Source organism: Rhamphochromis longiceps, linkage group LG12, assembly GCF_057381845.1.
Source record: "Rhamphochromis longiceps isolate RC_006_pf linkage group LG12, R_longiceps_female_GT1.1, whole genome shotgun sequence".
Classification (NCBI taxonomy): domain Eukaryota; kingdom Metazoa; phylum Chordata; class Actinopteri; order Cichliformes; family Cichlidae; genus Rhamphochromis; species Rhamphochromis longiceps.
Genome location: NC_140568.1, coordinates 7910612 through 7982375, shown reverse-complemented (window position 1 = coordinate 7982375; position 71764 = coordinate 7910612). Strand labels below are relative to the sequence as shown.

General features: G+C 41.7%; 4 protein-coding genes and 3 long non-coding RNA genes across 12 annotated transcripts in view; 3 read left to right on the top strand and 4 right to left on the bottom strand.

The window, feature by feature from the left end:
• The window catches only part of LOC146656790 (kelch-like protein 10), a 5443-nt gene extending 3099 nt beyond the window's left edge, over window positions 1–2344 (bottom strand). Inside the window, exons 1-3 of the mRNA XM_085426845.1 lie at window positions 2123–2344; window positions 555–1038; window positions 1–142 (exon numbers count right to left, since the gene is read on the bottom strand). The exon at window positions 1–142 is cut by the window's left edge and continues 473 nt beyond it. Of these exons, the coding sequence (XP_085282971.1) occupies window positions 1–142; window positions 555–1038; window positions 2123–2274 (778 nt within the window). The 5' untranslated portion in view covers window positions 2275–2344. The remainder of the gene's footprint in view (window positions 143–554; window positions 1039–2122) is intronic.
• An 8867-nt stretch (window positions 2345–11211) lies between these two features.
• On the bottom strand, window positions 11212–25023 carry LOC146656789 (uncharacterized). Of its 5 annotated transcripts, XM_085424569.1 has the most exons (7): window positions 24405–25023; window positions 23864–24278; window positions 21860–22916; window positions 21398–21714; window positions 21004–21189; window positions 17387–17447; window positions 15650–17315 (listed from the first exon to the last, which is right to left on the bottom strand). In XM_085424569.1, the coding sequence occupies exons 3-7, from the start codon at window positions 22495–22497 to the stop codon at window positions 17111–17113; spliced, it is 1407 nt and encodes a 468-aa protein (XP_085280695.1). In that variant the 5' UTR covers window positions 22498–22916; window positions 23864–24278; window positions 24405–25023; the 3' UTR covers window positions 15650–17110. The 5 variants fall into 5 exon arrangements, with proteins under 5 accessions (XP_085280698.1, XP_085280696.1, XP_085280697.1 ...); XM_085424572.1 differs by lacking the exons at window positions 15650–17315; window positions 17387–17447 and adding exons at window positions 11212–11563; window positions 13486–13556 and having other exon boundaries at window positions 23864–25022; XM_085424568.1 differs by having other exon boundaries at window positions 23864–25022.
• Window positions 25024–25547: 524 nt separating this feature from the next.
• LOC146656788 (uncharacterized) lies at window positions 25548–27829 on the top strand. Its single transcript, XR_014913969.1, has 3 exons — window positions 25548–26178; window positions 26310–26434; window positions 27600–27829. It is a non-coding gene; the product is annotated as an uncharacterized LOC146656788 (long non-coding RNA).
• Window positions 27830–31329: 3500 nt separating this feature from the next.
• LOC146656787 (general transcription factor II-I repeat domain-containing protein 2A-like) lies at window positions 31330–31962 on the top strand. Its single transcript, XM_085425850.1, has one exon. The coding sequence runs from the start codon at window positions 31330–31332 to the stop codon at window positions 31960–31962; it is 633 nt and encodes a 210-aa protein (XP_085281976.1).
• An 11383-nt stretch (window positions 31963–43345) lies between these two features.
• LOC146656786 (uncharacterized) lies at window positions 43346–45566 on the bottom strand. Its single transcript, XR_014914181.1, has 3 exons — window positions 44663–45566; window positions 43680–43714; window positions 43346–43443 (listed from the first exon to the last, which is right to left on the bottom strand). It is a non-coding gene; the product is annotated as an uncharacterized LOC146656786 (long non-coding RNA).
• Window positions 45567–49155: 3589 nt separating this feature from the next.
• On the top strand, window positions 49156–70503 carry LOC146656784 (kelch-like protein 10). Of its 2 annotated transcripts, XM_085424565.1 has the most exons (7): window positions 49156–50287; window positions 50433–50749; window positions 50958–51143; window positions 65698–66181; window positions 66594–67208; window positions 67928–68077; window positions 69467–70503. In XM_085424565.1, the coding sequence occupies exons 4-7, from the start codon at window positions 65765–65767 to the stop codon at window positions 69827–69829; spliced, it is 1545 nt and encodes a 514-aa protein (XP_085280691.1). In that variant the 5' UTR covers window positions 49156–50287; window positions 50433–50749; window positions 50958–51143; window positions 65698–65764; the 3' UTR covers window positions 69830–70503. The 2 variants fall into 2 exon arrangements, with proteins under 2 accessions (XP_085280691.1, XP_085280692.1); XM_085424566.1 differs by lacking the exons at window positions 49156–50287; window positions 50433–50749; window positions 50958–51143 and adding an exon at window positions 64392–64613.
• On the bottom strand, window positions 53212–57217 carry LOC146656785 (uncharacterized). The gene is made up of 3 exons (XR_014914180.1): window positions 56397–57217; window positions 56080–56287; window positions 53212–55101 (listed from the first exon to the last, which is right to left on the bottom strand). It is a non-coding gene; the product is annotated as an uncharacterized LOC146656785 (long non-coding RNA).
• Window positions 70504–71764: the final 1261 nt, after the last annotated feature.

The window sequence follows — 71764 nt, the reverse complement described above, 5'->3', positions numbered from 1 at the left end:
ACATGAAGGGTCTGCTTCCTAGATCATGTATGTCTAAGATGGCATTACTTATCATGGACAGGCACTCAGAATTGGCCTCCACCAGCTCACTAGACAGCACATTGTCCTTTAGGTAGTCTGACGTCATCAATCCCAGTCGGACCTATAGAGAGATGACAGAAGAGAATGTGACTATGAATTTCAACTACATCAGTTTTAGTAAACTCAAGCTTCTTTAGGATAATGCTCCTAATGTTGTTTAATTTTCTTATTGCTAGCAAGAGAGCGACCAAAGTCAGACACCATTAGCCTTTTCGTCAACAGGGACAGTTTTTAGTCATAGCCCTAGCAACTATACTTAATAAATATAATTTATTCTATAGTATGTGTGTAGAGATCTGATACGGTTTTAATGCTCTTGAAGAGAATTTCTTAAATGTGGTTTGGCTACACCTGAAAAGAGCAACATCTCAAGATATTAAAGCATCCTTATACCCAGATGGATCGACTCAATCTATGACTTAAATGCTGAAGATTTAAGTCCAAACTAAATGTAGTAATGAAAGTTTATAGACCTTGGACAACAGAGCGGTGAGGTGTTGTTTCCGTTGTACAGGTACATGGCTAATCCACTTTGTAAGCGCTTCATACACAGTGGTCTCCAACTGCACATTGAGGTCCTCTCTATCAAGGATGTCAGCAAGTTCCTCCACAGTTAGCTGCAGGAACTCCTCCTCAAGAACAACCTGCTCAAAGTTACTGATGATGTAGTGGTAGGCCTTGGTGCGTAGTTCGGGTGATAAGCATACTTTTGTGAACTGCCAAATGCCAACGCAGTTCTCTGGGCACAGTTGCTCCCCGAGGAAGTCAGAGCAGAGTTTCACAATGTCCATTGCATTGAATTGATCAGCTGCCATGAGAAGTTCCACTACATTTTCCCCCGTTATGGAAACTGAGCCGGTGTATGCAAAGTTAATGATGAGTGCCATCATCTCAGAAGACAAGCCAGGTATGTTGAAGACCTGTTTGTCTGGGTCGCTGCAGTGGGTGAAAAGAGCCCTGAGGGTAGAGATGGAGACAGAGTAGAGAATATTAAAAGGTGTGGAGGCAACAAGATAATAAACTATGTCATGCACAAGTACTCCAAGTAACTCCAAAACAGAGTTTGTACATGTTTAGTGCACTTGATTGTTGGGTTTTCAATGTCTTTATTACATTGGCAGCATGTTTATGAAGCTATTGCCAAACACAATGCAGTCCCACACCATGACAGAGCCTCCACCGTGCTTTAAAGTTAACTCTAAACACTCACTGTTGTACCTCTATGACAAATATTGAAATCAACTCCATAGGGCCAGTTTACCCTGATATTTAGTCTAGTTATTGCGTAATTTGGCATACCTCAGTCTGTTTCCTTTCCTTATGGAAGTTCCAGTGCATGTTGCTTAATTACAGTCTCGGTTTCCCTTCCACAACCATTTCTTTTCTTTTCTTTTTTCTTAACATTTATTTATTGGTTTTAACAGGTTTTACATGAACCATGAAACCATTTCTGATGAGGATGAGGAAACCATTCCTCTGAAAATGATCGGGTACAAGCACTGGACTAAAAAGTGTGAAAATCGTCCAAACGAAACCTTTATAAGTCTTCAAAAAAACACTATTGCTCAAGTAGACTTTTAAAAAATCATCTGTTTCAAAGCAAAATATAAAAAAATGAGAGGCAACTCAAAACTTTTGCTCAGCGTATAACTGTATAACACAGTTCAACCTTTTTAGTATCAGGAAGTCTGGTGTGTCTTACTGTCTCAATAACAGTGGGGAAGATATTAATGTAACTTAATAAAACACTTCAATTAGACTTCACACAATCACCAAGTGATTCACAGTGCTTTTTAAATGGCACATTTACTGAAGTGGAATCTGGAGCTCTGTGAAGGTGATGATGAAATCTGCAAATGTTTGCATTATGTTTTGGGTGTATCTGTCAGTTGACCGTGACAAAGTCTTTCTATCAGAAAAGTTTTATGATTCAACCTGTTCCTTTTGGTTGGCACTGTTTCACCAACTAAGACCATGAATTACATTTTTCACAGGTATAAATCAGTCAACTGTCCTTCACATTATCAGGTAAGCAACTCACCTGAAGTACGGCGTACAGTTACATAGGATGATCCTGTGGACCGGAAATTCAACATCCTCCACTTTGATGATTGCATCACAAAATTGTCCCTCCAAACGGAGTTCATTATACACTGAGCTCGACTTGTATGGCAGCTGGCCTTCTTCACTCATCTTGAGTTTTGTGACTGCTTTTCTTAGTTTTTTTTGTCTGCAGTTTGTCTTGAAGTGTTCAGATCACAAAATCAAACCTAACTGAGGAATTTGGGGAATGGAGCCCATGACATCATCATGACTTGGCAACTGTTGCCATGAATTGTTTTGAAATGTATATTTACATTGTTTTAATGAACCTTTCATTGCATAAAAAAAAGCTTTGTTTTGATTTGATTTGGATTTAAGAAATTGCATATGAGCCTCACAGATAGCATACAGCATTTTGTATGTTTGCCTCACAGAGGTCACCTAGTAAAATAAGCACTTCAAAACACTCTTACGAATGGACTACAATATCATATTTAGCTCATATTTAACCTTAATAGGCCATTTTGTTTAATAAAATCACTTTGTAATATCCAAACACAGATATTACAAAGTGTGATTCATGGCTAAGCTGTTTTCTTGGGTTGTATTAGACTTTTATCTAGTTGGAAAAATGGGCTCCTGCACTTTACTGATGTACAATAGTAGTAAGAAAGAAAGAAACAAAACACATATATACACTGTATGTATAGTACAAGACTGTTATAATGACGGTGCTTGACAGTATTACCTCAGACAGGTGCAAGCAGTCACCTGTCTGAGCACAGACTGCAGATCTGTTGTTGAGCAATTTCTTTCCATTCATAGATAAATGCAGCATCCAGCTGCAATGGGTTCTGGTTGCCTCTAATGAACATGCCAGCCCAAAATTACCCAGGCATATTCAGTGGGAAAGACATCAACACTAAATGCTGGCCAAGGAAGTGTCTGGATATGCTAGTGATCTCTGGCAATGTGGAGGCGACACGCAAACTGCCACAGGCCAGGTTGTTGTACAGGTTAGAGAACTTCATCTCGATAGCTCTGTCAAGTCACTTCCACCAAGAACAGTCAGATTGATAGGTTTGTAGCTTGAACCCATCCGCTGGAACGTTGAAGACAATATAATTACACTGCAAAGCAAGACACAAGTAGGCAAGCTTCTTCATGTTTCTCGTGCACGGGAGAGAACCGGACAGGCACCGTTCCTTCGCTTGACCCCAGTTGCTCTCGTCCGTTCTCCCGTACCACTGTTCTTTTATTGAGGTTACATGAATATGCATAAGTTCATTAACATATGACGTCTACATACACACAAAGAGTACCTTGCCTGTGTGTGTGTGTGTGTGTGTGTGTGTGTGTGTGTGTGTGTGTGTGTGTGTGTGTGTGTGTGGACTGCTGATCAAAGGGTCAAACATCCTTGGTCAGGAAGAGGGTAGCCTCCCCCTCACCCTAGATGGTTCATCCTAGATAACACGGTGAGGAAGTCCTGCAGTTCATCTAAACAAAGAGCACTTAGACTAGAACAGATGCAACTACGTTAATCCTACCATAAAACAATAAGACACGGTATGACCTCTCATGCTCCCAAAGTGCTGTCTAATACACACAAAGTTTGCAGACTATCAAGGATCAAAACCTCTACCAATCTACAACTAATTACAAAACTCTAAGCATATATAAGTAAATATTTCTAAGCATAAATGACAATCAACAATACAAATCTAACACAGATGGTCATGCAAGGGATCACGCGGGATCATGCGTCATGCATGCTCAGCCTGGCATCAGGATTCTTCAGTCAGTTGCAGCAGGGTGGCAGTGATGACAGTATAAGGCATAGGTGTCAAACTCTGGCCCGCGGGCCAAATGTAATTGTACCAAATTATTATTAGAGCTGGCCTACTGGTATTATACAACTAATATACATATTGTTTAGTATTAAACTTTGCTTGTTCCATATTCAGTTTTTCAGCAAAACTTGTTTGAGTCCATAAGAAGAGATTCATTCTTAAATCTGGAGGAAGATTTTTTTTTTCAATAAATATTAATGTTAGCCCGCGACCTTGTTCCAGTTTTGAATTTTGGCCCACTGTGTATTTGAGTTTGACACCCCTGGTATAAGGCATACACCAGAGAAGTCATTCCTTTGTCACTATCAGTGGCTTCATCCACCTGCAGAGGAAAGCAGCTACCATGCACCTTATCATTAAGCACTCGATAGGCAACTTTACAGGGGTAGAGCACAGACGCAGTTTTAGCAGAGACACTGTTGAGCACGACGGTTTAGAAGTGTGTGTCTGAAAAAGCCCTCTGACTTGTCTTTGTGCTCTGGATGTTTGGCGTCTTAGCTTGTTAAGCTTTAAACTGTCACAAACTTGCACTTTAAGACAGACACGCTGCGGCCTCTCCTCATCACCCACCGCTGCGCAGGTATGCTTCAATTCAATTCAATTCAATTTTATTTATATAGCGCCAAATCACAACAAAAGTCGCCTCAAGGCGCTTCATAGATACAGAGAAAAACCCAACAATCATATGACCCCCTATGAGCAAGCACTTTGGCGACAGTGGGAAGGAAAAACTCCCTTTTAACAGGAAGAAACCTCCGGCAGAACCAGGCTCAGGGAGGGGCGGCCATCTGCTGCGACCGGTTGGGGTGAGAGAAGGAAGACAGGATAAAAGACATGCTGTGGAAGAGAGACAGAGGTTAATAACAGATATGATTCAATGCAGAGAGGTCTGTTAATACATAGTGAGTGAGAAAGGTGACTGGAAAGGAAAAACTCAATGCATCATGGGAATCCCCCGGCAGCCTACGTCTATTGCAGCATAACTAAGGGAGGATTCAGGATCACCTGGTCCAGCCCTAACTATATGCTTTAGCAAAAAGGAAAGTTTTAAGCCTAATCTTGAAAGTAGAGATAGTGTCTGTCTCCCGAATCCAAACTGGAAGCTGGTTCCACAGAAGAGGGGCCTGAAAACTGAAGGCTCTGCCTCCCATTCTACTTTTAAATACTCTAGGAACAACAAGTAGGCCTGCAGAGCGAGAGCGAAGTGCTCTAATAGGGTGATATGGTACTACAAGGTCATTAAGATAAGATGGGGCCTGATTATTTAAGACCTTGTATGTGAGGAGCAGGATTTTGAATTCAATTCTGGATTTAACAGGAAGCCAATGAAGGGAAGCCAAAACAGGAGAAATATGCTCTCTCTTTCTAGTCCCTGTCAGTACTCTTGCTGCAGCATTTTGGATTAGCTGAAGGCTTTTCAGTGAGTTTTTTGGACATCCTGATAATAATGAATTACAGTAGTCCAGCCTGGAAGTAATAAATGCATGAACTAGTTTTTCAGCGTCACTCTGAGACAGGATATTTCTCATTTTAGAGATGTTGCGCAAATGGAAGAAAGCAGTCTTACATATTTGTTTAATATGTGCTTTGAAGGACATGTCCTGGTCAAAAATGACTCCAAGGTTCCTCACAGCATTACTGGAGGCCAAGGTAATGCCATCCAGAGTAAGAATCTGGTTAGATACCATATTTCTAAGATTTTCAGGGCGGAGTACAATAACCTCAGTTTTATCTGAATTAAGAAGCAGAAAGTTAGCGGCCATCCAGGTCTTTATGTCTTTAAGACATTCCTGCAGTTTAACTAATTGGTGTGTGTTATCTGGCTTCATGGACAGATAGAGCTGGGTGTCATCGGCATAGCAGTGAAAATGTATGCTATGTCTTCTAATGATGCTGCCTAAGGGAAGCATGTATAATGTAAACAGAATTGGTCCTAGCACTGAACCCTGTGGAACTCCATCATTAACCTCAGTGTGTGAAGAGGACTCTCCATTTACATGCACAAATTGGAGTCTATTAGATAGATATGATACAAACCACTGCAGTGCAGTACCTGTAATACCTACAGCATGTTCTAATCGCTCTAATAGGATATTATGGTCAACAGTATCGAATGCTGCACTCAGGTCTAGCAGGACAAGCACAGAGATGAGTCCACTGTCAGAGGCCATAAGAAGATCATTTGTAACCTTCACTAAAGCTGTTTCTGTGCTGTGCTGAGCTCTGAAACCTGACTGAAACTCTTCAAATAAACCATTCCTCTGCAGATGATCTGTTAGCTGTTTGACAACTACTCTTTCAAGGATTTTTGATATGACAGGAAGGTTGGAGATTGGCCTATAATTAGCTAAGACTGCTGGGTCTAGAGATGGCTTTTTGAGTAAAGGTTTAACTACAGCCAGCTTGAAGGCCTGTGGTACATAGCCGATCATTAGAGATAGGTTGATCATATTTAAGATCGAAGAATTAATTAATGGCAGGACTTCTTTGAGCAGTTTTGTAGGAATGGGGTCTAAAAGACACGTTGATGGTTTGGAGGAAGTAATTATTGAAGTTAACTCAGAAAGATCAATTAGAGAAAAAGAGTCTAACTTAACATCAATGGTACTAAGAGTAGCTGTAGATAATATTACATCTGTGGGATGATTACTGGTAATTTTTTCTCTAATGATAAAAATTTTATTTGTGAAGAAGTTCATGAAGTCATTACTAGTTAACGTTAAAGGGATGGTTGGCTCACAAGAGCTCTGACTTTTTGTCAGCCTGGCTACAGTGCTGAAGAGAAACCTGGGGTTGTTCTTATTTTCTTCAATCAGTGATGAATAGTAAGATGTTCTGGCTTTGCGGAGGGCTTTCTTATAAAGCAGCAAACTATTTCTCCAGGCTAAATGATGATCCTCTAAATTTGTGACACGCCATTTCCTCTCCAGATTACGAGTCATCTGCTTTAGGCTACGTGTTTGAGAATTATACCACGGAGTCAAATACTTCTGATTAGAGACCTTAGTTTTCACAGGAGCTACAGTATCCAGAGTCGTACGTAGTGAGGAGGTGAAATTATTAACAAGATAATCGACCTCTGTTGGGGTAGCGTTCAGATAGCTGCTCTGCTCTGTGTTGGTACAGGGCATTGAAGATGATAACAGTGGGTGGATTATATTCTTAAACTTAGTTACAGCGCTTTCAGAAAGACATCTACTTTGATAAAGTCTACTCTCCACCGCTGTGTAATCAATTATTGTAAATGTAAATGTTATCAGGAAATGATCAGACAGGAGAGGGTTTTCAGGAAACACTGTTAAATGTTCAGTTTCTATGCCATATGTTAAAACAAGATCTAGAGTGTGATTAAAGTGGTGGGTGGGTTCTTTTACATTTTGAGAGAAGCCAATTGAGTCTAATAACAGATTAAATGCCATGTTGAGGCTGTCATTTTTAGCATCTACATGGATGTTAAAATCACCCACAATAATTATTTTATCTGAGCTCAGAACTAAATTAGATATAAAGTCTGAGAAATCAGACAGAAACTCTGCGTAAGGCCCAGGTGGACGATAGATGATAACAAGTAAGACTGGTTTCTGAGTTTCACAGCTGGGGTGGACAAGGTTAAGCATCAGGCTTTCAAATGAATTAAAAGTCTGTCTTGGTCTTTCATTAATTAATAGGCTGGTGTAAAAAATTGCTGCCACACCGCCCCCTCGGCCTGTGCTTCGAGATTTCTGGTAGTTAGAATGACTCGGGGGTGTTGATTCATTTAAACTAACATAATCATCCTGCTGCAACCAGGTTTCTGTAAGGCAGAGTAAATCAATTTGTTGATCAATTATTAAGTCATGTACTAACAGAGACTTGGAGGAGAGAGACCTAATATTTAATAATCCACATTTCACTGTTTTACTCTTTGGTTCAGATGTGGATACTGTATTGTTCTTTCTTTGTAATTGTTTATGTTTAAGTCGTTTGTTGCTGGTTTTTAGTTTGTTTTTTGTCTTTTTGGAAGCTGACACAGTCTCTATGGAGATGGGTTTTTGGGGGGGTAGCAGGAGGAGAGAAGCTGCAGAGAGGCGTGTAAGACTGCAACTCTGCTTCCTGGTCCCAACTCTGGATAGTCATATTTTGGGGGGTTTAATAAATTTGTCCATATTTCTAGAAATGAGAGCTGCTCCATCCAAAGTGGGATGGATGCCGTCTCTCCTAACAAGACCAGGTTTCCTCCAGAAGGTTTGCCAATTATCTATGAAGCCCACATCGTTTCTGGGACACCACTCAGACAGCCAGCAATTTAAGGAGAACATGCGGCTAAACATGTCACTCCTGGTCTGATTGGGGAGGGGACCAGAGAAAACTACAGAGTCCGACATTGTTTTAGCAAAGTTGCACACCGATTCAATATTGATTTTAGTGACCTCCGATTGGCGTAACCGGGTGTCATTACTGCCGACGTGAATTATGATTTGCTTGTGATTATGCTTCATCTTATCTTCTTTGGTTTGGAAACTGTAAGAAACTCCATTCCGGGTTTCTCTGAGGCGTGGGCTTTCATCATCAGAGTTCATCCTCCTATAACAATTAAAATATTCTCAAGCATGATCAACGGTTAATTACGGCACCGGCCGGAGTACCGGGAGCAGTTTGGAAGAACAAAAAGACGCGGAGCAGGTCGCAGAGAATGGGGGTGAGGGAAGACTCCAAACCTCCCTCCACCCGCTCATTGTAGTGTTGATGCATGTGTGTTCTAAGGTGCATTTAAAACCCAGGAGGGCATGGAGCTACCTGCCAGAGAGCAGCAGGTAAGCGCATGGTCCCTCCTGCTAGCCCTCAATGTCTACCGGTATGTGTATTTAACCTTGAGAGCACTTTGTTACTAGCGGCCTGTCACAAAAACACATTTTGTATAGTGTTTTTTTATTATCTTGTTAATAAAATGTATACAAATGTGTGTGATTAATCACAATGTGTTAGTGTGTAATCACCCTGAGACATGCATGCCTGTCTGTAAGAGTCAGATCTAAAGCCACTTGTGATTTGGAGATGCAGCCTGCAGATTCTGTCCAGATTATCCCAGCTCTCTTCACTATATATCCAGGCTTCACTTATCAAATCTGTAAAATTCAAGGCTGGTCCTTAAAAGTTCCCAACAATGCAAAAACTGCATAGCCACACAAGTCCCAGCGTTTCCCACCGCAGCAGCTGTGAAACGAAAGAGGAGAAAGGATGAATGAGTGTTTGCTTATCGGCTCTCCGCTCTCCCCCAAGCTGGCGTTGTTCTTGGTAGCCATGACAACGGAGATAGTCCCAGCTTTGTAAATACAGGCCCCAACACCCCAAAAAAGAAAAGAAAAAAAAAGGATTGGGATTCCCTGCGCAGACCAGGAATCCCCCTAGCAGACTGAAGACACAGATAGGACCTGAACTCAGTGAGTGTGTTCGAGCCGAGGCTCGAACCAGGGCTTGTCTGTGCTTCAAGTTGCCAGGGGCCGGCAAGTGTTCTGCGCCACCTGCCGGCCGTGGAAGCCGTGCAAATTTGCTATATTTGACTTCTCTGAATATAAATTATTTTTGAAAAGGAAAACTAATAATTTTAATGTGAGGCAAAACATGTATGGTGCTCGATAAAGATGACACGCCGACTCACTTCTTCTTCTTTCTTTTTTTTGCAAAGTTTGTTTTCATATTAAACCAGTGTCAGTGACGTCATTCTATGCGACTACCACAGTAAAGGAAAAGCCTGGATCTGTACATCTTTTTCTTTTATTTTTGTTGTCTAAAACACAAAAATCGCGAAACAGTCAGCTCACAAAGTTGCAGGTTGGTGGCAATTTGGCAGAACAGCCAATGACTTAAAACATTTAAGTGCATATATCTTGCCACAAGACATGTGCGCTAAGCTAAGTCGGCTAACTACACAGCTAATTTCATCAGGCTGCTAATGAAACATCTAAAATGACAGATGGTTAACTACACAACGGAAGTAACAGCATTACAATCACTTGATTTAATTACATTTTCCCCCCAAACTTTTGATCCAAATTAGCAAAGTACTGCAGCCATCTGAACCTTCTAGGTGTTACATGTTACAGTGTTCCACTCTGGCCAGCTTTGAAAATGGAAAACTCTTTGCGTGGTTTACTCGGTTCTGTAAATAAGGCTCCTTTCATTTGTGAGACTGTATTCCACAGCCAGTTGTCTTCTCTCCCCTTTGGTCCGCCCTTACAAGGTGAAGGTGCTGCCCACCCATGATACCAGCAAGGTGCGTGCAAGTGGATCCGGCCTTAACACCACTGGAGCGCCCACCTCTCTGCCAGTGAAGGTCACCATTGATGCCAAAGATGCAGGTGAGGGACTGCTGGCAGTGCAGATCACTGTGAGTGCATGAACGTGGACCACACAATAATGTATTCAAAGCATTGATATTTAGGTAACAGTTTTTGTTTTCTCCTGAAGGACCCAGAGGGGAAGCCCAAGAAGCAGATATCTGTGACAGCCATGATGGGACCTACCTGGTGTTTTATGTGCCAGACATGACTGACAGATACACCACTCTCATTAAGTACGGAGGAGACAAGATCCCTTATTCACCCTACTGAATCAGGGCTCTGCCCACCGGAGATGCCAGCAAGTGCACTGTCACTGAATGTTGTCCAGTGGCCAGGTAGGACTCACTTCCTTGGTTGCTTATACACTTTTAGTTTTCTTTGAAAAGGGCCCTTTAAGTCACTTGATCCATGACTTGAGCGAGCACTCTCCATTTGTTCATTTGATAGTTATTGTAGAAAAGATAAGAAATGATGCTTTAGTCTTTTTGTAAATTATAGTCAAACATACAATAAACTGAGGTATTCCCTTTGGTTAACAGAGCAATCCGATAATAAAAGTGGACAAAGCACATCGAGTTGCCACAAATATCTTTGTATATTACGCAGTGGGGCAAAAAATGAGGTGACCAAATACTTCTTTTCCACCATAATTTGCAAATCAGTTCTTTAAAACTCGGACAAGTTAGAGGTATACCTATGATGAAAATGACAGGCCTCTCTCATATTTTTAAGTGGGAGAACTTGCACAATTGGTGGCTGACTAAATACTTTTTTGCCCCACTGTATTTGATCCTGTCTCCCTCAATACTATTTAATATCTAAATGCTTGATTCATCATATTATAACAAATGTGCTGTTGTAGCTACTGACAGTGAGTTTGATTCCATTTTTTCCATCTACCAAAGAGAAATAATATCTCTTAGTGGCAGGTGGATCACACGTTGATTCTAACACTTTGCATATGACTGGGTAGGATGAGCATTTTATAAGCGCTTGTGTGACATTTTGGAGACGTTAGCTCTTTATACAGTAAAGTTAGAGTGGGATACAAAAAATATCAGGCTGATCCTGCCACGATTTGTTCCCCCGGTTCAAATCACGGAATAACAGTATCCCACTGTGACACACGCTAGGCACAGATACACCCACACACAGGTCGTTGTCATCAGATCCCACATTTATTAAGAGTGTGCACTGAATTACAACAGAACACCGTCTGACAGCGGTCGGTTTCCCCAGCGTCTCTCTCCTCCGCTCCTCTCCACCTCACTATATAAAGGAAAGGAAAACCACCATCAGTCCAAAATCGCCATCAGCTGTTCTTACCAGCGTCGCCCCGTTGAGCTCACTGCACCACTCCTCCCCTGCAGCCGCGCCCCGGACCACACCTCCGCCACACCCACAGTTTATGTTTTTAATCCCATTTTGCACAGAGAAGCATTTTTTGAAAAATGTATTGATAGCAATGCTGAATATTATTACACAGTAAAAAAAACAACTACATGTAAAATTACACCGTAGGGGTGTATGTCTAAGGAGCTCAATGAGGTAGCTTGGAGCTATATCGTTAATAATTCGGAAGGTGAGCAGCAGGATTTTGAATTGAATGCGATACTTAACGGGAAGCCAATGCAGGTCAGCAAGGACAGTGGGTGATAGAGGCATTACATCGGTCTTTCCATCACATTTGTGGCTTCTTCTCCGCTGCTTCTAAGTGGAAATTGGTACATTTGACTTCACTACAATTATCTGACATCTTTAGTTGTTATTTTACAGATGAAGATTTGTGCTCATGAAACGCATGAAGTACAATTTTGTTTCTGTAGTTGATCAATCAGTTATTTGACTTGCATGAATTCAGCAACTATTATTATATGTTAAGTCTTTAAAAGTACTTACTGTTGATATTATTTTCTGTAAATTGTTCAAAATCATAAATGTGTGAGAAGCACTCAATCAGGGGCGACTCCAGCATCAAACCTTTAGGAGGGCTCAGCTCAGTCTTAATGTCATGCTTTTAGTGTTGCCTTCAAAAGAAATGTAATTTTTGGATGACCTACAGCAGTGTCTAAGAATAACAGATTTTAATATAATACATCAGCTTTACGGTGGTCACTTTAGTTTAAAACCCGATGCAATGGCACAGTCATGTTGACAGTAAATTTCAAAAACAGTTTAAGAAAAAGCAGATCAGAGGAGAAACCTGCACGGCATTGTTTCAGTCTCTTAACCACATAGAGGCAGGTCCACCAAATCATCAAGTATTTAAAGTACCATTATACAATACAGACAGTTCAAAATCCCCCTGCGACTCCACGTACCTGCACAAGAAGCAAACTGGTAATAGAGCTGATTTTAAATGACAGCTTTTGAATTCATGCAAACCCAAACACTTTGTTGTGCAGACTCAGCACAGAGACTCGTGTACACCAATTCAGAGAGTGGAGAACAGATTTGTAGTCTGTCACATCAGTATAGTGGCATTCATCCTGTTCAAGTTTACAGTGATGTGAATGTTGCTAAATGCTATTATTCACATTAATAGCAGAGTGCTACTGAAAAGCACACAACGCATCCATTTAATGCATGTAGATGTTGTGAAAAATCCACCTGATCTCTGTTAGTTCCAGTCTCTCTGTCCGCGCTTCCTCTTTGTACTGACAATCACACACAAACATTTTATATTCAACTAAAAAAATAACAAAAAAAATATGTATATATTCTTGTAATAATTATTTTAAGAGCAGTTTCGGATCATCGTTTGATAAGAGCATAGCACCCTGCTTAGTTATGAGCGATCACCATAGATGAATGTGGGCAAAGCAGAAGTGACATATATGTAGCCAGGTGGAAGGTCTTTATTATCGGACATGTCCCTGACTTTGACTTCATGTCCACTCTTACCTGTTTCTTATGTGTGCTGTGTTCCTCCATCTTTCTCCCTTTTTCTCCCCAGCCATGAAGTCTTTTGAATTTTCACTCAATAACAGCACCTTTTAAAGTTATTTGTTTTTATTTATTTAAACATATAGTAAAATTAATATAAAGTGGTACATGTTATGCACTACCTAAAGTGTGAAGTCACAGAATGATACTATTTAGTGCAGTTTTTAATCATTACCAGTCTTCATCTTAGAGCTTGTGCTCTTATTGTGCCATGATGTCTCCTTTTAAACTGTGTGGATATTCACCTCTTCTTCATCCTTCCTGTTCCTTTCACCAAACTGCTCACTCTTGTTCTCCTCTGATCTCACTTCCTGTTCTGGTTATAAGAAGAATGCAGTCAGCATGTGTCAAAGACACTCCCTTAGATTAGATATTTAACATTTTATTTATCAACTATTTTATGCACTAAATCAATCAATTATTAAACAAATATCATATTGTAGAAAAGCAAATAATAATGCACTAAGCAGTTTCATGCCACAAGAGCTAAATGGTCACTTCACTGTATTTATTTCCCACAAACTACTATACCTAGGATCTTCAAGTTTCCACTATAATTCATTAATCTGCAGCGACTGTAGAACATAAAGTATATTGACCTCTATTGCTTTCTTTATGACTTGGCCTGAATACACACACATACACATCTTTGAATAGCACAACAAATGAGGTAATTTTCCATGTGTTTTAATAGGTTTTAGTGATTTATGGGTTTTATGTATGTGTGTGTATTTTGGTCTTCAGTGTAAATTTATACAAACTGTAATTTTTTCAGATGAAAGATCCATTATTTAATGTTGCTTTATGTTGACTCTATGGAGAATAAAGCCTTGCATGAGTGTTGCTATTTTTAATTGTGGAGTGGAAGACCTACTGTACTTGTTGTTTAGTCTGTGATCTGAATGCCAAATTTAACCAAATTGAAAGCAAAGGTTACAGCTGGGATATTCCACACATTTGAAAGACTCATTGTGTAACTCAGATGTTTATGAGCTTTGATCACTCCAGCATAATAATTATCATGTAACTGCAAGAAGACTTAATGAAACTGAAACAATGCACCCTAACACAGGCATTTGAACTGTACGCTAAGGAGTGCATGAAGTGTACCTCTACAGCTGAAAAGAGTTTGACTCTATAATTTCTGGATCTACTGATTTGTTTCTGATGTATCTCTTCTTTTATTTAGCCTGTATTTGTATAGTGCTTTACTAGTCCCTAAGGTCCCCAAAGCGCTTTACACAACCAGTCATCCACCCATTCACACACTGGTGATGGCAAGCTACATTGTAGCCACAGCCACCCTGGGGCGCACTGACAGAGGCGAGGCTGCCCGACACTGGCGCCACCAGTAGGCAACGGGGGAAGTATCTTGCCCAAGGACACAACGACCGCAGCCGTACAAGCCGGGGCTCGAACCGGCAACCTTCCGGTTACAAGGCGAACTCCCAACTCTTGAGCCACAATCGCCCCATTATGAACAGAAAGATGATGAAATCCTCTTTATTTGAGAAAATGTCCTTAAACTATTTTTCCTCCTTCTTACTGAGTTTCCAAGCTACCTCTTTGTTAAGTGAATAAACTATTTGAACAAGAAAGATATCATGGCATTTATGATGATACTGTGTGTGTGTGTGTGTGTGTGTGCGCGCGCGCGTGCGCGCAGAGGGGAGGTCAAGACAGGAGCTCGCTGAGTTGACCTGGTACATCAAGTTTGGATTTCCCCAGTTATTGGTAAACAAAAAAGATTTAAACTTAAAAGATTTTGAGTTCATGCACACTAGAAAAAAAAATTCTCTTCATCACAATCATTTGTTTAAAAATATGGCTATTTTACTGATCTATGGTTATTATTAAAGAGGAAGGAAAGAAGAAGAGGAAGCCTGAGCCCAGGTTCTGTCCATTTTCATAACAAGTGACAGCACAGACATCTGAGCTTTTTCGTCATAAAGATTGTGATGTGAAGCATCAGCAGGTAAAGTGTCGTTAAAGTGTCACTTCAATAATGCTGCTGGGAGAAAGAAGTGTTGACACATACTAGTTTTGAATAAAAGGTTTAAAACACAAACAGTCGAATCCTAGGTGTTGCTTTTAAGCTTAAAGAATATAATAAGTTCTAAGACAATTCAGTTTACTTCTTACTGTCCATGTTGTGTTGTGGTATTTACTTTATCATGAATGTACGCTACTTTGTTCTAGCGACTGTAAAAAAAATAATTGTATTCATGAAATAAACTAGACTTTCACAGTCTGCATCTTCCACAGTTTTTATGCTTTTTTTCCACTCCAAGTTTGACACAAACCCACAGACAACCAGAGTTAACTATGTGAAGCAATCACAGACACTGTAATGGCAGATTTTTCTAATAAACACAATCAGGTTAACATTAAGGTTTAACATTGAAGGAGATTTGTTCCATAGTCACAGTTATGCTTGTATTTCCTTTACTTACATCCAACACTACTATGTTCTGTTTCAGTCCAGGTGCTGGCAGTTTATCCTTTGTTGTTTGGACAAATAAGCTTAAAGCTAAACCTTCATGTTTTTGATGGGAAAGTTTGTTAAACCATTGCTCAACTTATGTCTGCATGAGAGCAGATAATTATGATGTACTTGTAAAAAGACTTGATAAGCAGGTCACAGCTGAATCAAGGGGTAATAAAAATAAGACCACGCAGTCTCAGCACGACTACACATGCAGTGGGTTATCGCACACATTTGAAAGACTCATTGTGTAACTCAGGATGTGACCCCTTATAAAGGAGACAGAGAAGTTCTGTTGTTCAGTCAAGTAAAACCTGGTGAAAGCGCAATTCTAAGACTCTGGTCGTTGCTTAAGTGTATAGATAAAAAATCTTTTCTTCATACATTCTTTTCTTACTATATTAGTATAATCGCCAAATCGATCATTTAATATTTATCTCCTGAAACGATCTACATTAACTTTTTATCCCTAGAAATGTGTTTCCAGAGTCCCAGGTTTAGTGACTTCCTGTCCACCATCACATTAGCCGAGTAGTTGTCAAATTTGAGGGGAGCAGAGAAGATCAGACACCAGTCAGCAGGTCAGAGGCCATCTCTCATTTCACAAATCAATCACTTGATTTATAAATGGAACAAACACCCCATCAGACCAGGTAATGACCCATTATGAGACAACAGCCGTCTGAGAGGAGATGTTCTGTATCACAAAACATGGGAAACAAACAAACTCTAGGCATTCTGAAATATATAAAGCTCAACAAAAAAAGACAACCATATCAGATCCTGATGTAATTCATGTTGTTGTTGTCTTTATTAGTCATTTAAAAAGAGGTCCAGAAAAAGTGTCCAGGAAGAGATTCTACTGCCCCCGTGTGGCCACAAAGACACACAACAGCTTCATTTCTCAGCCTGTTGCCTTCTTTTTCCTTCATGATGTAAACAGTGAATGAACCGAAAGAAGTCAACCCATAAACTGTTAAACTGATACAACAGTCATGATGATTATGTAACAAGTTGTAGTTGACTTTCTGGTGGTCGTTTTGGTATACAATTTAAAAGCCATTTTCTTTTATAAATACACCATACACTTTGTTCTTGACCATTTCTTTTCCTCATATCCTTAACGGACAGTGGAGGAACACTACATCTAGCTTCTGTTTAACATTTATCCAGGCGCCCCCACACTGTACCTCTACAGAAACCAAGGGAGAGACAGACACACAAAGATTTCCACTTGAATCTTGATCTCAAAATAGAAAAAGTTTTATCACAAAATAATTACAAGAGCACAAATAAAAACTCGAAACCAAAGACAAATGAAATAAAAGGGCAAGGCCCTGCGACTGAACACAGCACATCTTGCACACCTTTAAAATTCACAAATTTCAGTTTTCTTTGTCAGTCTGTGGTATTAAAAAAATCTCAACATGATGACCAATGTTTGACCTTTCACCTCTAGCATAGTTTTCTCTGGATTTCAATCTGGCCACTCCTGAAATGACATTTATCAGTGTATGTACAGCATCCATTTTTGGTTTAGACAGTCTGACACAGACCGTCTCCATGGCAACCTCCGAGACTCTTCTTTTCCTAAAAAAAAAAAAAAAGTCTCTATATGACCACCAACAAACCTGTTACACCATATTTTTTCACCAGCTCACCTTTGCTGAAGGTTCTCATACAAATCTAAACATCTTTTGAGAAAGTCCACATCACTCTGATCTGTAATGAAAACAGAAAAACAATGACAACACCAGCAGAGGCCTCCGACATAAACCTGGCAACATAAATCTAGATAACTTTGCTTATTTATCTCTTAAAACATTCAACAAAGATTAAAAATTCTAACAAATATACCAATATAAATATATATTCCAGAAACAGGACATTCCAGTTAGATCCTCTCCAAACTTATACTGGGCGGCTCAGCCCATCATCCACTTTCACAAAACAGAAAGCCGCCTGATACAACAGCCCCAAAAGTGACAAAAATCCACCTCCAAAAAGCAAAACTTCTCATAATGGAAAAACAAAAAAGATTGTCAATCCTATCAAACACTTTCTCTTAATCTAAAGAAATTATTCCAACATCAAACTGTACAATTTACAAATAACTACCAAGTCTCTCATGAGAAAACTCTTGTTCACATTAGAGCTGTGTGGTACACAGTACGACTGATCCCTGTGAGTGATTCATTTCACAAAGTGTTTCGGCCTGGTGGCCAGTACTTTTGAAGGAAGTTAGTAATCTGTGCATAACAGAGCCACGTCTCCATTTCTAAGCAGAGACAAATCTCTGTTTTTTAGGGAGAAGAGAGAGCCCCACATGATGGCTCGATGCCAGTAACAGTCTTTTACAGAAGTCTGCAGGCAGCCCACCCTGTGCAGGAGCCAGCTGACCAGCAGCAGCACTAATCTCCTCCAAAGAAAAGTTAGCATCCAGGACAGCTCTGTCCTCAGAGCTCAGCTGAGGAAGCCCCTGCAGCAGCTTCTCCACTCAAGCTTTATTACTTTACTCCATCCCTAACATGGTGGTGTAAAAGTCCACGGCATACTGACCTGCTCTGCATCCAGGAAAAACCACTAACGCCACATAAACTACGCTAACAACACCATACACAATTACACTAACTCATAATCAGCCTCACAACACACCACACATAAAAAAAACACAACTTTCAGCCAGACAAACCACACAGTCCACCAAACTTCCATCATTCACAAGAGAGAGGGAGAGATATAAAACGAGAGAGTTTAGTGGATGTGTGTTTGTGTGTGTGATACACACAATTTATGAATGTACTCTCCAATAAAGGTTATGTAGTTGATGAAAAGTGGGTTAGATTAAATGTTTACATTTCTTGTGCATGAAGTAAACTATAATATTTATATGTAAAATTCCACACCTACACCTGTGCGCCCTCACACTGCAGCACATTTTACTCCCCTGGTTGCAGAAACCATTCTATATTTTGTCACAGCTGCAAAAGAAGCTCCACTCAAAGAAACTCAAAGTTGATGGAGAGGAAGAGATTTCAGAACATGAGGCAGGAAGGTGGGGAGAGACTGAGGCGGTATGGCACACAGGAAACGGTCGAGGGCAGACTCAAACCCAAGCTCCTGCAGTGGGAACTCTAACGTTTAGTACATGTGTCCCCACTCAGCCAGGTGAGATATAGCAGAACCATCAATTCAGAGTCTGACAGTAAGGGTGAAGACGAGCCTGACTGTTGGTCTGCTCCAAAACAAGCCCATAAGCAAGCTTTGAAATAATATGTTACAAAAGTGTGAAACTGCGACATGAAATTTGATTTGAAAATGAAATTCATCCTGATCAGGAGCTGTTATGATCTAAATGGTGTTCTAGATCCAGTAAGCATTCATTCAACTTGTATGCAGCAAAATTAAAAATAAGTTACCACATGTTGTTTTTTAATTTGGTAAATAATTGATAAAATGTTAAAAGTACTGGTCGTACCTTAGCCACATGTTTTTTCTGTGTCCTGAGCTACAAGGTTTCTGGACAGGGTATTTTGCTATTATGTCAACTGTTCTTGGGGTAACTCTTCATCCTTGTCCTCTGATTGCTGTATTTGGGATTCCTGTTCGCTCACTTACACTTGATTCCACACAAAAGGATATTATAGCCTTCACATCCCTATTAGCGAGACGTCTAATATTGTTGCATTGGAAGTCTGTTAAGTATCCTACTGTTTCCCGGTGGCTTGAAGATGTCATGTTTTTTTTAAAACTTGAAAAAATTAAATATACGTTGAGAGGTTGCACAGCCAAATTTTTTCACAAGTGGCAACCCTTTATCTCTTATTTTGCTAGTCTAGAGGTATTGCCTGTTTAAATCTACTTTTGTTACTGTTATATTCCTCTAATATGTTTGATGGTTGTGTTGATCTGTGTGGGACTGGGGGGCGTTGTGGTTTGTTTTTTTTTTGTTACTTTTATTTATATTTTTATATATATACATACATACATACATACATACATACACATATACACACACACACTTAGGAAAATGAAGAAAGGTTGACTGTATTTCGGTAACTACTTACAGAAAAAGATTGATGAGCAGAAAAAAAGAAACAAACTTTAATTGTTTCTGATTAGAAGCTGTACAATCCGGACTGACTTTAACAAATGTGCTATAGGCTCACCTGGAAAATAGTGAGCTTTAAAAGACTGATTTTGTTCCAAAGGCTTGCACAGACCTCAACCAATCCTAAGGCTAATTAGCACGGCTAGAATTTTAAAAACATTTGTTAAATGATGTCATTGCTAACATATACCTGTTTTAGAGCATGGTGAGTAGCGAGAATGCAAAGTTATTGTTACCTCTAAAAAGAAAAATGTGAAGATGTGATATTAGCATGAGCTATATAGTATCTCCAAAAGTTGATTCTGTTCATCTGGACTTTACGTTTTGTGGGAAAAACGTTTCGTCACTCATCCAATTGACTTCTTCAGTCTCAGCTGACTGCAGGTTTCCCCAATCTTATAAACAGTGCATGTATATGGTTACCTGCCCCCTTGCAAAACTTTGCTAGACCCGTCCCTGCACAGTTACCAGCTGTCAGTAAAAAAGGATCCTGATGTTATTTGTCTCTCAGAAACAGTTCATAACTTCCCTTCAACTTATTCATGTCACCTAAAAGGTAAACCTGTTTCTCCATCACCTGTTCAGCTCTGATGATTCAGTAAGGACATCTCCTGGCTTCATCTTCACGTTTCCCTCTCACCATATATCCAAACCGATATCATGACCAGCAGCTGTTACAGCTGTGGCTCCAGCCAACATCAGCTGATACTAGAAAGTAATATTAAATAAATTCTAATAGCAGCTGATCAAGTTTTAACCTGCTGCTGTTGTTTAGAGCGACCACCGCTGGTTTCCTCTTTCTGGCTCGAAATGCGCGATAAACAAACAAGAGAGAAAAGCGATCAGCTGATCATTGATCAGTTTCATCATTTAAGTAGCAACAGGAGAGAGAGGGAGAGAGAATGGGAGAAGAAGAGGCAGCTGGCCACGTAAAGACACAGAAGAACTCCAGCTTTGTGTATTTTTTTTTCATTCAAGCTGGACATTCAAGCACACTTTACTTTCTGAACCTTTTGTTCAGTTTCAGCAAGAGCTGGTTTTCTAAATTAACAGAGGCAATCCGACTTCGTTTGGCTGTGAAGAGTAGACCAGCACAGCTAAAAAGTCGTTCACACGCAGCAGAAGCAGGCAGAGCTGTGTTCAGTTTAAGAGAGAGGTTTTTGATACCTGAGAAGGAGTGCAGCAGCTCCATGGTGTCTGTGGCACAAGCAAGGTAACCATCAAGCTCAACTGCACTTTGCAGCCTTCTGGAGATTGGTCTGGAGAAGAATTCATCTTCATCAGATGACTCTCTTTGCTGATCCTCACTCTCATGCTCTGTCGTTTCAAGATGTTGTTTGATGTATGTCAAGGCTGTAATTGCAAGTAGATAACACAATTTTGTTATTTAAATTTCAGTGATTATTCCTGAACACAAATTTAAAAACGGCAAATTCTCAAAAAGGATTGTTTAGTATTCGGGACAGACCATCAATAACTTACAATGTATTAGGTGAAATACTCACTTAAGCATGTGTTCAAATGTAAAAATACACAAAAATGGGATCACATGAATCCTTACCAGCCTCTGTTACATCTGCTCTGTCAGTCCAGGAAGTCTTGAACTTGGGTAAGAGGACTGCAGCTGCAGCCAACTCTGGATCCTCCATCATCGCTCCAAAACGCTTTTGAAGGCCATTTTGCAGGACTCTGATGAGTGGCACGCATGTCTTGCTTGATGTCTCCAGCCTGCTAAGTTTGAACAGTAGTTGTTGGATTACTGGCAGGAGCCATCCCATAAAGGAAGTGGACTCAGACTGAAGAATGTTTGAAGCTTTCACCAGTGGCTTCATGGTGGTACAGTACTCCCTAAGGAATGCAACTTCTGCAGGACTCAACCTGTAAGACACAACAACAAAACCCACCATGACTATAACAGGGATCTTCTGATTTAATATTAAGAGTCTGCTCACGTTTTTAACCATCCATTAAGGAAAATTCACAAGATTTGCAACCATATTGGTAGGTGTCCAATTTTACTCACATTTTCACCTTGAACTCCTCACAAATGCTCCTGATGGCATTTTCCCCCTTCTCATCAATGATGCGTATTATCCTTTCAATGGCAAGGTAGGTTGAATTCCATTGTGTTGCATTGGGACGAATGATCTGTAGCTCACACTTGTCCTCTACCACTTCATTAGCCAAATGAGATCGGCCAGTTTTGTTCCAAATGGCCTGGCATTTTGCAAAGCATGCACGGGAGAGCCTCTCGTAGGTTTCATTCATGCTCTCTGCTAGGGCAGCATCAGATGTTGCCACAAGGTTTAGCAGGTGACATGCACATCGCTGATGAGACGGGAGTTGATACTCCAAACCAGAGTCTTCATCAAGAATTGCACTTGCCTCATGGTAGTCAATATGGTCAGTCAGGTCAATAGTTTCTGGGTCTGTTTCATCTTCAGCTTCATCTGCATCATTTTGTGCCCCAAACAGTGGATCCAACTTTGTCAAGGCCTTCCACATATCAGTTGTGGTTCTTACAACTTTGCCTCTAATCTTGTATTGGCAATGGATATCATCAAGCGCACCAGCAAGCATGTCAAATGTGTGAGACCCTCTCAATCTTTTGCATGCTGGTGCTACAGATCTTCTTTCCAGGGACTCTTCCTCCAATGGCATGTGACTCCAAGGTAACTTTTCTGATGAGCTGACCAACAATCAGTAGTGGTAGCAACAAATTTGACTTTATCCAATGCTGCAACCAAAGTCATCTTCATGTGATCAGCAGCTTCACAGATTCTGGCACGGACAGTGGGTCTGGAGAGGACTTTGGCTTGAGGTTGTAATGTGGTAACCAATTCTTTGAAAGATGGCTGTTCTACCACTGCAAATGGCTGTAGACCCTCACATATGAAATTGATGACAAGCATGTCAACAGTTGCTTGTGGAACATGTTTGTTTGCAGCTCTCAACATCAGGTCTGGTAACTTGGCTTGTGTATTTGCTGAGAGCTTGTTTGGTGTGGCTGTGGCCTTTCGCTGACGAGATGTTGATGCCACAGTGATATTGTACTGCTCAATCTTCGATGGATGTTTCCTCTGTAGAGATAAATATTATCATACGTCAGGTTCATACATTACTTCATAACATCACTGTGATTAACACTACAGGAAAACATTTTTAAAACATCATTCAACTAGACATGAGCTAATCTTTGATTGTTTAGCATAGTATAAAAGAGTGGTGAATTTGGTCAAATCTTGCAGATATATTGCTGTATTTATTTACAAATGTAAACCAATTTTGAACGATCATTGCGAAAAACATGAATTTCTGTATACATTCCAAGTTCTGTAATCTGTATACTATCTGTAAAAAGAGTATCGACCAATGTATCAGTATCTAAATTTTTAAGTCCTTTTTATCAGTATCACCCTAAAGTTTTCAGTATTAGTCAGGTTCTAAAAATACTAAGAGAGCAAAATATGTGTATATAGCAAATGTAATTTAAGGAAAGGGATCACATACACAAAAATGCTGCCCATACAGCTAACAAATAAAAACAATCCACATTATGTTCTTTAAAAAAAATATATCATATTGGGAAACATATAACCCTACTGATTAAGAGCCACGTCACTATGATAGACCTATATCAGGCCAATGATCCTGATCAACTGATCCATCAAGCGGGCTCTGGTACATGTCAGCTGAGAGCTGGAAGATTAATTTGAGATGCAGCTCAGCACTGTGTTCAAATTTTGTTTTTGTTTTTTATATAGGCCAGCTGATTGTAGGCCTGTGAGTTTTAAATGACTACAAATTTAATTTATTGTAATGACGGTGGTTATCCAAATAATAAGCTAAAACATTCCTACGAATTTAGCTCAATTATGCATGCACACACGCACATTAGCTAGCTCCGTCTTATTTTAATATCAGGCTAACCAATGGCGGTGACAATATCTCAGCCAAACTAATAACCTTAACACACATGAAAAATAAGAAGGCAATATTGTACACGTATAGTTGTAAAACCTCTTACCTCAATGTGGTTTTTTTTTTTTTTTAGATTAGACGCTGAAGTCTTGTAAGCTGAAATGACTGTAGAGGTCAAACAAAGTTTGCACTGCATCTGGACGCTGTCTCCTTTTCTCCCTCTGCACATGAAAAATTCCTCCAGGTATGGCCACGGGCACACGTCCTCCGTCTTTTCTACGTCGTTTTCATGGTTGACAGTTGTCCTCTGTCTCCATTTTGGCTTCTTTGTCTCCACATCTTCCGTCTATAAAGTAGTTTGTACTCCACCATGTAGCACCTCCAGACACCTGTGCCTGCTGCTGCATCAGAGTTTATTCTTTGCTTACGTCTTAAATTGGCCGGTGTTCCAGATCTACTGGCGTTTAGATCAACTGGCGTTGGTCGAACAGATGTGTGGCAGTCTTGCGTTTCAGTAGCTCCTACCGACAAACCAGCAAAAAAACGCCAAATGTGTCACCTGTGACACTTGTGAGGTTGTCTCAAACACACTCCGTCAGTCTTGATGCTGTTGAACAACAAAATGTTTAAAAATGTGGCGAGTTTACCTGGTGATATCCTCGTGCGCGACGCGATCGCGAAAACAGCAAACAAGTAACACCACGCCGTTGTTGTTCACAGGACAGCAAGAGTAAACGATCGGGAGACTCTTGTCGTCGTTATCGTTCCCCTCGCACGGTTTATTTCTCCGAATTCAGCGTTTTTGCTTCACAACTACAGCGTGCAGTTTACTTTGTGCACTAACATGGACTCGAGTCAACCAGCGCCACCTCTGGCCAAGTGCCACAGCCTACAGCCAGATCAACCTGTGACACACATCTGCACCACGTTTGAATTCGTGTCATGCACATTTGTACCTTTCAATTGTGTCTGTTTGTGCGTCATGCAAACAAACCTTTGGAAAGAATGAAATGATATCATGTATTTATTATCAGCCTACATTTGTACAAAATGCCAAATGACATACACATAAGAATCACCATCCTGATATCAATACTTTTGCCCATACGAAAAATGTCGTGAACACACTAATATTTCACCAGTGTTGTAACATCACATGTCGTTAGCGTAGTCTGTCTGTGTCTGCCCTCTGCAAACAAACATGTTAGAGTTGGTTGTGATATACAGTCTGCATAAGTGTGGTCAATCTAATAAACATTTATAAGGAGATGGCAGTTACTGTGAATGTACAGCAGGTGATTAGTAATAAACAGCCAGACAATGACTCTGACAATCTCATTCAATCTTGCAGATTGCACCTTCTGTGGAAAGTGGTACCACACGGTGTGTGTGGACTTCCCCTGTGCAGAAGGCGACTACAAATGTTGTGGGTGCTAAATAAACAGAAAAAATTGATCCCTGTTGTCTTTGCTTACTGATTGTTTTCAGTGTTGACAATCCACATTGCTGGCATTGCATCTTTCAACATGTTTGTGGGCAGATTTGGATGTACCAGGGGTAAGTGCAGCCACTCAGCCTCTACTCAATGTGATCATAGCAGCAGGTGCAGATGTGTCACAAGTTAATCTAGTAGTGGCCTATGGTCATGTGTTAGTGGTGGGAACAGTCATATCCACTCACTCTCACTGGCTGTTTATTACTAATCACTGTGTAACTGCTGTGAATTCACAGTAACTGCCGTCTCCTTACAAATGTTCATTAGATTAACCACACTTATACAGACTGTATATAACTCCAGCCATGTTGATGAATTGCCTATATTGGCTGGAAATATTCATTTTCAGGGAAAAGACACAGACAGACGATGCTTACAGGATGTGATGTGACAACACTAATGAAATATTGATGTGTCATATTTGTCCAAGGCGTATTTCATTGTTATGGAAAAAGAGAATATTAAAATCATGATGACCAATTGGAGTGGTGATTTCTATGACTTTGTGTATATAATTTGGAATTTTGTACAAATGTAGGCCAATAAGGAATATATGATATCATTTCATTCTTTCCAAAGGTTTGTTTGCATGACGCACAAACAGACACAATTGAAAGGTACAAATGTGCATGACACGAATTCAAACGTGGTGCAGATGTGTGTCACAGGTTGATCTGGCTGTAGGCTGTGGCACTTGGCCAGAGGTGGCGCTGGTTGACTCGAGTCCATGTTAGTGCACAAAGTAAACTGCACGCTGTAGTTGTGAAGCAAAAACGCTGAATTCGGAGAAATAAACCGTGCGAGGGGAACGGTAACGACGACAAGAGTCTCCCGATCGTTTACTCTTGCTGTCCCGTGAACAACAACGGCGTGGTGTTACTTGTTTGCTGTTTTCGCGATCGCGTCGCGCACGAGGATATCACCAGGTAAACTCGCCACATTTTTAAACATTTTGTTGTTCAACAGCATCAAGACTGACGGAGTGTGTTTGAGACAACCTCACAAGTGTCACAGATGACACATTTGGCGTTTTTTTTTTTTGCTGGTTTGTCGGTAGGAGCTACTGAAACGCAAGACTGCCACACATCTGTTCGACCAACGCCAGTTGATCTAAACGCCAGTAGATCTGGAACACCGGTCGGGATTGCACGGCTTTATTGGCTGCAAAAATGCAGACGAAAGGTTTGAATATTAATTCAAATTGTGGGCGTACTCAGTAGATTACATGGTGTAAGTTGTACTCAAGTATGAGTAAAATTACACACTTGAAAAATTACTCATAAAAGTACAAGTACCCAAAAAATCTACTTAATTACAGTAACGTGAGTATTTGTAATTCATTACTTCCACCCCTGACAGTAAATGACCATAAATTAACTGTAAATTACACTGCGGTGAGCTCCATTCATATCCGGTTGTTCAGTGATGACGCCACGAATCCTACTTCCGGGTCTAAAGTAGTCTGCGTTTAATATGGCTTTTGTGTTGTTAACATGTTTAATGTTATGTATTTTCTTCTATTTGATCTCAAAAGAAAGGGAGGTCAACAGGGATCACTGACTGTCAGTGATCCCTGTTGACCTCCCTCGGCTTTTATTACCGCTAATCATTTATTTAAGCTCAGTTTTTAAAACCTTAGGATGTAACTACAGCCCAGCCCATGCAGCAGTATATGAATGACTAACCTCGTATTTTGGATGGATTATCTCAGTTGTTCTCCTCGCGTATAGGTGTAACGGAGAAACAGCCAATCAAATCGCAGCTTTTCGGGCATTGGAAAAAAATGGGGTTTTTTTACACTGAACTGTCTGAGCGCGGGTTCGAGTCCTGGTTGGGACAAAGGTTGTGTTACATTATCAAAAGTTAAACACCATTTTCAATTTACTTATTGTGGATAACATTTATTTTTCACTTTGCTTTTAATTTTTATTTCATTATCATTTTATTTAGATTATATAGTGTTATGGCCTGTGGAGCAATTTTTCTGCATTACGTACCTATACTGTCATAACTCAGACTGTATCATGACAGTCTTGAGATGATACATACCAGACATATAGTCTACAATTATGCAGACATCCAACTTTTAATAAAAAGACTAAAGCTAAAACTATAATACAGATACATTCTGATGACATAGAAAATGATGCTTATACATAATTTAAACAAGGCATGTCTGTAATAAGTCATCTGTCTGCTTCCTGGTGGCTGTTAGTTTATATCTATTCATTTTCCAGCACAAACTCAGTACTGACATCATTACTTTATTCCAGTCATGCTCTTGCCAGCCTCCACTCTGCATGCTTTAAATCTGTTGCTCTTCTGCTTCTACCATTCTGTGTTTCAGATCCTCAGCTATGCAGCCCGCCTCCTCTCCTTTCTCCTCCTCACCGTGGTCACTCAGAACCCTGTCCCAGCCTCCATCTTCATCACTACCAGCATTTTGACTCTGGGGTGTGGCTTATGCAAAATCCTGTCACTGCTGAGATTTCTTCTGCTATGATGGGTCATTGGAGTCTAACTGCCTAACAGTTACATTTATTTCTGTATCTCAATAAATCATGTTCGGTTTTTCCACATGATCTCTCCTTATTGAACTGCTTTTGTAGATAAGCTTCAAGCCAGAAAGCAACAATACCTAAACCAAAAATATTATCATCAGAAGTGAGAAAGTGTCTGGACTATCTCCAGCTGTGTTGCATGTATTAAAGATAACTTCAGACACTGTCTGGTTGTCATGTCTGAAACAGGCCGTATAGTCACACAGATAAAAGACAGCAGTCATGTTTCTAATATTACAAATCAACCAGAAAGATTATAAAGATAAAAGCTGTGAGACCCCACTAGAGAAAGGATGGCTTGTTATCATTACATGAAGTGATTTAGAAATAATATGTAAGCTTTCAGGGCTGCACTCATAGCTTTTTAAAACTGATTACCTGATGGTGAGCACACACAGGTATATAAACATACAGGTGAACTCTAAGAGGTTATAAAGAAGAGAGCCTGACTTATGACTTATGGCCTTGGGTCCCTATTTCGTCTACCTTTAACAACGGTGGGAGTGAAGCTCCCGTGGAATGTGCTCTCTGTCTCCTCTATTATCAGAAAAAGCAAGGTCCTGACTCTCTGAAAACAGTATTTCTTATAACTCAGCAGTATAATGCATCATAAAACAATATCATTCATTCACAATAAATCAGCAGCCTAATGTAATACAAATCAGTTTAACAAATGTAATAGTTATCACCTTCTTCTAATTCAGGAGAATAATGCAAACTAAAACTACATAATAATTTCACAATCATTAATCAGGGGCATAACGTGGCATAAGATAATATAATAATCTCACAGTCCCCCTTTGATCTCTTTTAAAAGAGATCACTTACACCCTAGAATCCAGGTTTGCGAGGTCCATTTCTTCTTCTTAGTCCTGAGGCCCTGTGTCCCCGTTTAACGAGTGGACCATATTGGATGACCTCTGTGTTTGCACAGTTCAGATGCAAGAAAAACTATGATTACAACAACAATAGTAGTTACAGATGACACTCCCATCGCTCTCCAGTTCTCCCACAGCTTTATCTTGGTGCTCCAGTTTCCCCAACCTCATTTTGGTGCCACCTTGTACCTTTCAAACGTACTCAGACTAGAACCTCTGTCCAAGGAGCTTTTAACCTTTACTTTATTGCTGCAGCTATCAGTGTCTTCCAGTCGGGTGATTCTCTGCTCTTCTTTCTTCGACCTCAGGGGTTAGACCACCCTTCAGTCGTTGCACAGATCAGGGGATTATTCTGCCCCGATTTTCAAACAACGATCTGTGTATTCTGGGGTCACAGCCGTGTCCCCCTTTTTACCAAGAGCCTCTCGAACCTCGTTGGTCTGGTGTTCCTGGTTTTTTGCCAACCCCTTCATGGTTATTGCTGTGTTTATGGGATCCATCCTTTTGAGGTGACTAGCTAGAGCCCAAACTGCATGACCCTTGGCCCCAGTTGCTGTCTCGGCAGTCTCCACGCCTATCTCTGCTGCGAAGGATCCTCATATCTCCGTGACCTCGTCTGGTGTCTGTTCCTTTCTCTGTAAGACAGAAAACCAAAACACCTCTCTGCCTAGCCTTAATAATCTAATGTTGTTATTCATTGTTCCTCGAGTGATTCAAAATTGGTTTAGAATATTCAGAATGTTCAGGACTCTCTGGCCCAGGGACTTATTCTAATCATAATCTATGTGTGTGTAAGCGTGTTTGCATTTAGCCCTCTGCACTCAAAGTCAATACCTGCAATATATCAGTCCGGTCCATCACGCCGAACGAAGCTTATGACCTTCTAAAGACTGAGTGCCAACTCATTATGAGCACATTTGCAATGCGTATATGAAAATAAAAATAACCACTTATTTTAGTAAAAGAAATCAAAAACAAATTAACCATTTTTACTTCTAATCTTTGCCACCTTTTTACAAAAATCATGTGTTTCTTTCAGCCTTCCGTCCTACGATTTCCTCTCCAGTGCGATACTCAGCTTCTCATGAACACAGGGATTTTATCCTCTAAACCAGGGGTCACTAACAGGCGGACCGGGGTCCGAATCCGGACCCAGTCGCCATCCTATATGGACCCGGACCTATAGTTAACAAAATATTAAATTATATTTAATTTTGACGGGGCGATTCAATTTTAAGCGGTAACCTTACATTGTATTAGACCAGGGAACATACTAACCAATTGTGTGCGAGTTACGCCACCCACGTGACACTACTTAGCCAATCACATCTGCGCATTCAAGGCGATCGCAACGCTGAGTGCAGACACAGACAGACAGAGGAAAGACATGGTGAGAGGTGAATGACAAGCGAGACGATTAACGATACAGTGAGACAAGACGTGAGCGGGAGTCACAAGAGGTAAAACAACTATGGCGCTTTCAAAAAAGAGAAAAGTAGACACCGAAAATAGAACTTTCAAGACTGAATGGACTGACGCATATATGTTCATTCTTCCGGCCGCAAGCAGCAAACCAGTGTGTCTCATATGTTCAGAAACCGTGGCACTGATTAAAAGTGGCAATGTCAAACGCCACTATGAGACAAAGCACAAAGCTTTTGAACAATCATACCCACCCAAGTCTGAACTCAGGTCCCAGAAAATTAGCAGTCTCAGAGCCCAATATGATCAGTCCACAAGGATCTTAACCAGTTCTTTCACCGCCCAACAACGTGCTCATGAATGTTCCCTCAGAGTTGCTTGGATTTTAGGTCAACACAAAAAGCCCTTTGCAGATGCAGGTGTTGTCAAAGAGTGCATGAGTGCAGTAGCAGAAACATTACTTGAGGGTAAACAAAAAGAAGAGCTTCATGACAAAATAAAGCAAATACCTATGTCAGCATCAACAGCCACAAAGAGAAGTGAATTATTAGCTCAGGATGTGCTATCCCAGCTGGAAGAAGCTATTCATAAGACACCATGTGTAGGCTTGGCTGTAGATGAGTCCACTGATGTGTCTGACAATGCTCAGCTGTTAGTTTATGTAAGGTTCTTCAACAATGATAAGAAAGAGTTCTGTGAAGACCTGCTAGGTGTAACTTCCCTTCACAGCACTACAAGAGGAGAGGATATTTACCTGGCCATTAAGGAAATGTTAACAAAGCGAGGAATAGAGCCAAACCAAGTGGTTTCAATAACCACAGATGGAGCCCCTGCTATGATGGGGAGAGAGAAAGGAGCTGTAGCAAGAATGAAAGAGGACAATCCCGAGCTAATCTCTTATCATTGCATTATTCATCAGTCAGTGTTATGCTCCACCCTGTCAGACGAGTATGCTGAGGTGATGAAAACAATGATGAAAATGATTAATTTTCTCAGGGCATCTTCTTCTTGTCAGCATCGCATGCTCAGGGAATTTCTCAGAGAAGTTGATGCACACGCTGATGATCTTCTGCTTCACAACAATGTGAGATGGCTTAGCAAAGGCAGGGCATTGGAGTGATTTTGGTCCATCAGAAGTGAAGTAGCAGCTTTCTTGGAAGAGCTGGAAAGTCAAAAAGCAACAAACTTTTCTCTCTTTTTAAATGATGGGAAAAACATGGATATTGTGGCCTTTTTGGTTGATATCACTTCACACCTGAATGAACTGAATTTGAAGCTGCAGGGCAAGGACAATTCAATTTGTGAACTGATGACAGCTGTCCACTGCTTTCAGAGGAAACTTGAAGTGTTCAAAGAAGACCTGCAAGGAGACTATGCACACTTCCCAACAGTGAAGGAACAGGCTCAGGGACAGAGAGATGTGTCCTCTTTTGTTGACTTTGTTGATAAGCTGATTGAAAACTTCAGCAAACGTTTTGATAGCTTCAGCTTTGGACAGCAGCTCACCATGTTCATAAAGAACCCATTTGCCATCACTGATGTCAGAGGGTTCTCAAAGGAAGTCACACAGCACTTCAAGTGGGCAAATGCTGGGCCTCTTCAAATGCAACTAATTGATCTCCAAGCAGATGTGGCCCTGAAAGAGCAGTTTGGAAGAACTGAACCTGCCATGTTTGGCTCCACATACAGCTGTGAGGCAGCTTTCTCCACAATGAACATAATAAAAACTAAATATCGTTCCAGGATCACCAATGAGCACCTACACATGTGTATGAGAATGGCCCTGACACCATTCCAGCCCAGATTTAAAATCCTAGTAGAGCGAACTAAAGCTCAGTTCTCTCACTGAACAACAGAAAGTTGGGACGTGGAATATAAGGGGGAAAGAAAGAGAAACTGTAAAATTGTTAAAATGTTTTGATGTTATCTGTTGAAAATGTATTGAGACTGTTTAGTCGAGATGTAAAATGTAAAGAAAAAGGGAAACTTTTTTTTCTGAAATTAATCACTTTGTTTTAAGATGCACAATTTAGCCATTTTATTTATTTTCTCTAATTCATTTTAAACAGCAGCCCCATTTCTAATGTAGGCCTACTGTGTGTTTCAGTGTTAACAATAAATTTTGTTGAAATGTTTTAACTTGTATTTTCATTGATTTGACAATCTATTGTTCATACGTTCAGATATAAATTAAAAAAAAAAAAAAAAAAAAAAAAAGGTTGCTTCTCTATCACAATCATAACATAAGTTAGACATTATGATGTCCCGGACCTCTGCTTGAGAAGATTTTCTCCAACTGGACCTCCTCAAATTTTAGTTTAATACCCCTGCTCTAAACGCTATTCCGTTTATTTCAATCATTAATGCTTAAACATGCAAATCATGCTTTAAACTTCTCACTGGTTCTCTAAAAAAGTCTGGGAACTTTTGGGTCATTACAAGCTTAAGTTTTACCATACCTAAATTATTAAACACACAAATAAAGTCATAGAATATTCATAAAACCATTGTTTGATGTTAAAACTCATCTTCCCCCTTTTTGACACACTCCCATGTGTCAATTCACCTGGAGCTAGAAATTAAAAGAAAAGGTTAGTGACATCATATCTCAGAAAGTATCAGAAATTCTCCTCTCGAGTATCGTTGCCCCAGTCTTGTCATCCTGTGTTAGGAAATGAAATCAGTGTAGTTATTATGTTAAATCTGTTAAACTCCTGGCTCCGCCCAGAGCCTGCATCTGCACAATTGCCTAGAAACAAAACCTGTATTAATATGAACTTCACATTTGAAACGTCGTGTTTTTTTTCGCCACTGTTTTTCCCTCACTGACCACAGCAGGGGAACCTATGTCTTGATTCAGCCATGAATCCAGCTCACCTGATTCATCACTGAGCCCAACCGTCACTGGCATCTGATAGTGCTGCACTGCATGTTTTTCCCTTGATGTCACTATTTTCAATGTGTTAAGGAGTGAATAGTGAACTTCTTTTAATGGTGTGTTTAATTAATTTGATTTAATAACTTGTGACCTTTGAGTCCCTTCCTTGCAAGAATTATGGCCAATGACGGAAATGTATGTATTACATTTAAGATTGGAAAACAATGTCAATGCCACAAACGTGAGTTGTCATATACATCTGTGAGTTAATCTGCACAACCGTGTGCACATGTGCTCTGTGCATGTACACACACAAAGAATTGACCTTCGTTCCTTAAATTTGTAGCATTGCCTCTGTGCTGCCTGATGGTGCTCAGTGGCTTTTGCTTCTTGCTTTTAAATCAGATGTCACTCTCAACATAAACACAAGCTACAGCAGCCAAGCAGTCTTAGCTGAGGAAACAAAGATACATTTCCTCATTTAATGTAAAATATTGTGGTGATGTTATGTTATATTAGGCAGGCAGCTGCCCAAATAACACTGTGACAATCAAAAGTACAGGGAGTGCAGAATTATTAGGCAAATGAGTATTTTGTCCACATCATCCTCTTCATGCATGTTGTCTTACTCCAAGCTGTATAGGCTCGAAAGCCTACTACCAATTAAGCATATTAGGTGATGTGCATCTCTGTAATGAGAAGGGGTGTGGTCTAATGACATCAACACCCTATATCAGGTGTGCATAATTATTAGGCAACGTCCTTTCCTTTGGCAAAATGGGTCAAAAGAAGGACTTGACAGGCTGAAAGTGGCATTGGTTTTGGTGCCATAAATAGTCAAAAATAGTGAGATATCTTGCAGAGGGATGCAGCAGTCTCAAAATTGCAAAGCTTCTGAAGCGTGATCATCGAACAATCAAGCGTTTCATTCAAAATAGTCAACAGGGTCGCAAGAAGCGCGTGGAAAAACCAAGGCACAAAATAACTGCCCATGAACTGAGAAAAGTCAAGCGTGCAGCTGCCAAGATGCCACTTGCCACCAGTTTGGCCATATTTCAGAGCTGCAACATCACTGGAGTGCCCAAAAGCACAAGGTGTGCAATACTCAGAGACATGGCCAAGGTAAGAAAGGCTGAAAGACGACCACCACTGAACAAGACACACAAGCTGAAACGTCAAGACTGGGCCAAGAAATATCTCAAGACTGGTTTTTCTAAGGTTTTATGGACTGATGAAATGAGAGTGAGTCTTGATGGGCCAGATGGATGGGCCCGTGGCTGGATTGGTAAAGGGCAGAGAGCTCCAGTCTGACTCAGACACCAGCAAGGTGGAGGTGGAGTACTGGTTTGGGCTGGTATCATCAAAGATGAGCTTGTGGGGCCTTTTCGGGTTGAGGATGGAGTCAAGCTCAACTCCCAGTCCTACTGCCAGTTCCTGGAAGACACCTTCTTCAAGCAGTGGTACAGGAAGAAGTCTGCATCCTTCAAGAAAAACATGATTTTCATGCAGGACAATGCTCCATCACACGCGTCCAAGTACTCCACAGCGTGGCTGGCAAGAAAGGGTATAAAAGAAGAAAAACTAATGACATGGCCACCTTGTTCACCTGATCTGGACCCCATTGAGAACCTGTGGTCCATCATCAAATGTGAGATTTACAAGGAGGGAAAACAGTACACCTCTCTGAACAGTGTCTGGGAGGCTGTGGTTGCTGCTGCACGCAATGTTGATGGTGAACAGATCCAAACACTGACAGAATCCATGGATGGCAGGCTTTTGAGTGTCCTTGCAAAGAAAGGTGGCTATATTGGTCGCTGATTTGTTTTTGTTTTGTTTTTGAATGTCAGAAATGTATATTTGTGAATGTGGAGATGTTATATTGGTTTCACTGGTAAAAATAAATAATTGAAATGGGTATATATTTGTTTTTTGTTAAGTTGCCTAATAATTATGCACAGTAATAGTCACCTGCACACACAGATACCCCCCTAAAATAGCTAAAAGTAAAAACAAACTAAAAACTACTTCCAAAAACATTCAGCTTTGATATTAATGAGTTTTTTGGGTTCATTGAGAACATGGTTGTTGTTCAATAATAACATTATTCCTCAAAAATACAACTTGCCTAATAATTCTGCACTCCCTGTATATCTATTTTGAACGCCTCAGCTGGAAAAAATTCAAAATGGTTTATAAAGTTGGCCACAGGTCTGTATGTAAATGGCAGTTAAAACATTGCTTCATATTTGGATATGTATGATGTTAGTTTCTAAAATACTAAAAAATGTGTTTATTAACAAAGTAAACTAAAAATAGACATTATTAAATTTTATACTTTTAACTACTGAATTGAACATAATATGAAATAATGTGTTTCCACTGTGGGAATGATGGATCCAATGACAAATAACTTTCAGATTAGTAAAGCTATATTTTTAATTTTTCTAGTTTTCCATTTCTATTTAGATGATTTATATTTATATTTAAAATGAACAGGATCATAACAAAATAACACCACTGCAAGTGTAACAAAAATATGTTGAAATCAAATGGTATGTTATTTGAAATCAATATGAAACAATGACACATGCATTTTATCCAATTTTTTTATTTATTTAATTTTTCCCAATTGTCCAAATTAGTCTGTGATTTGTCTTATTGTCCAACAAATCATATTTATATACAAATATATGTGACTCTTTAAATGGATCATTCCTCACTTGATGACGAATTATCCATTTAAATATTTGCAGAGTCCTAAACTTGATGCCAGTGAACTTATCAGCGGTTGGTTTTTAAAAAAAAAAAAAAAGCCCAAAAAATCCCCTATGAGCAAGCACTTGGCGACGGTGGGGAGGAAAAACTCCCTTTTAAAGGGGAGAAACCTCCGACAGAACCAGGCTCAGGAAGGGGTGGCCATCTGTCGCTGCCGAGTGGGCTTAAAATGTTCACTGTCCATCCTCCTTCTGACAGGAGCTTCCTACAGACCAGGTATGAATGATGCCTGAGTGGACATACAAAACTCACAAGTTCCTGGCTCTCACGGCTCCAATGCAGAGGGTTAGTCGAAGACGGAGGGGCATCGCGAGGGGCGTCGGGGGACGGGGGACTGTGCCTCACTGCCCTCCCCTTCTCCAAGAAACCCGTCTTCAACAGAGTCGAGAGAGCCGGGAACTTGTGAGGTGTGCATGTCCTGGCGAGCCTCCACCTTTTATAGGTGGGTGCAGCCTCGACTGTACAGAGACAGACCAGACCAGCTGCACCACACAGACACTTCAAACCTAATATGAGGACAAAAAACACATACATACATACATACACACAGACACAGACACAGACACACACACACAGACACAAACATCTTACCATTAAAAAAATAGGGTTCCTTTACAATGTCAGAAGGAGGAAGGCACTAAGGCACCGCCTTCCGCCCCTCGACGCCCTCGCGGTGCCCCCTCCTTCTGACAGGAACTTCCTACAGACCAGGTATGAAGGATGCCTGAGTGGACATACAAAACTCACAAGTTCCTGGCTCTCACGGCTCCTATGCAGAGGGTTAGTCGAAGACGGAGGGGCATCGCGAGGGGCGTCGGGGGACGGGGGACTGTGCCTCACTGCCCTCCCCTTCTCCAAGAAACCCGTCTTCAACAGAGTCGAGAGAGCCGGGAACTTGTGAGGTGTGCATGTCCTGGTGAGCCTCCACCTTTTATAGGTGGGTGCAGCCTCGACTGTACAGAGACAGACCAGACCAGCTGCACCACACAGACACTTCAAACCTAATCTGAGGACAAAAAACACATACATACATACATACACACAGACACACACACACACACACACACACAGACACAAACATCTTACCATTAAAAAAATAGGGTTCCTTTACAATGTCAGAAGGAGGAAGGCACTAAGGCACCGCCTTCCGCCCCTCGACGCCCTCGCGGTGCCCCCTCCTTCTGACAGGAACTTCCTACAGACCAGGTATGAAGGATGCCTGAGTGGACATACAAAACTCACAAGTTCCTGGCTCTCACGGCTCCTATGCAGAGGGTTAGTCGAAGACGGAGGGGCATCGCGAGGGGCGTCGGGGGACGGGGGACTGTGCCTCACTGCCCTCCCCTTCTCCAAGAAACCCGTCTTCAACAGAGTCGAGAGAGCCGGGAACTTGTGAGGTGTGCATGTCCTGGTGAGCCTCCACCTTTTATAGGTGGGTGCAGCCTCGACTGTACAGAGACAGACCAGACCAGCTGCACCACACAGACACTTCAAACCTAATCTGAGTACAAAACACACACACACACACACACACACACACACACACACACACACACACACCTACCTTACCATTAAAAAAATAGGGTTCCTTTACAACGTCAGAAGGAGGAAGGCACTAAGGCACCGCCTTCCGCCCCTCGACGCCCTCGCGGTGCCCCCTCCTTCTGACAGGAACTTCCTACAGACCAGGTATGAAGGATGCCTGAGTGGACATACAAAACTCACAAGTTCCTGGCTCTCACGATTCCTATGCAGAGGGTTAGTCGAAGACGGAGGGGCATCGCGAGGGGCGTCGGGGGACGGGGGACTGTGCCTCACTGCCCTCCCCTTCTCCAAGAAACCCGTCTTCAACAGAGTCGAGAGAGCCGGGAACTTGTGAGGTGTGCATGTCCTGGCGAGCCTCCACCTTTTATAGGTGGGTGCAGCCTCGACTGTACAGAGACAGACCAGACCAGCTGCACCACACAGACACTTCAAACCTAATATGAGGACAAAAAACACATACATACATACATACACACAGACACAGACACAGACACACACACACAGACACAAACATCTTACCATTAAAAAAATAGGGTTCCTTTACAATGTCAGAAGGAGGAAGGCACTAAGGCACCGCCTTCCGCCCCTCGACGCCCTCGCGGTGCCCCCTCCTTCTGACAGGAACTTCCTACAGACCAGGTATGAAGGATGCCTGAGTGGACATACAAAACTCACAAGTTCCTGGCTCTCACGGCTCCTATGCAGAGGGTTAGTCGAAGACGGAGGGGCATCGCGAGGGGCGTCGGGGGACGGGGGACTGTGCCTCACTGCCCTCCCCTTCTCCAAGAAACCCGTCTTCAACAGAGTCGAGAGAGCCGGGAACTTGTGAGGTGTGCATGTCCTGGTGAGCCTCCACCTTTTATAGGTGGGTGCAGCCTCGACTGTACAGAGACAGACCAGACCAGCTGCACCACACAGACACTTCAAACCTAATCTGAGGACAAAAAACACATACATACATACATACACACAGACACACACACACACACACACAGACACAAACATCTTACCATTAAAAAAATAGGGTTCCTTTACAATGTCAGAAGGAGGAAGGCACTAAGGCACCGCCTTCCGCCCCTCGACGCCCTCGCGGTGCCCCCTCCTTCTGACAGGAACTTCCTACAGACCAGGTATGAAGGATGCCTGAGTGGACATACAAAACTCACAAGTTCCTGGCTCTCACGGCTCCTATGCAGAGGGTTAGTCGAAGACGGAGGGGCATCGCGAGGGGCGTCGGGGGACGGGGGACTGTGCCTCACTGCCCTCCCCTTCTCCAAGAAACCCGTCTTCAACAGAGTCGAGAGAGCCGGGAACTTGTGAGGTGTGCATGTCCTGGTGAGCCTCCACCTTTTATAGGTGGGTGCAGCCTCGACTGTACAGAGACAGACCAGACCAGCTGCACCACACAGACACTTCAAACCTAATCTGAGTACAAAACACACACACACACACACACACACACACACACACACACACACACACCTTACCATTAAAAAAATAGGGTTCCTTTACAATGTCAGAAGGAGGAAGGCACTAAGGCACCGCCTTCCGCCCCTCGACGCCCTCGCGGTGCCCCCTCCTTCTGACAGGAACTTCCTACAGACCAGGTATGAAGGATGCCTGAGTGGACATACAAAACTCACAAGTTCCTGGCTCTCACAGCTCCTATGCAGAGGGTTAGTCGAAGACGGAGGGGCATCGCGAGGGGCGTCGGGGGACGGGGGACTGTGCCTCACTGCCCTCCCCTTCTCCAAGAAACCCGTCTTCAACAGAGTCGAGAGAGCCAGGAACTTGTGAGGTGTGCATGTCCTGGTGAGCCTCCACCTTTTATAGGTGGGTGCAGCCTCGACTGTACAGAGACAGACCAGACCAGCTGCACCACACAGACACTTCAAACCTAATCTGAGGACAAAAAACACATACATACATACATACACACACACACACACACACACACACACACACACACAGACACAAACATCTTACCATTAAAAAAATAGGGTTCCTTTACAATGTCAGAAGGAGGAAGGCACTAAGGCACCGCCTTCCGCCCCTCGACGCCCTCGCGGTGCCCCCTCCTTCTGACAGGAACTTCCTACAGACCAGGTATGAAGGATGCCTGAGTGGACATACAAAACTCACAAGTTCCTGGCTCTCACGGCTCCTATGCAGAGGGTTAGTCGAAGACGGAGGGGCATCGCGAGGGGCGTCGGGGGACGGGGGACTGTGCCTCACTGCCCTCCCCTTCTCCAAGAAACCCGTCTTCAACAGAGTCGAGAGAGCCGGGAACTTGTGAGGTGTGCATGTCCTGGTGAGCCTCCACCTTTTATAGGTGGGTGCAGCCTCGACTGTACAGAGACAGACCAGACCAGCTGCACCACACAGACACTTCAAACCTAATCTGAGTACAAAACACACACACACACACACACACACACACACACACACACACACACACACACACACACACACACCTACCTTACCATTAAAAAAATAGGGTTCCTTTACAACGTCAGAAGGAGGAAGGCACTAAGGCACCGCCTTCCGCCCCTCGACGCCCTCGCGGTGCCCCCTCCTTCTGACAGGAACTTCCTACAGACCAGGTATGAAGGATGCCTGAGTGGACATACAAAACTCACAAGTTCCTGGCTCTCACGATTCCTATGCAGAGGGTTAGTCGAAGACGGAGGGGCATCGCGAGGGGCGTCGGGGGACGGGGGACTGTGCCTCACTGCCCTCCCCTTCTCCAAGAAACCCGTCTTCAACAGAGTCGAGAGAGCCGGGAACTTGTGAGGTGTGCATGTCCTGGCGAGCCTCCACCTTTTATAGGTGGGTGCAGCCTCGACTGTACAGAGACAGACCAGACCAGCTGCACCACACAGACACTTCAAACCTAATATGAGGACAAAAAACACATACATACATACATACACACAGACACAGACACAGACACAGACACACACACACAGACACAAACATCTTACCATTAAAAAAATAGGGTTCCTTTACAATGTCAGAAGGAGGAAGGCACTAAGGCACCGCCTTCCGCCCCTCGACGCCCTCGCGGTGCCCCCTCCTTCTGACAGGAACTTCCTACAGACCAGGTATGAAGGATGCCTGAGTGGACATACAAAACTCACAAGTTCCTGGCTCTCACGGCTCCTATGCAGAGGGTTAGTCGAAGACGGAGGGGCATCGCGAGGGGCGTCGGGGGACGGGGGACTGTGCCTCACTGCCCTCCCCTTCTCCAAGAAACCCGTCTTCAACAGAGTCGAGAGAGCCGGGAACTTGTGAGGTGTGCATGTCCTGGTGAGCCTCCACCTTTTATAGGTGGGTGCAGCCTCGACTGTACAGAGACAGACCAGACCAGCTGCACCACACAGACACTTCAAACCTAATCTGAGTACAAAACACACACACACACACACACACACACACACACACACACACACACATCTTACCATTAAAAAAAAAAATAGGGTTCCTTTACAATGTCAGAAGGAGGAAGGCACTAAGGCACCGCCTTCCGCCCCTCGACGCCCTCGCGGTGCCCCCTCCTTCTGACAGGAACTTCCTACAGACCAGGTATGAAGGATGCCTGAGTGGACATACAAAACTCACAAGTTCCTGGCTCTCACGGCTCCTATGCAGAGGGTTAGTCGAAGACGGAGGGGCATCGCGAGGGGCGTCGGGGGACGGGGGACTGTGCCTCACTGCCCTCCCCTTCTCCAAGAAACCCGTCTTCAACAGAGTCGAGAGAGCCGGGAACTTGTGAGGTGTGCATGTCCTGGTGAGCCTCCACCTTTTATAGGTGGGTGCAGCCTCGACTGTACAGAGACAGACCAGACCAGCTGCACCACACAGACACTTCAAACCTAATCTGAGGACAAAAAACACATACATACATACACACACACACAGACACAGACACACACACACACACACAGACACAAACATCTTACCATTAAAAAAATAGGGTTCCTTTACAATGTCAGAAGGAGGAAGGCACTAAGGCACCGCCTTCCGCCCCTCGACGCCCTCGCGGTGCCCCCTCCTTCTGACAGGAACTTCCTACAGACCAGGTATGAAGGATGCCTGAGTGGACATACAAAACTCACAAGTTCCTGGCTCTCACGGCTCCTATGCAGAGGGTTAGTCGAAGACGGAGGGGCATCGCGAGGGGCGTCGGGGGACGGGGGACTGTGCCTCACTGCCCTCCCCTTCTCCAAGAAACCCGTCTTCAACAGAGTCGAGAGAGCCGGGAACTTGTGAGGTGTGCATGTCCTGGTGAGCCTCCACCTTTTATAGGTGGGTGCAGCCTCGACTGTACAGAGACAGACCAGACCAGCTGCACCACACAGACACTTCAAACCTAATCTGAGTACAAAACACACACACACACACACACACACACACACACACACACCTTACCATTAAAAAAATAGGGTTCCTTTACAATGTCAGAAGGAGGAAGGCACTAAGGCACCGCCTTCCGCCCCTCGACGCCCTCGCGGTGCCCCCTCCTTCTGACAGGAACTTCCTACAGACCAGGTATGAAGGATGCCTGAGTGGACATACAAAACTCACAAGTTCCTGGCTCTCACAGCTCCTATGCAGAGGGTTAGTCGAAGACGGAGGGGCATCGCGAGGGGCGTCGGGGGACGGGGGACTGTGCCTCACTGCCCTCCCCTTCTCCAAGAAACCCGTCTTCAACAGAGTCGAGAGAGCCAGGAACTTGTGAGGTGTGCATGTCCTGGTGAGCCTCCACCTTTTATAGGTGGGTGCAGCCTCGACTGTACAGAGACAGACCAGACCAGCTGCACCACACAGACACTTCAAACCTAATCTGAGTACAAAACACACACACACACACACACACACACACACACACACACACACACACACACACACACACACACACACACACACACACACACACACACCTTACCATTAAAAAAATAGGGTTCCTTTACAATGTCAGAAGGAGGAAGGCACTAAGGCACCGCCTTCCGCCCCTCGACGCCCTCGCGGTGCCCCCTCCTTCTGACAGGAACTTCCTACAGACCAGGTATGAAGGATGCCTGAGTGGACATACAAAACTCACAAGTTCCTGGCTCTCACGGCTCCTATGCAGAGGGTTAGTCGAAGACGGAGGGGCATCGCGAGGGGCGTCGGGGGACGGGGGACTGTGCCTCACTGCCCTCCCCTTCTCCAAGAAACCCGTCTTCAACAGAGTCGAGAGAGCCGGGAACTTGTGAGGTGTGCATGTCCTGGTGAGCCTCCACCTTTTATAGGTGGGTGCAGCCTCGACTGTACAGAGACAGACCAGACCAGCTGCACCACACAGACACTTCAAACCTAATCTGAGTACAAAACACACACACACACACACACACACACACACACACACACACACACACACACACACACACACACACACACACACACACACACACACACACACACACACACACACACACACACACACACCTTACCATTAAAAAAATAGGGTTCCTTTACAATGTCAGAAGGAGGAAGGCACTAAGGCACCGCCTTCCGCCCCTCGACGCCCTCGCGGTGCCCCCTCCTTCTGACAGGAACTTCCTACAGACCAGGTATGAAGGATGCCTGAGTGGACATACAAAACTCACAAGTTCCTGGCTCTCACAGCTCCTATGCAGAGGGTTAGTCGAAGACGGAGGGGCATCGCGAGGGGCGTCGGGGGACGGGGGACTGTGCCTCACTGCCCTCCCCTTCTCCAAGAAACCCGTCTTCAACAGAGTCGAGAGAGCCGGGAACTTGTGAGGTGTGCATGTCCTGGTGAGCCTCCACCTTTTATAGGTGGGTGCAGCCTCGACTGTACAGAGACAGACCAGACCAGCTGCACCACACAGACACTTCAAACCTAATCTGAGTACAACACACACACACACACACACACACACACACACACACACACACACACACACACACACACACACACACACACACACACACACACACACACACACGAAGCGCTGCCTGAGGAAAGCCGGGAGGATCATCAAGGACTCCAGTCACCCCAGCCATAAACTGTTCCGACTACTTCCCACAGGAAGGAGGTTCTGCAGCATCCGGTCCCGTACCAGCAGACTGAGAGACAGATTTTTCCATCAGGCCATCAGACTGCTGAACACTTCATAGACACCTCAGCTTCACAACTGGAACTTCAACATTAATTTCACTCACATGTACTGTACCAATGTACCTGCACATGTGATGTGACAATAAAAGTGATTTGATTTGATTTGACATGTATATTCAAACCTCAAGGACAAAAACCAGAGGACAAAAACTACAAGAACAATATAAATATGGAGAAAACTAACCTTAGAAACATGCAGGGTGACCGGAGACAGCAGCACTGCAGACATGAGGACAGGCAGACAGTTAAGGCTGTGTGAGAGTCAAGTTCACTCCTATATATGACCTCCTATCGCAGAATGCGTTACTGTGACAACGCAGGCTTTGTGCTTTGAAGTGTGGTGATTGGTGACGTCATTGGAACGGCCTGTGATCTTACGTCACACTAGCCCGGATCAATTTGAAAAAGGCGTTTTTGTCTGAAAATGCTCGTGTCCAAACTACCGTTTTCACAGAGTTGTGTGTCCACATTGAAACGGCCGAAAACGCTTACGTTCCAGTACTGCGCATGCGTGAAACGCAAGGTGACTGGACCTGCTTCATTTCTGTCTGCCGTTTATTTACTTTCCGGCTCTTTGAAACGTGCAGGAAAATGAAAAGGAAAAGCGACGAGTTTTTTAAATGGACTAACAATGAGGTGGAGTTGTTGCTGCAAGTAATACAAAAGTACAAAGTTGCAAAAGCGATTGAGAATTAAAGAATTTGAAGAAAAGCTATCTGCTATCTTTGTGTTTTGCAGCAGAGAAAAAATATAGTTTATGTCAATAAAGCCTTTGATCCGGAGAAGAAAAGGATGTCAGGAGGGGACCTGGATCTGTGTGTTTACGCCTGCGTGTTCTGACGCCATGACATCTTGAAGATGCCGTTACCACAGAAACTGATTTTTGGGCATTTTACAAATTTTAGTCCATTAAGCTATTTTTAACCATTTCATTTTAAAGAAAAGTGTCAAATTTGAAGCCTTCAAATCAAAGTAACACCTTTTTTCATATTCATACACCAGTCGTTAATAATTTCTACACCTCTCCCGGAAAATTTAAAACATACAAACAATTTACGGGAAACAATCTTGGAATACACATATTTGATCACGTTAGAACTTGATATTCACACTGGAACTTGTTAAATTATTACAGTAATTTACATTTAAAGAAATTTTCAAACGTACCTGCAGCGAAGTCCAGGTGACAGTCGGGGAGTCCGGGTCCACGGCGAGCCATCTTCAAACTTGAAAAACAAAAACAAGTACAAACGATCCACAGATGAAGTACTTGTTGTGCTCTCAAATTAAATCCGCTTTTAGTAAAATGTTTTGCAAAACTTAGCTTTCCACAGGCTGAGGTTGGAGCAGGTCGAAACAAGTCCACGAGCAAGTGTAAACGGACGTTTGGAACCTTGTGCAGCATTTAAATACCCTCGGCGACCATGGTTACGGTTGTCAACGTGTACACGTGCACGTGATAGAACTATCCGATTGTTCAGTCTGACGTCACTAGCCGTGTCTGGGTCTAAACTCCGCTGCAGGTCCATATATCAAACGATCACTATGGCATTACTGAGAGTTGAAAAACTGTCTAAAGTCTTTCATCTTTAATAAAATGATCAGCGTTCTGCTCTACCAGGTGTAACAATTGAGTTTAACATCCAGGCATCCATGAAAACGGAATTTATGACATTTAACGGAGTTAGAAGTTAGCAGGGAGTTAGCTCGCTAGCTTCTATCTAAATACAATATAACATGTCCTGACTGCGGGGTTTTGGAAACAAGTTAAAACGTACAGCTCTGCTATCACTTCCAACATAAATGAAGACAGAAAACTAAACAGCAGTGACGTTTGTCGCGCGGGAGCCTGGGATTGTTTAGCTAAACGGCCTAAACCGTTTCCCATTCATTCTCTATGGTAGTGCTAAACCACTACGGATGTAATATATTTTTGGCCACTACGGTCTTCCGGCGCTGTAACGAGTTTGAGATGCGGCGGCACTTTTAAAAAATCTCCTCTTTTACGTTTCGGGAGAGAAAACAAGTAACTCAACGCTCGCAACACATCCCAACGCTCCTCATTCATTGATCAAAGGTAAGAAACGTCGTTTGAAATAACAGTAAACCAAACAGAATACATTTACAGGTGTATATTACAGGTAATAGGCGTGTTGCGATTGCATTTACGAAGCATCCATCGCTCAGTTAAAGACGGTGGGAGTTTATCTGCTGTTGTAAAGTGGCACGGTAAAAAATGAATGAACGTGATCCTTAAATAAATTACGTGTTTCATTGACGTGTTTTGCCATTAAATAAACTTTGTAGGTTTCCGACTGCTGTGACACTGACATTACTATAATGTGGTACAATTAAATAACCAATAAGTGTCTTGTTATGAGATGACATGCTAAATGACTGAACCTGCTTTAAAAGAAAATGTATTGCTTTCATGTTGTAATGGTCAGTCACCTTATCAATGCGAAAATCTGTTTTGATATCTCTAACATGAGCAATGCCCACTCGTGTATGAATAAACACGATAGCTTAAATACATATATGTTGTTAATCTACCAGCAATTCTTATGTGCCATGACTACTAAGCAGTTACCACAAATTTTGCAGATATGCCAATAATCATTCAACCATGAAAGGTTTTTATTTACAGACAGAACAGTTTGTTATACCTGGAGGAAAAAACACTTTTATCCCAAATGTTGTCAATGTTCTTTCAAATTGAGTCTCGTTATTGTTCTCCTGCATCCTGCTGTGTAAACCCAGCAGCAAGATTATAACCTGAAATGTCTTTGTTTGTGTTTGGAATCAATTTTGTTTAATATAATTGTTTATTTTTTCACTGCTTGTCAAGATGCAGAAGAAAGTTGCGCCATATCCAGGGAAAATCTCTGTGGTTGTTCCGCAAGGGGCCACTTGGATACCTTCTCCAGGACCCGTCAAAAGAAGCTCGACGGATTAAAAATGACCCCAAACTGCAGGACAAGTCTGCACCTGTGAGGGATGATGTTGTACATCAGAATGCTCTGACTGTCATCTATCAGAGAGGAGGGGATGAGTCTGACATGAAGGAAGTGCAGGGAGAGTACATTCTGCAGTTTGGAAAGTATAAAGGGAAATCTTTCCGGTGGCTTCTGGGGAATGATGTCGGGTACACCATGTACCTGATCAAAGATCTCCAGAAGGAAGAGGCTGCAGGGACCTCTGTGGAAGAAGGGCATGGCAAGGAGAGCTTGCATTCATTTGTACAGTATGCCCTCAGCTTTACAGAGATAAAGACTCTTCTGAACTGCAAGACCAGCAGAGTGAGTGTTGCTGCAGAAGCCTCTGAGGATGATCAGCTGGTTGGCTTTGGCTCACGAGCCAAGAGCACCTGGAAGGAGATTCAGGAGTCTCCTTTCTACGAGGCAGAGAGACAAAGATGGGTGGAAGAAAAGAGGAAATAGGGGAGAAACTGTTGATATTGTACATAAGATAGTTTTGTTCTACTTTTGTAATGTTTATTTTGTTTATATAAATAAAAACTGATTGTAAATATAAAAATGTGAATAAATTGTGTTCTGTAAAAATAGCAGCACAGCTCTCTTCTTTATAACCTCTTAGAGTTCACCTGTATGTTTATATACCTGTGTGTGCTCACCATCAGGTAATCAGTTTTAAAAAGCTATGAGTGCAGCCCTGAAAGCTTACATATTATTTCTAAATCACTTCATGTAATGATAACAAGCCATCCTTTCTCTAGTGGGGTCTCACAGCTTTTATCTTTATAATCTTTCTGGTTGATTTGTAATATTAGAAACATGACTGCTGTCTTTTATCTGTGTGACTATACAGCCTGTTTCAGACATGACAACCAGACAGTGTCTGAAGTTATCTTTAATACATGCAACACAGCTGGAGATAGTCCAGACACTTTCTCACTTCTGATGATAATATTTTTGGTTTAGGTATTGTTGCTTTCTGGCTTGAAGCTTATCTACAAAAGCAGTTCAATAAGGAGAGATCATGTGGAAAAACCGAACATGATTTATTGAGATACAGAAATAAATGTAACTGTTAGGCAGTTAGACTCCAATGACCCATCATAGCAGAAGAAATCTCAGCAGTGACAGGATTTTGCATAAGCCACACCCCAGAGTCAAAATGCTGGTAGTGATGAAGATGGAGGCTGGGACAGGGTTCTGAGTGACCACGGTGAGGAGGAGAAAGGAGAGGAGGCGGGCTGCATAGCTGAGGATCTGAAACACAGAATGGTAGAAGCAGAAGAGCAACAGATTTAAAGCATGCAGAGTGGAGGCTGGCAAGAGCATGACTGGAATAAAGTAATGATGTCAGTACTGAGTTTGTGCTGGAAAATGAATAGATATAAACTAACAGCCACCAGGAAGCAGACAGATGACTTATTACAGACATGCCTTGTTTAAATTATGTATAAGCATCATTTTCTATGTCATCAGAATGTATCTGTATTATAGTTTTAGCTTTAGTCTTTTTATTAAAAGTTGGATGTCTGCATAATTGTAGACTATATGTCTGGTATGTATCATCTCAAGACTGTCATGATACAGTCTGAGTTATGACAGTATAGGTACGTAATGCAGAAAAATTGCTCCACAGGCCATAACACTATATAATCTAAATAAAATGATAATGAAATAAAAATTAAAAGCAAAGTGAAAAATAAATGTTATCCACAATAAGTAAATTGAAAATGGTGTTTAACTTTTGATAATGTAACACAACCTTTGTCCCAACCAGGACTCGAACCCGCGCTCAGACAGTTCAGTGTAAAAAAAACCCCATTTTTTTCCAATGCCCGAAAAGCTGCGATTTGATTGGCTGTTTCTCCGTTACACCTATACGCGAGGAGAACAACTGAGATAATCCATCCAAAATACGAGGTTAGTCATTCATATACTGCTGCATGGGCTGGGCTGTAGTTACATCCTAAGGTTTTAAAAACTGAGCTTAAATAAATGATTAGCGGTAATAAAAGCCGAGGGAGGTCAACAGGGATCACTGACAGTCAGTGATCCCTGTTGACCTCCCTTTCTTTTGAGATCAAATAGAAGAAAATACATAACATTAAACATGTTAACAACACAAAAGCCATATTAAACGCAGACTACTTTAGACCCGGAAGTAGGATTCGTGGCGTCATCACTGAACAACCGGATTGGCCTGATATAGGTCTATCATAGTGACATGGGTTTTAATCAGTAGGGTTATATGTTTCCCAATATGATATTTTTTTTTAAAGAACATAATGTGGATTGTTTTTATTTGTTAGCTGTATGGGCAGCATTTTTGTGTATGTGATCCCTTTCCTTAAATTACATTTGCTATATACACATATTTTGCTCTCTTAGTATTTTTAGAACCTGACTAATACTGAAAACTTTAGGGTGATACTGATAAAAAGGACTTAAAAATTTAGATACTGATACATTGGTCGATACTCTTTTTACAGATAGTATACAGATTACAGAACTTGGAATGTATACAGAAATTCATGTTTTTCGCAATGATCGTTCAAAATTGGTTTACATTTGTAAATAAATACAGCAATATATCTGCAAGATTTGACCAAATTCACCACTCTTTTATACTATGCTAAACAATCAAAGATTAGCTCATGTCTAGTTGAATGATGTTTTAAAAATGTTTTCCTGTAGTGTTAATCACAGTGATGTTATGAAGTAATGTATGAACCTGACGTATGATAATATTTATCTCTACAGAGGAAACATCCATCGAAGATTGAGCAGTACAATATCACTGTGGCATCAACATCTCGTCAGCGAAAGGCCACAGCCACACCAAACAAGCTCTCAGCAAATACACAAGCCAAGTTACCAGACCTGATGTTGAGAGCTGCAAACAAACATGTTCCACAAGCAACTGTTGACATGCTTGTCATCAATTTCATATGTGAGGGTCTACAGCCATTTGCAGTGGTAGAACAGCCATCTTTCAAAGAATTGGTTACCACATTACAACCTCAAGCCAAAGTCCTCTCCAGACCCACTGTCCGTGCCAGAATCTGTGAAGCTGCTGATCACATGAAGATGACTTTGGTTGCAGCATTGGATAAAGTCAAATTTGTTGCTACCACTACTGATTGTTGGTCAGCTCATCAGAAAAGTTACCTTGGAGTCACATGCCATTGGAGGAAGAGTCCCTGGAAAGAAGATCTGTAGCACCAGCATGCAAAAGATTGAGAGGGTCTCACACATTTGACATGCTTGCTGGTGCGCTTGATGATATCCATTGCCAATACAAGATTAGAGGCAAAGTTGTAAGAACCACAACTGATATGTGGAAGGCCTTGACAAAGTTGGATCCACTGTTTGGGGCACAAAATGATGCAGATGAAGCTGAAGATGAAACAGACCCAGAAACTATTGACCTGACTGACCATATTGACTACCATGAGGCAAGTGCAATTCTTGATGAAGACTCTGGTTTGGAGTATCAACTCCCGTCTCATCAGCGATGTGCATGTCACCTGCTAAACCTTGTGGCAACATCTGATGCTGCCCTAGCAGAGAGCATGAATGAAACCTACGAGAGGCTCTCCCGTGCATGCTTTGCAAAATGCCAGGCCATTTGGAACAAAACTGGCCGATCTCATTTGGCTAATGAAGTGGTAGAGGACAAGTGTGAGCTACAGATCATTCGTCCCAATGCAACACAATGGAATTCAACCTACCTTGCCATTGAAAGGATAATACGCATCATTGATGAGAAGGGGGAAAATGCCATCAGGAGCATTTGTGAGGAGTTCAAGGTGAAAATGTGAGTAAAATTGGACACCTACCAATATGGTTGCAAATCTTGTGAATTTTCCTTAATGGATGGTTAAAAACGTGAGCAGACTCTTAATATTAAATCAGAAGATCCCTGTTATAGTCATGGTGGGTTTTGTTGTTGTGTCTTACAGGTTGAGTCCTGCAGAAGTTGCATTCCTTAGGGAGTACTGTACCACCATGAAGCCACTGGTGAAAGCTTCAAACATTCTTCAGTCTGAGTCCACTTCCTTTATGGGATGGCTCCTGCCAGTAATCCAACAACTACTGTTCAAACTTAGCAGGCTGGAGACATCAAGCAAGACATGCGTGCCACTCATCAGAGTCCTGCAAAATGGCCTTCAAAAGCGTTTTGGAGCGATGATGGAGGATCCAGAGTTGGCTGCAGCTGCAGTCCTCTTACCCAAGTTCAAGACTTCCTGGACTGACAGAGCAGATGTAACAGAGGCTGGTAAGGATTCATGTGATCCCATTTTTGTGTATTTTTACATTTGAACACATGCTTAAGTGAGTATTTCACCTAATACATTGTAAGTTATTGATGGTCTGTCCCGAATACTAAACAATCCTTTTTGAGAATTTGCCGTTTTTAAATTTGTGTTCAGGAATAATCACTGAAATTTAAATAACAAAATTGTGTTATCTACTTGCAATTACAGCCTTGACATACATCAAACAACATCTTGAAACGACAGAGCATGAGAGTGAGGATCAGCAAAGAGAGTCATCTGATGAAGATGAATTCTTCTCCAGACCAATCTCCAGAAGGCTGCAAAGTGCAGTTGAGCTTGATGGTTACCTTGCTTGTGCCACAGACACCATGGAGCTGCTGCACTCCTTCTCAGGTATCAAAAACCTCTCTCTTAAACTGAACACAGCTCTGCCTGCTTCTGCTGCGTGTGAACGACTTTTTGGCTGTGCTGGTCTACTCTTCACAGCCAAACGAAGTCGGATTGCCTCTGTTAATTTAGAAAACCAGCTCTTGCTGAAACTGAACAAAAGGTTCAGAAAGTAAAGTGTGCTTGAATGTCCAGCTTGAATGAAAAAAAAATACACAAAGCTGGAGTTCTTCTGTGTCTTTACGTGGCCAGCTGCCTCTTCTTCTCCCATTCTCTCTCCCTCTCTCTCCTGTTGCTACTTAAATGATGAAACTGATCAATGATCAGCTGATCGCTTTTCTCTCTTGTTTGTTTATCGCGCATTTCGAGCCAGAAAGAGGAAACCAGCGGTGGTCGCTCTAAACAACAGCAGCAGGTTAAAACTTGATCAGCTGCTATTAGAATTTATTTAATATTACTTTCTAGTATCAGCTGATGTTGGCTGGAGCCACAGCTGTAACAGCTGCTGGTCATGATATCGGTTTGGATATATGGTGAGAGGGAAACGTGAAGATGAAACCAGGAGATGTCCTTACTGAATCATCAGAGCTGAACAGGTGATGGAGAAACAGGTTTACCTTTTAGGTGACATGAATAAGTTGAAGGGAAGTTATGAACTGTTTCTGAGAGACAAATAACATCAGGATCCTTTTTTACTGACAGCTGGTAACTGTGCAGGGACGGGTCTAGCAAAGTTTTGCAAGGGGGCAGGTAACCATATACATGCACTGTTTATAAGATTGGGGAAACCTGCAGTCAGCTGAGACTGAAGAAGTCAATTGGATGAGTGACGAAACGTTTTTCCCACAAAACGTAAAGTCCAGATGAACAGAATCAACTTTTGGAGATACTATATAGCTCATGCTAATATCACATCTTCACATTTTTCTTTTTAGAGGTAACAATAACTTTGCATTCTCGCTACTCACCATGCTCTAAAACAGGTATATGTTAGCAATGACATCATTTAACAAATGTTTTTAAAATTCTAGCCGTGCTAATTAGCCTTAGGATTGGTTGAGGTCTGTGCAAGCCTTTGGAACAAAATCAGTCTTTTAAAGCTCACTATTTTCCAGGTGAGCCTATAGCACATTTGTTAAAGTCAGTCCGGATTGTACAGCTTCTAATCAGAAACAATTAAAGTTTGTTTCTTTTTTTCTGCTCATCAATCTTTTTCTGTAAGTAGTTACCGAAATACAGTCAACCTTTCTTCATTTTCCTAAGTGTGTGTGTGTGTATATATATATGTATGTGTATATATATGTATGTGTATATATATGTATGTGTATGTGTATATATATATATATATATATATATATATATATATATATATATATATATATATAGCACTTCAGATACTGCAGGAGTCTGACTCCGTCTGTCTTTTCTTTATATATATATATATATATATATATATATATATATATATATATATATATATATATATATATATATATATAAAACAAACAAACCACAACGCCCCCCAGTCCCACACAGATCAACACAACCATCAAACATATTAGAGGAATATAACAGTAACAAAAGTAGATTTAAACAGGCAATACCTCTAGACTAGCAAAATAAGAGATAAAGGGTTGCCACTTGTGAAAAAATTTGGCTGTGCAACCTCTCAACGTATATTTAATTTTTTCAAGTTTTAAAAAAAACATGACATCTTCAAGCCACCGGGAAACAGTAGGATACTTAACAGACTTCCAATGCAACAATATTAGACGTCTCGCTAATAGGGATGTGAAGGCTATAATATCCTTTTGTGTGGAATCAAGTGTAAGTGAGCGAACAGGAATCCCAAATACAGCAATCAGAGGACAAGGATGAAGAGTTACCCCAAGAACAGTTGACATAATAGCAAAATACCCTGTCCAGAAACCTTGTAGCTCAGGACACAGAAAAAACATGTGGCTAAGGTACGACCAGTACTTTTAACATTTTATCAATTATTTACCAAATTAAAAAACAACATGTGGTAACTTATTTTTAATTTTGCTGCATACAAGTTGAATGAATGCTTACTGGATCTAGAACACCATTTAGATCATAACAGCTCCTGATCAGGATGAATTTCATTTTCAAATCAAATTTCATGTCGCAGTTTCACACTTTTGTAACATATTATTTCAAAGCTTGCTTATGGGCTTGTTTTGGAGCAGACCAACAGTCAGGCAAGGCTGGGATGGTCAATTTGGTAAAGTAAATCCGTTGGGCATCTTTCTTTGCCTTTAGACAACAATTCTGATGGCAAAAGAGCCAAACGGGACAGGCAAAAAAAAAAGAAAAAAAGAAAAAAAGAAGTGGCTTTAGATCTGACTCTTACAGACAGGCATGCATGTCTCAGGGTGATTACACACTAACACATTGTGATTAATCACACACATTTGTATACATTTTATTAACAAGATTAAAAAAAAACACTATACAAAATGTGTTTTTGTGACAGGCCGCTAGTAACAAAGTGCTTAAAGATTTCAAATTGGTTCTTTCCCAAGTTTTCTGTTATGTGTACACATATTCCTTGAATTAGGTGCTTTTTAATTCTCCAATAATGGTCAGTGCAAAGTGTTTACACAAACAAACAAACAAACAAACAAACAAACAAACAAGTGTTTACACAAACAAACAAACAAAAAACATTACTCAGAAAATGGTCAGGTACAAGAACTGGATTAAAAAGGATTGGAAAAAACAGATAATGTCCAATGAAATACTTCAGCGTGTGGCTCATGACTTTTGCACAGTACTGTAAATGTTATTAATAATGAAAGATATAAAGATGTAGCTTTCCCATTTTTAAAAAATTCCCATACACATTATTCTTTTCTTCTAGTGAAGGTGCCTCCTCCTTCAGACCTTAGGATAACTAATTTCTCAGACAGTGACATCACGGTGCGCTGGGAAGCTGCAGATGATGATGATGTTTCTTACCTCATTAAGTGGATCTCCCTAAGTGGAGGCGACCTGAGGCAGGTGGGGAAGAACTATTGAGTTGTTGGAGTACATATTATGAAATAAAAAATACAATATCTCAATAAACTGTTGTCCTGTGTCTTAAGGAGTATCAGATATCACTGTCTGCACTCTATGGAGATGGAGCTCAGAGTGAAGCTGTGGCCGTACGCTATAGCACCTGTGAGTCACACATTTTAACTATATCAGCTGCTGGTGGGAGCAGGCTCTCATGGATCTTTCTGGATATTTGCAGCGGGGACATGCTGGGGTCATTTTGGAGCAGGTTAATTTGTGTGCGCCACGTGTCATAATCAGTTTTGTTGTTAGGTCTGGGAACCTTACCGGAGAAGGTACGGAGTCTAACCTGGGACTGGATGTGTTTGACATCTTGCCTTCGTACGATATGCTCTACCACGACCTTCTGAATGTCAGGTGGATTCAAATCACTTACTGAAAGGGACGCACAGGCTTAAGCAGACAAAGAAGGAAATCGGGTAAACCCTCCAGCACTCATTTCTGTGTCCATTCTGGGCTAAAAACAAAAACACCTCATAACTACCTGTGGATGCTGGCTGAGCCTCTGAAGGTTGAGTGATATGTCATTAAGCAGGTAGTCAGAGTTCTCATTGATCAGTTCCTTGAGGGAAGTGTATCCACAGGCCTTACTGATGTCCTACATGGAGCTCAGCGCCGCCTGGCTCACCAGCAGTGTCTCCTCACCAGCTTTCTCCAGCACAGGATACAGCGAGGCCATCAACAAGGCACAGAAATTGCGGCCCACTGGCTGAGCACAGCAGGCGATTCCCCCGAGTTGGATGCACAGCTGACAGATGTTGCTGTTGAGCTAATGGATCATGGATGCAGATGTTGATGATGAAGGAATCACTTGGAGAGAGCTTGTATTTGAGTTGCTGGCATCACTGTTGTATATCGAGGGGAGTCTGGATGGACCGAGCAGCTACGCAAAGAGACAAAACCTGTGTTAAAGCACTGCTTTCTAACCACTTTTACACATGCACTGCAGCTCTGAAGTTTTCAAGATATTGTCCATGCACGTGAGAACGCAAATGTCTGACACAGTTAGATCAAACATTAAACAGCCTTTAGCCTTCCTGCTCCTGAGTGAAAGCCTGTATTATATCTGACTGTGCTCATGTGGGGATAAGACAGATTAGCCTTTTCTCAAAGTGAAGAGTGGGGGCCAATTTAGGATCTTCACTCAAATTTAAAATACAAGGGAAACTGATGTATTTCCTTAAATAAACAAAAACCACACAAGCGCTTATAAAATGCTCATCCTACCCAGTCATATGCAAAGTGTTAGAATCAACGTGTGATCCACCTGCCACTAAGAGATATTATTTCTCTTTGGTAGATGGAAAAAATGGAATCAAACTCACTGTCAGTAGCTACAACAGCACATTTGTTATAATATGATGAATCAAGCATTTAGATATTAAATAGTATTGAGGGAGACAGGATCAAATACAGTGGGGCAAAAAAGTATTTAGTCAGCCACCAATTGTGCAAGTTCTCCCACTTAAAAATATGAGAGAGGCCTGTCATTTTCATCATAGGTATACCTCTAACTTGTCCGAGTTTTAAAGAACTGATTTGCAAATTATGGTGGAAAAGAAGTATTTGGTCACCTCATTTTTTGCCCCACTGCGTAATATACAAAGATATTTGTGGCAACTCGATGTGCTTTGTCCACTTTTATTATCGGATTGCTCTGTTAACCAAAGGGAATACCTCAGTTTATTGTATGTTTGACTATAATTTACAAAAAGACTAAAGCATCATTTCTTATCTTTTCTACAATAACTATCAAATGAACAAATGGAGAGTGCTCGCTCAAGTCATGGATCAAGTGACTTAAAGGGCCCTTTTCAAAGAAAACTAAAAGTGTATAAGCAACCAAGGAAGTGAGTCCTACCTGGCCACTGGACAACATTCAGTGACAGTGCACTTGCTGGCATCTCCGGTGGGCAGAGCCCTGATTCAGTAGGGTGAATAAGGGATCTTGTCTCCTCCGTACTTAATGAGAGTGGTGTATCTGTCAGTCATGTCTGGCACATAAAACACCAGGTAGGTCCCATCATGGCTGTCACAGATATCTGCTTCTTGGGCTTCCCCTCTGGGTCCTTCAGGAGAAAACAAAAACTGTTACCTAAATATCAATGCTTTGAATACATTATTGTGTGGTCCACGTTCATGCACTCACAGTGATCTGCACTGCCAGCAGTCCCTCACCTGCATCTTTGGCATCAATGGTGACCTTCACTGGCAGAGAGGTGGGCGCTCCAGTGGTGTTAAGGCCGGATCCACTTGCACGCACCTTGCTGGTATCATGGGTGGGCAGCACCTTCACCTTGTAAGGGCGGACCAAAGGGGAGAGAAGACAACTGGCTGTGGAATACAGTCTCACAAATGAAAGGAGCCTTATTTACAGAACCGAGTAAACCACGCAAAGAGTTTTCCATTTTCAAAGCTGGCCAGAGTGGAACACTGTAACATGTAACACCTAGAAGGTTCAGATGGCTGCAGTACTTTGCTAATTTGGATCAAAAGTTTGGGGGGGAAATGTAATTAAATCAAGTGATTGTAATGCTGTTACTTCCGTTGTGTAGTTAACCATCTGTCATTTTAGATGTTTCATTAGCAGCCTGATGAAATTAGCTGTGTAGTTAGCCGACTTAGCTTAGCGCACATGTCTTGTGGCAAGATATATGCACTTAAATGTTTTAAGTCATTGGCTGTTCTGCCAAATTGCCACCAACCTGCAACTTTGTGAGCTGACTGTTTCGCGATTTTTGTGTTTTAGACAACAAAAATAAAAGAAAAAGATGTACAGATCCAGGCTTTTCCTTTACTGTGGTAGTCGCATAGAATGACGTCACTGACACTGGTTTAATATGAAAACAAACTTTGCAAAAAAAAGAAAGAAGAAGAAGTGAGTCGGCGTGTCATCTTTATCGAGCACCATACATGTTTTGCCTCACATTAAAATTATTAGTTTTCCTTTTCAAAAATAATTTATATTCAGAGAAGTCAAATATAGCAAATTTGCACGGCTTCCACGGCCGGCAGGTGGCGCAGAACACTTGCCGGCCCCTGGCAACTTGAAGCACAGACAAGCCCTGGTTCGAGCCTCGGCTCGAACACACTCACTGAGTTCAGGTCCTATCTGTGTCTTCAGTCTGCTAGGAGGATTCCTGGTCTGCGCAGGGAATCCCAATCCTTTTTTTTTCTTTTCTTTTTTGGGGTGTTGGGGCCTGTATTTACAAAGCTGGGACTATCTCCGTTGTCATGGCTACCAAGAACAACGCCAGCTTGGGGGAGAGCGGAGAGCCGATAAGCAAACACTCATTCATCCTTTCTCCTCTTTCGTTTCACAGCTGCTGCGGTGGGAAACGCTGGGACTTGTGTGGCTATGCAGTTTTTGCATTGTTGGGAACTTTTAAGGACCAGCCTTGAATTTTACAGATTTGATAAGTGAAGCCTGGATATATAGTGAAGAGAGCTGGGATAATCTGGACAGAATCTGCAGGCTGCATCTCCAAATCACAAGTGGCTTTAGATCTGACTCTTACAGACAGGCATGCATGTCTCAGGGTGATTACACACTAACACATTGTGATTAATCACACACATTTGTATACATTTTATTAACAAGATAATAAAAAAAACACTATACAAAATGTGTTTTTGTGACAGGCCGCTAGTAACAAAGTGCTCTCAAGGTTAAATACACATACCGGTAGACATTGAGGGCTAGCAGGAGGGACCATGCGCTTACCTGCTGCTCTCTGGCAGGTAGCTCCATGCCCTCCTGGGTTTTAAATGCACCTTAGAACACACATGCATCAACACTACAATGAGCGGGTGGAGGGAGGTTTGGAGTCTTCCCTCACCCCCATTCTCTGCGACCTGCTCCGCGTCTTTTTGTTCTTCCAAACTGCTCCCGGTACTCCGGCCGGTGCCGTAATTAACCGTTGATCATGCTTGAGAATATTTTAATTGTTATAGGAGGATGAACTCTGATGATGAAAGCCCACGCCTCAGAGAAACCCGGAATGGAGTTTCTTACAGTTTCCAAACCAAAGAAGATAAGATGAAGCATAATCACAAGCAAATCATAATTCACGTCGGCAGTAATGACACCCGGTTACGCCAATCGGAGGTCACTAAAATCAATATTGAATCGGTGTGCAACTTTGCTAAAACAATGTCGGACTCTGTAGTTTTCTCTGGTCCCCTCCCCAATCAGACCAGGAGTGACATGTTTAGCCGCATGTTCTCCTTAAATTGCTGGCTGTCTGAGTGGTGTCCCAGAAACGATGTGGGCTTCATAGATAATTGGCAAACCTTCTGGAGGAAACCTGGTCTTGTTAGGAGAGACGGCATCCATCCCACTTTGGATGGAGCAGCTCTCATTTCTAGAAATATGGACAAATTTATTAAACCCCCCAAAATATGACTATCCAGAGTTGGGACCAGGAAGCAGAGTTGCAGTCTTACACGCCTCTCTGCAGCTTCTCTCCTCCTGCTACCCCCCCAAAAACCCATCTCCATAGAGACTGTGTCAGCTTCCAAAAAGACAAAAAACAAACTAAAAACCAGCAACAAACGACTTAAACATAAACAATTACAAAGAAAGAACAATACAGTATCCACATCTGAACCAAAGAGTAAAACAGTGAAATGTGGATTATTAAATATTAGGTCTCTCTCCTCCAAGTCTCTGTTAGTACATGACTTAATAATTGATCAACAAATTGATTTACTCTGCCTTACAGAAACCTGGTTGCAGCAGGATGATTATGTTAGTTTAAATGAATCAACACCCCCGAGTCATTCTAACTACCAGAAATCTCGAAGCACAGGCCGAGGGGGCGGTGTGGCAGCAATTTTTCACACCAGCCTATTAATTAATGAAAGACCAAGACAGACTTTTAATTCATTTGAAAGCCTGATGCTTAACCTTGTCCACCCCAGCTGTGAAACTCAGAAACCAGTCTTACTTGTTATCATCTATCGTCCACCTGGGCCTTACGCAGAGTTTCTGTCTGATTTCTCAGACTTTATATCTAATTTAGTTCTGAGCTCAGATAAAATAATTATTGTGGGTGATTTTAACATCCATGTAGATGCTAAAAATGACAGCCTCAACATGGCATTTAATCTGTTATTAGACTCAATTGGCTTCTCTCAAAATGTAAAAGAACCCACCCACCACTTTAATCACACTCTAGATCTTGTTTTAACATATGGCATAGAAACTGAACATTTAACAGTGTTTCCTGAAAACCCTCTCCTGTCTGATCATTTCCTGATAACATTTACATTTACAATAATTGATTACACAGCGGTGGAGAGTAGACTTTATCAAAGTAGATGTCTTTCTGAAAGCGCTGTAACTAAGTTTAAGAATATAATCCACCCACTGTTATCATCTTCAATGCCCTGTACCAACACAGAGCAGAGCAGCTATCTGAACGCTACCCCAACAGAGGTCGATTATCTTGTTAATAATTTCACCTCCTCACTACGTACGACTCTGGATACTGTAGCTCCTGTGAAAACTAAGGTCTCTAATCAGAAGTATTTGACTCCGTGGTATAATTCTCAAACACGTAGCCTAAAGCAGATGACTCGTAATCTGGAGAGGAAATGGTGTGTCACAAATTTAGAGGATCATCATTTAGCCTGGAGAAATAGTTTGCTGCTTTATAAGAAAGCCCTCCGCAAAGCCAGAACATCTTACTATTCATCACTGATTGAAGAAAATAAGAACAACCCCAGGTTTCTCTTCAGCACTGTAGCCAGGCTGACAAAAAGTCAGAGCTCTTGTGAGCCAACCATCCCTTTAACGTTAACTAGTAATGACTTCATGAACTTCTTCACAAATAAAATTTTTATCATTAGAGAAAAAATTACCAGTAATCATCCCACAGATGTAATATTATCTACAGCTACTCTTAGTACCATTGATGTTAAGTTAGACTCTTTTTCTCTAATTGATCTTTCTGAGTTAACTTCAATAATTACTTCCTCCAAACCATCAACGTGTCTTTTAGACCCCATTCCTACAAAACTGCTCAAAGAAGTCCTGCCATTAATTAATTCTTCGATCTTAAATATGATCAACCTATCTCTAATGATCGGCTATGTACCACAGGCCTTCAAGCTGGCTGTAGTTAAACCTTTACTCAAAAAGCCATCTCTAGACCCAGCAGTCTTAGCTAATTATAGGCCAATCTCCAACCTTCCTGTCATATCAAAAATCCTTGAAAGAGTAGTTGTCAAACAGCTAACAGATCATCTGCAGAGGAATGGTTTATTTGAAGAGTTTCAGTCAGGTTTCAGAGCTCATCACAGCACAGAAACAGCTTTAGTGAAGGTTACAAATGATCTTCTTATGGCCTCTGACAGTGGACTCATCTCTGTGCTTGTCCTGCTAGACCTGAGTGCAGCATTCGATACTGTTGACCATAATATCCTATTAGAGCGATTAGAACATGCTGTAGGTATTACAGGTACTGCACTGCAGTGGTTTGTATCATATCTATCTAATAGACTCCAATTTGTGCATGTAAATGGAGAGTCCTCTTCACACACTGAGGTTAATGATGGAGTTCCACAGGGTTCAGTGCTAGGACCAATTCTGTTTACATTATACATGCTTCCCTTAGGCAGCATCATTAGAAGACATAGCATACATTTTCACTGCTATGCCGATGACACCCAGCTCTATCTGTCCATGAAGCCAGATAACACACACCAATTAGTTAAACTGCAGGAATGTCTTAAAGACATAAAGACCTGGATGGCCGCTAACTTCCTGCTTCTTAATTCAGATAAAACTGAGGTTATTGTACTCCGCCCTGAAAATCTTAGAAATATGGTATCTAACCAGATTCTTACCCTGGATGGCATTACCTTGGCCTCCAGTAATGCTGTGAGGAACCTTGGAGTCATTTTTGACCAGGACATGTCCTTCAAAGCACATATTAAACAAATATGTAAGACTGCTTTCTTCCATTTGCGCAACATCTCTAAAATGAGAAATATCCTGTCTCAGAGTGACGCTGAAAAACTAGTTCATGCATTTATTACTTCCAGGCTGGACTACTGTAATTCATTATTATCAGGATGTCCAAAAAACTCACTGAAAAGCCTTCAGCTAATCCAAAATGCTGCAGCAAGAGTACTGACAGGGACTAGAAAGAGAGAGCATATTTCTCCTGTTTTGGCTTCCCTTCATTGGCTTCCTGTTAAATCCAGAATTGAATTCAAAATCCTGCTCCTCACATACAAGGTCTTAAATAATCAGGCCCCATCTTATCTTAATGACCTTGTAGTACCATATCACCCTATTAGAGCACTTCGCTCTCGCTCTGCAGGCCTACTTGTTGTTCCTAGAGTATTTAAAAGTAGAATGGGAGGCAGAGCCTTCAGTTTTCAGGCCCCTCTTCTGTGGAACCAGCTTCCAGTTTGGATTCGGGAGACAGACACTATCTCTACTTTCAAGATTAGGCTTAAAACTTTCCTTTTTGCTAAAGCATATAGTTAGGGCTGGACCAGGTGATCCTGAATCCTCCCTTAGTTATGCTGCAATAGACGTAGGCTGCCGGGGGATTCCCATGATGCATTGAGTTTTTCCTTTCCAGTCACCTTTCTCACTCACTATGTATTAACAGACCTCTCTGCATTGAATCATATCTGTTATTAACCTCTGTCTCTCTTCCACAGCATGTCTTTTATCCTGTCTTCCTTCTCTCACCCCAACCGGTCGCAGCAGATGGCCGCCCCTCCCTGAGCCTGGTTCTGCCGGAGGTTTCTTCCTGTTAAAAGGGAGTTTTTCCTTCCCACTGTCGCCAAAGTGCTTGCTCATAGGGGGTCATATGATTGTTGGGTTTTTCTCTGTATCTATGAAGCGCCTTGAGGCGACTTTTGTTGTGATTTGGCGCTATATAAATAAAATTGAATTGAATTGAATTGAAGCATACCTGCGCAGCGGTGGGTGATGAGGAGAGGCCGCAGCGTGTCTGTCTTAAAGTGCAAGTTTGTGACAGTTTAAAGCTTAACAAGCTAAGACGCCAAACATCCAGAGCACAAAGACAAGTCAGAGGGCTTTTTCAGACACACACTTCTAAACCGTCGTGCTCAACAGTGTCTCTGCTAAAACTGCGTCTGTGCTCTACCCCTGTAAAGTTGCCTATCGAGTGCTTAATGATAAGGTGCATGGTAGCTGCTTTCCTCTGCAGGTGGATGAAGCCACTGATAGTGACAAAGGAATGACTTCTCTGGTGTATGCCTTATACCAGGGGTGTCAAACTCAAATACACAGTGGGCCAAAATTCAAAACTGGAACAAGGTCGCGGGCTAACATTAATATTTATTGAAAAAAAAAATCTTCCTCCAGATTTAAGAATGAATCTCTTCTTATGGACTCAAACAAGTTTTGCTGAAAAACTGAATATGGAACAAGCAAAGTTTAATACTAAACAATATGTATATTAGTTGTATAATACCAGTAGGCCAGCTCTAATAATAATTTGGTACAATTACATTTGGCCCGCGGGCCAGAGTTTGACACCTATGCCTTATACTGTCATCACTGCCACCCTGCTGCAACTGACTGAAGAATCCTGATGCCAGGCTGAGCATGCATGACGCATGATCCCGCGTGATCCCTTGCATGACCATCTGTGTTAGATTTGTATTGTTGATTGTCATTTATGCTTAGAAATATTTACTTATATATGCTTAGAGTTTTGTAATTAGTTGTAGATTGGTAGAGGTTTTGATCCTTGATAGTCTGCAAACTTTGTGTGTATTAGACAGCACTTTGGGAGCATGAGAGGTCATACCGTGTCTTATTGTTTTATGGTAGGATTAACGTAGTTGCGTCTGTTCTAGTCTAAGTGCTCTTTGTTTAGATGAACTGCAGGACTTCCTCACCGTGTTATCTAGGATGAACCATCTAGGGTGAGGGGGAGGCTACCCTCTTCCTGACCAAGGATGTTTGACCCTTTGATCAGCAGTCCACACACACACACACACACACACACACACACACACACACACACACACACACACACACACACACACACACACACACACACACACACACAGGCAAGGTACTCTTTGTGTGTATGTAGACGTCATATGTTAATGAACTTATGCATATTCATGTAACCTCAATAAAAGAACAGTGGTACGGGAGAACGGACGAGAGCAACTGGGGTCAAGCGAAGGAACGGTGCCTGTCCGGTTCTCTCCCGTGCACGAGAAACATGAAGAAGCTTGCCTACTTGTGTCTTGCTTTGCAGTGTAATTATATTGTCTTCAACGTTCCAGCGGATGGGTTCAAGCTACAAACCTATCAATCTGACTGTTCTTGGTGGAAGTGACTTGACAGAGCTATCGAGATGAAGTTCTCTAACCTGTACAACAACCTGGCCTGTGGCAGTTTGCGTGTCGCCTCCACATTGCCAGAGATCACTAGCATATCCAGACACTTCCTTGGCCAGCATTTAGTGTTGATGTCTTTCCCACTGAATATGCCTGGGTAATTTTGGGCTGGCATGTTCATTAGAGGCAACCAGAACCCATTGCAGCTGGATGCTGCATTTATCTATGAATGGAAAGAAATTGCTCAACAACAGATCTGCAGTCTGTGCTCAGACAGGTGACTGCTTGCACCTGTCTGAGGTAATACTGTCAAGCACCGTCATTATAACAGTCTTGTACTATACATACAGTGTATATATGTGTTTTGTTTCTTTCTTTCTTACTACTATTGTACATCAGTAAAGTGCAGGAGCCCATTTTTCCAACTAGATAAAAGTCTAATACAACCCAAGAAAACAGCTTAGCCATGAATCACACTTTGTAATATCTGTGTTTGGATATTACAAAGTGATTTTATTAAACAAAATGGCCTATTAAGGTTAAATATGAGCTAAATATGATATTGTAGTCCATTCGTAAGAGTGTTTTGAAGTGCTTATTTTACTAGGTGACCTCTGTGAGGCAAACATACAAAATGCTGTATGCTATCTGTGAGGCTCATATGCAATTTCTTAAATCCAAATCAAATCAAAACAAAGCTTTTTTTTATGCAATGAAAGGTTCATTAAAACAATGTAAATATACATTTCAAAACAATTCATGGCAACAGTTGCCAAGTCATGATGATGTCATGGGCTCCATTCCCCAAATTCCTCAGTTAGGTTTGATTTTGTGATCTGAACACTTCAAGACAAACTGCAGACAAAAAAAACTAAGAAAAGCAGTCACAAAACTCAAGATGAGTGAAGAAGGCCAGCTGCCATACAAGTCGAGCTCAGTGTATAATGAACTCCGTTTGGAGGGACAATTTTGTGATGCAATCATCAAAGTGGAGGATGTTGAATTTCCGGTCCACAGGATCATCCTATGTAACTGTACGCCGTACTTCAGGTGAGTTGCTTACCTGATAATGTGAAGGACAGTTGACTGATTTATACCTGTGAAAAATGTAATTCATGGTCTTAGTTGGTGAAACAGTGCCAACCAAAAGGAACAGGTTGAATCATAAAACTTTTCTGATAGAAAGACTTTGTCACGGTCAACTGACAGATACACCCAAAACATAATGCAAACATTTGCAGATTTCATCATTACCTTCACAGAGCTCCAGATTCCACTTCAGTAAATGTGCCATTTAAAAAGCACTGTGAATCACTTGGTGATTGTGTGAAGTCTAATTGAAGTGTTTTATTAAGTTACATTAATATCTTCCCCACTGTTATTGAGACAGTAAGACACACCAGACTTCCTGATACTAAAAAGGTTGAACTGTGTTATACAGTTATACGCTGAGCAAAAGTTTTGAGTTGCCTCTCATTTTTTTTTATTTTGCTTTGAAACAGATGATTTTTTAAAAGTCTACTTGAGCAATAGTGTTTTTTTGAAGACTTATAAAGGTTTCGTTTGGACGATTTTCACACTTTTTAGTCCAGTGCTTGTACCCGATCATTTTCAGAGGAATGGTTTCCTCATCCTCATCAGAAATGGTTTCATGGTTCATGTAAAACCTGTTAAAACCAATAAATAAATGTTAAGAAAAAAGAAAAGAAAAGAAATGGTTGTGGAAGGGAAACCGAGACTGTAATTAAGCAACATGCACTGGAACTTCCATAAGGAAAGGAAACAGACTGAGGTATGCCAAATTACGCAATAACTAGACTAAATATCAGGGTAAACTGGCCCTATGGAGTTGATTTCAATATTTGTCATAGAGGTACAACAGTGAGTGTTTAGAGTTAACTTTAAAGCACGGTGGAGGCTCTGTCATGGTGTGGGACTGCATTGTGTTTGGCAATAGCTTCATAAACATGCTGCCAATGTAATAAAGACATTGAAAACCCAACAATCAAGTGCACTAAACATGTACAAACTCTGTTTTGGAGTTACTTGGAGTACTTGTGCATGACATAGTTTATTATCTTGTTGCCTCCACACCTTTTAATATTCTCTACTCTGTCTCCATCTCTACCCTCAGGGCTCTTTTCACCCACTGCAGCGACCCAGACAAACAGGTCTTCAACATACCTGGCTTGTCTTCTGAGATGATGGCACTCATCATTAACTTTGCATACACCGGCTCAGTTTCCATAACGGGGGAAAATGTAGTGGAACTTCTCATGGCAGCTGATCAATTCAATGCAATGGACATTGTGAAACTCTGCTCTGACTTCCTCGGGGAGCAACTGTGCCCAGAGAACTGCGTTGGCATTTGGCAGTTCACAAAAGTATGCTTATCACCCGAACTACGCACCAAGGCCTACCACTACATCATCAGTAACTTTGAGCAGGTTGTTCTTGAGGAGGAGTTCCTGCAGCTAACTGTGGAGGAACTTGCTGACATCCTTGATAGAGAGGACCTCAATGTGCAGTTGGAGACCACTGTGTATGAAGCGCTTACAAAGTGGATTAGCCATGTACCTGTACAACGGAAACAACACCTCACCGCTCTGTTGTCCAAGGTCTATAAACTTTCATTACTACATTTAGTTTGGACTTAAATCTTCAGCATTTAAGTCATAGATTGAGTCGATCCATCTGGGTATAAGGATGCTTTAATATCTTGAGATGTTGCTCTTTTCAGGTGTAGCCAAACCACATTTAAGAAATTCTCTTCAAGAGCATTAAAACCGTATCAGATCTCTACACACATACTATAGAATAAATTATATTTATTAAGTATAGTTGCTAGGGCTATGACTAAAAACTGTCCCTGTTGACGAAAAGGCTAATGGTGTCTGACTTTGGTCGCTCTCTTGCTAGCAATAAGAAAATTAAACAACATTAGGAGCATTATCCTAAAGAAGCTTGAGTTTACTAAAACTGATGTAGTTGAAATTCATAGTCACATTCTCTTCTGTCATCTCTCTATAGGTCCGACTGGGATTGATGACGTCAGACTACCTAAAGGACAATGTGCTGTCTAGTGAGCTGGTGGAGGCCAATTCTGAGTGCCTGTCCATGATAAGTAATGCCATCTTAGACATACATGATCTAGGAAGCAGACCCTTCATGTCTGCCTTGTATCACCCTCTTGCTCGTCCCCGCCTGCCTCATTCCATCCTGCTGGCCATTGGGGGGTGGAGTGGTGGTGAGCCAACTAACGGCATCGAGGCCTACGATTGCCGGGCTAACCGCTGGGTCAACGTAACGAACAACCTCGAGTGTCCTCGTGCTTATCATGGAGCCGCCTTCCTCAACGGGTACGTCTACTCCGTTGGTGGCTTCGACGGGGTGGAGCATTTCAACAGCGTCCGTAGGTTTGACCTGACCACTCACGCCTGGAATGAGGTGGCGCCCATGCACTCCCGCCGCTGCTATGTGAGCGTGACTGTGTTGAACGGGTTCATCTATGCCCTGGGAGGCCACGACGGGCATGTACGACTCAGCAGTGCAGAGCGCTATCAACCTGAAATCAACCAGTGGAGTCTTATTGCACCGATGCACGAACAGAGGAGCCACGCCAGCTGCACAACACTTAACAACCGGGTGGGTGAAGTAAAACAGTAGCAGAGAAATAGAGTAGGGTCTAAGGCACACAGGCCTAGAGACCTGTCAGAAACCTTTGGTAACAACCAGTTGCTAGGGGAAAATGTGTACTCCTCAGCTGGTTAGGCAGTGGTTGTATGAAAGACTCTACAGATTTCTACAGCAAATAGTTTGAGTATTTGCAGTAAGTCAGAGTACTCCATGCAAACCTCAACAGTCTGCTTACGACCAAAGGAAACACAAGGAGGCTTGTGGTGCAAAACCTTCCTGGTTACAATTTCACAGTAGTGACAGCCATCAACCTCCAGCAACCACTTGCCAACCAGTCAGGGAATACACATTTTTACAGTGAAGCGAGGTGCAAGATAGGTCACAAACTGGTTTCTATGTTCATGTTTTCAAATTTAAAAGTATAGTTTAAAAAGTTGAAAAATATACTAATATATATCTATTTTGTTTCTAACTGATCACAAGTGCATCTTTGCATTTATGTACAGTACTTTAGTTGAGTTGACTTGTCAACTAAAATATAACAGATATTAAAAAAATTGTAAAACACACACATTTGTTAATTGTCATATTTTTCAGTTGGACACTTGGGTACTGAGTATCGGTCTTACTTCACAAATGATGTGGAAACATTTCACTTACAGGTAACATTGTTTCCAACTGAAATCTAAGAAATGTAAAAATTTTTAATGTCCCTTTTTTGTTTTCAGATTTACATTTGTGGTGGACTCAATGGCAACGAGTGTCTGCAGACAGCTGAATATTACAACCCAGAGAGCAACCAGTGGACGATGATCAGTCCCATGAACAGCCGCCGCAGCGGGATAGGTGTCATTGCATATGCGGATCATGTCTTTGCAGTAAGACCACAAAGTAGTGCTGACACTCACGTAACATACAAATCAAATCTGTAATGTGCTTTGATCAGCAAGGTTTAACACAGATTTGGCTGACACAGAATTTGGCTAACTTTGTTTTGTATTTATCAATGATCAGATTCCTATCCTGACCACAGGTTCAGAGAAGGCATTCTTACTCATTCTATGTATTAATTTAACTGATTAGTGATGTCTCTGCCTCTCTTTTTTTTTTCATGTGCCTCATTCCCAAAATGTTGTGTCTTTGATGATTTCACATTTCACTCAGTACAACAGAAATACTTATTCAAAACCAACATTGTCATCCTCATCGTTCCATAGAGGACATATGTTAGAGACAATTTCAAACTTATCCTGCAATACCTTTAGAAAAATGAGGGAATAAGCCAAGTGATTAGAACTCATCCTCTGGGGACGGTAGGCATTTTAGCTGTAAATTTATCTTGCTATTTGCCTTAAAACCACTTATTTAGTTGTTTTGCAGCTGCACCCTTTGGTAAAAAGCAAAGATTTTAGTCTCACCTTCTGAGACACACTTCTTTATTTAGCTAGCTACCGTTTAGTATTTATTTTCTATTCAGACTAAGTCTCTATTCAAAAAAAGGAAAAGTTATCATCAGCAGAATGCAGTGACCTTACCCTGGTGCTGACCTCAGGGTCTTTGATCAGGCTTATAGGCACCAAGGCCTGTCAGGGCTACTTTAATCTGTTATAGGAAGAAAGGACTGGAACTCAATGTTCCTTTTTGGACTAAAGGCAAAAGAGCTGTGAAGACATTTATACTGAAAACACAAATACTTTTTGTCGAGGGCTATTCATCTTTGTTGATAATAGCGTGGTGTAATAGACAACAGCACTTTAATAGCTGTAGTTGAGGCTTGAGTGAAAAAAGGTCTCATACAGACTTCCACAAGAGCTGGCTTCTACTTTATTTTACTTTCTCCTTTTAATTCAGAAGTCATTTTCACACACCACTGCACCCTGATCTTTTCTAGACATTCCCAACAAATGCGGGCCTGTGAAAATGCAAATACTGGGACGTTAATGGGCCTTTTTTAAACAACTTTTATGTGTAAACTCCATATAACAGCATGAGAATATGTCAGGTAGCTGTTCGCTTTATCCAGGTAAAACCCTAAACCAATCAGAGTATTTCCAGTAGTCAGATCACACCTAAGGTAAACAATTTCCTTGTATCTGCTACATATTAAGGGCAACTTTGGACAATATTGCAACTTAATTCTTCCGTCACTTTCTGGAGTATCTGTGCAAAAGCAGCTAAAGACATATAGCAGGTGCATTTTCTTACAGGGGTACGGTGAAGCTGGTTACACTTACATTCAATCATTTGAGCCACGTATTTACTTTTAGGTTGGTGGCTTCGATGGAAACAACTATCTGCGCACCGCTGAGGCTTACAACCCGCATACCAACACGTGGAACCTCGTGTTCTCTATGCTGACCCCCCGCAGCAACTTTGGCATTGAGGTAATTGATGATCGCCTCTTTGTCGTCGGGGGTTTCAACGGCTTCACCACCACTTCGGACGTCGAGTACTACACCGCTTTAACCAATGAGTGGTATGAGGCGTGCGACATGGATATTTTCCGCACAGACTTGAGCTGCTGTGTGATGTCCGGACTTTCCAACCTGACTGAGTACACCTTTCCTCGTGACTTCCTGCCAGTTGAAAACGTTCTACAATTAGCAATGGAGTCAGCAGAGTCCACGTAAAATCTTTAAAGTGCAGTACTGCCATGTGTCAACATGTGAGTCTCCAACATGAAGGACTGAAATAAATCTTTAGAGCATTAAACTGCTGGTGAACTGGACATTTTATGTATGTATCTCAAAAACTTTCAGTAGGAGAGCCTGCACTGTAGATACTGGGTTTTATTAAGAGAATGCAATTGCAACAATAACAAATTGAAAAGATTTTTTCATTCCCTGTAATGTATGGCTGCTGAGCAGCCATACCAGACATGCACACAGGGTGACCAGATCACAATAAGCCGCATGTCGGACTTTTCAACTCTTGCTAGGTAAACACCATAAGAATAAAGGGAAGTTTTCACTCTCCCTTGTTATTTCAGCTGCGGTTCTGTCTGGTAACAGTCTATAGGTTTGAGTAAGGATGTATCCAATATTTTACAGTTGTACTAGCCAATACCCAATAAAGCAATTCTTACTTTTATACTAAACTAGTCAGTCTCAGCTTAGTCAATTTACTCTTTCACAGTAGAGCCTATTTTCTGAATAGTCTTCTGTCTAAACTCAAGATTAAAAAAAAAAAAAAATCTTAAAATTAACTAAAAGCGAGGCTGTCTCTGCACTGCACAAACCAAACACAAAATGTCGGCATGTTAGCCAATATTATCGTGCACCCTTAATTATAACACTGGGCTAACCTGGCCAAATTACAAACAAAAATCAATCACAACCAACATGGACTGTAGTAGCCGTGGAACGAGAGAGGAAGTCCTTTCCTATAGTCCGTCTGACCATATTGGCTTTACTGGCCAATAAAAGCAGTCCACTCAGCCATGCTCTTCTTGTAAGATGATGTGAGATCTCTCTCATGGATTTTGTCCAAGAGAACCTCCGTCTGTATGACGGAAAGCAGAGTGGCTACACACTTTGGGTATGTAAAGTGAAGGGTGTAATAGTAGGCCATAAGGTATAAAGCACCCTCTGTAACCAAGTCTTTTGGAAATGTGGTTATTGGCACATCTCCTACCGCTAGGATGCAGTTGGATGGACTCACAATCAGGACTGGGCAGGAGAGAGGACGTTTCATCAGATAGGTATTAGGGTCTTCTTGGTCCTTTAACACATAACACAGACATACTTTTGTAAGGATGATGCACTTTTGTTTCAAACACATAACTAAAGCTAAATTACAACAAAAGTTGAGGTTCTGAGAAAACACATCTGAAATTGCTACTTTTAATTATTCTCGATGGAATTACTGTTCACATCTGTCTAGCCTTCCTGAAAAACAGAAAACCAAGGCTACATTTAATTAGGTATCATTGAGGTGATAAAAATGTGCTACCACGTAATGCATCCATTTTTGTATTTACTGGTCACAGAGATCTAACCTGTGAGAACCCTCATTCCAAAAATGTGTTTTAGGTGCCTTTTGAAGGCTTAGAACATATAATATGTGAATATAAAATACTTTGGCACTCATCAGAAGCATTTTTTAATACTGTTGTCCCAAAAAGAACAAAAACAAAAAACAACTACTACATTTTACACAACTCACCTCAAGGACATGCACCAGAGCCTCACTCGCATCCCGTGCCCTCTTTGGAGGAGCAGAGGTGGATGGGAACAGTGATGGCAGCACATGTAGGATCTCAAGAGCCTGTTCAGCTATACAGAAAAAAGAATCATCATCTCATTACCACACTTAAACAAAATCCTCAAGATCACAAAAAACAAAACAACAACAACAAATATTTGGCCAGTGACAACCATCGTGGATTGAAAAGGTGAACAACAAGACACTAGCACATGAAAGTTAAAGCTGTAATCCATAGTTTAAGCTTGTCACAGTAACCTAAAAAAATGCTAAATGGTGTAGATAATTGTTGTATACTGTGTTTACAGTAGGCTAATATGACTTGTGCTTTCTGGTGCCGAAACCAGTTTGAGGAGGGACTA

Bases quoted from the DNA above. Each gene is read 5' to 3' on its own strand.
- LOC146656789 (XM_085424569.1), bottom strand. From the start codon at position 22,497: ATGCCATTGGAGGAAGAGTCCCTGGAAAGAAGATCTGTAGCACCAGCA. The intron at 21,190-21,397 runs GTAAGGATTCAT...TTGCAATTACAG, and splicing joins AGCAGATGTAACAGAGGCTG to CCTTGACATACATCAAACAA. The intron at 17,448-21,003 runs GTATCAAAAACC...TTTTCATTACAG, and splicing joins GCTGCTGCACTCCTTCTCAG to ATCAGAGTGATGTGGACTTT.
- LOC146656787 (XM_085425850.1), top strand. From the start codon at position 31,330: ATGGATATTGTGGCCTTTTTGGTTGATATCACTTCACACCTGAATGAA.
- LOC146656784 (XM_085424566.1), top strand. From the start codon at position 64,462: ATGAGTGAAGAAGGCCAGCTGCCATACAAGTCGAGCTCAGTGTATAAT. The intron at 64,614-65,697 runs GTGAGTTGCTTA...CTCTACCCTCAG, and splicing joins AACTGTACGCCGTACTTCAG to GGCTCTTTTCACCCACTGCA. The intron at 68,078-69,466 runs GTAAGACCACAA...ATTTACTTTTAG, and splicing joins ATGCGGATCATGTCTTTGCA to GTTGGTGGCTTCGATGGAAA.